The following is a 59,390-nucleotide window of genomic DNA, read 5'->3' as shown; positions in this document are numbered from 1 at the left end:
GTCCAGACCTTATTTCTCCGGCGCACGTGACACGTCCCGACCTATATTCTCCGGCACACGATGACAGGTCCCAAACCTATATTCTCCGGCACACGTGACAGGTCCCAACCTATATTTCCGGCACACGTGACACGTCCCAACCTATATTCTCCGGCACACGTGACACGTCCCAACCTATATTCTCCGGCGCACGTAACACGTCCCAACCTATATTCTCCGGCACACGTGACACGTCCCAACTTATATTCTCCGGCACACGTGACATGTCCCAACCTATATTCTCCGGCTCACGTGACACGTCCCAACCTATATTCTCCGGCACACGTAACCCTCCCGACCTATCGTCTCCGGCACCGTGAACGTCCCACACCTATATTCCCGGCGCACGTGACATGTCCCAACCTATATTCTCCGGCGCACCTGACACGTCCCCAACCTATATTCTCCGGCGCACGTGACACGTCCCAACCTATATTCTCCGGCACACGTAAACACCTCCCGAACTATATTCTCCGACACACGTAACACCTCCCGAACTTTATTCTCCGGCGCACGTTACACGTCCCGACCTATATTCTCCGGCACACGTGACACGTCCCAAGTCCCAACCTATCGTCTCCGGCACACGTGACAGGTCCCGACCTATATTCTCCGGCGCACGTGACACGTCCCGACCTATATTCTCCGGCACACGTGACACGTCCCGACCTATATTCTCCGGCGCACGTGACACGTCCCGACCTATATTCTCCGGCACACGTGACACGTCCCGACCTATATTCTCCGGCCCACGTGACACGTCCCAACCTATATTCTCCGGCACACGTGACACGTCCCAACCTATTTTCTCCGGCACACGTGACACGTCCCCGACCTATATTCTCCGGCACACGTGACACGTCCCAAGTCCCAACCTATATTCTCCGGCACACGTGACAGGTCCCGACCTATATTCTCCGGCACACGTGACAGGTCCCAACCTATATTCTCCGGCACACGTGACACGTCCCAACCTATCGTCTCTGGCACACGTGACAGGTCCCGACCTATATTCTCCGGCACACGTAACCCCTCCCGACCTATATTATCCGGCACACGTGACACCTCCCGACCTATATTCTCCGGCGCACGTGACACGTCCCGACCTATATTCTCCGGCACACGTGACAGGTCCCAACCTATATTCTCCGGCACACGTGACAGGTCCCAACCTATATTCTCCGGCACACGTGACACGTCCCAACCTATATTCTCTGGCGCACATAACACGTCCCAACCTATATTCTCCGGCACACGTGACACGTCCCAACTTATATTCTCCGGCACACGTGACATGTCCCCAACCTATATTCTCCGGCTCACGTGACACGTCCCAACCTATATTCTCCGGCACACGTAACACCTCCCGAACTATATTCTACGGCACACGTAACACCTCCCGAACTATATTCTCCGGCGCACGTTACACGTCCCGAGCTATATTCTCCGGCGCACGTGACACGTCCCGACCTATATTCTCCGGCACACGTGACACCTATATTCTCCGGCACACATGACAGGTCCCAACCTATATTCTCCGGCACACGTGACAGGTCCCAACCTATATTCTCCGGCACACGTGACACGTCCCAAGTCCCAACCTATATTCTCCGGCACACGTGACAGGTCCCGACCTATATTCTCCGGCACACGTGACAGGTCCCAACCTATATTCTCCGGCACACGTGACAGGTCCCAACCTATATTCTCCGGCACACGTGACACGTCCCAACCTATCGTCTCCGGCGCACGTGACACGTCCCAATTTATATTCTCCGGCGCACGTGACACGTCCCGACCTATATTCTCCGGCACACGTGACACGTCCCGAACTTTATTCTCCGGCGCACGTTACACGTCCCGACCTATATTCTCCGGCACACGTGACACGTCCCAACTTATATTCTCCGGCACACGTGACACGTCCCGACCTATATTCTCCGGCGCACGTGACACGTCCCGACCTATATTCTCCGGCACACATAACACCTCCCGACCTATATTCTCCGGCACACGTAACCCCTCCCGACCTATATTATCCGGCACACGTGACACCTCCCGACCTATATTCTCCGGCGCACGTGACACGTCCCGACCTATATTCTCCGGCACACGAGACAGGTCCCAACCTATATTCTCCGGCACACGTGACAGGTCCCAACCTATATTCTCCGGCACACGTGACAGGTCCCAACCTATATTCTCCGGCACACGTGACACGTCCCAACCTATATTCTCTGGCGCACGTAACACGTCCCAACCTATATTCTCCGGCACACGTGACACGTCCCAACTTATATTCTCCGGCACACGTGACATGTCCCAACCTATATTCTCCGGCTCACGTGACACGTCCCAACCTATATTCTCCGGCACACGTAACCCCTCCCGACCTATCGTCTCCGGCACACGTGACACGTCCCAACCTATATTCTCAGGCGCACGTGACATGTCCCAACCTATATTCTCCGGCGCACCTGACACGTCCCAACCTATATTCTCCGGCGCACGTGACACGTCCCAACCTATATTCTCCGGCACACGTAACACCTCCCGAACTATATTCTCCGACACACGTAACACCTCCCGAACTTTATTCTCCGGCGCACGTTACACGTCCCGAGCTATATTCTCCGGCACACGTGACACGTCCCAAGTCCCAACCTATCGTCTCCGGCACACGTGACAGGTCCCGACCTATATTCTCCGGCGCACGTGACACGTCCCGACCTATATTCTCCGGCACACGTGACACGTCCCGACCTATATTCTCCGGCGCAAGTGACACGTCCCGACCTATATTCTCCGGCACACGTGACACGTCCCGACCTATATTCTCCGGCCCACGTGACACGTCCCAACCTATATTCTCCGGCACACGTGACACGTCCCAACCTATTTTCTCCGGCACACGTGACACGTCCCGACCTATATTCTCCGGCACACGTGACACGTCCCGACCTATATTCTCCGGCGCACATGACACGTCCCCAACCTATATTCTCCGGCACACGTGACACGTCCCAACTTATATTCTCCGGCACACGTGACACGTCCCAACCTATATTCTCCGGCGCACGTGACACGTCCCGAGCTATATTCTCCGGCGCACGTGACACGTCCCGACCTATATTCTCCGCCACACGTGACACGTCCCGACCTATATTCTCCGGCACACATGACAGGTCCCAACCTATATTCTCCGGCACACGTGACAGGTCCCAACCTATATTCTCCGGCACACGTGACACGTCCCAACCTATATTCTCCGGCACACGTGACAGGTCCCGACCTATATTCTCCGGCACACGTGACAGGTCCCAACCTATATTCTCCGGCACACGTGACACGTCCCAACCTATCGTCTCTGGCACACGTGACAGGTCCCAACCTATATTCTCCGGCACATGTGACACGTTCCGACCTATCGTCTCCGGCACACGTGACACGTCCCGACCTATATTCTCCGGCACACGTGACACATCCCAACTTATATTCTCCAGCGCACGTGACACGTCCCGACCTATATTCTCAGGCGCACGTGACACGTCCCAACCTATAATCTCCGGCGCACGTGACACGTCCCAACTTATATTCTCCGGCACACGTGACAGGTCCCAACCTATATTCTCCGGCGCACGTGACATGTCCCGACCTATATTCTCCGGCACACGTGACACGTCCCGACCTATATTCTCCGGCGCAAGTGACACGTCCCGACCTATATTCTCCGGCACACGTGACACGTACCGACCTATATTCTCCGGCCCACGTGACACGTCCCAACCTATATTCTCCGGCACACGTGACACGTCCCAACCTATATTCTCCGGCACACGTGACACGTCCCGACCTATATTCTCCGGCGCAAGTGACACGTCCCGACCTATATTTTCCGGCACACGTGACACGTACCGACCTATATTCTCCGGCCCACGTGACACGTCCCAACCTATATTCTCCGGCACACGTGACACGTCCCAACCTATATTCTCCGGCACACGTGACACGTCCCAACCTATATTCTCCGGCACACGTAACACCTCCCGAACTATATTCTCCGGCACACGTAACACCTCCCGAACTTTATTCTCCGGCGCACGTAACACCTCCCGAACTATATTCTCCGGCACACGTAACACCTCCCGAACTTTATTCTCCGGCGCACGTTACACGTCCCGACCTATATTCTCCGGCACACGTGACACGTCCCAACTTATATTCTCCGGCACACGTGACACGTCCCGACCTATATTCTCCGGCGCACGTGACACGTCCCGACCTATATTCTCCGGCACACATAACACCTCCCGACCTATATTCTCCGGCACACGTAACCCCTCCCGACCTATATTATCCGGCACACGTGACACCTCCCGACCTATATTCTCCGGCGCACGTGACACGTCCCGACCTATATTCTCCGGCACACGTGACAGGTCCCAACCTATATTCTCCGGCACACGTGACAGGTCCCAACCTATATTCTCCGGCACACGTGACACGTCCCAACCTATATTCTCTGGCGCACGTAACACGTCCCAACCTATATTCTCCGGCACACGTGACACGTCCCAACTTATATTCTCCGGCACACGTGACACGTCCCAACCTATATTCTCCGGCTCACGTGACACGTCCCAACCTATATTCTCCGGCACACGTAACACCTCCCAACCTATATTCTCCGGCACACGTAACCCCTCCCGACCTATATTCTCCGGCACACGTAACCCCTCCCGACCTATCGTCTCCGGCACACGTGACACGTCCCAACCTATATTCTCAGGCGCACGTGACATGTCCCAACCTATATTCTCCGGCGCACCTGACACGTCCCAACCTATATTCTCCGGCGCACGTGACACGTCCCAACCTATATTCTCCGGCACACGTAACACCTCCCGAACTATATTCTCCGGCACACGTAACACCTCCCGAACTTTATTCTCCGGAGCACGTTACACGTCCCGAGCTATATTCTCCGGCACACGTGACACGTCCCAAGTCCCAACCTATCGTCTCCGGCACACGTGACAGGTCCCAACCTATATTCTCCGGCACACGTGACAGGTCCCGACCTATTGTCTCCGGCACACGTGACACGTCCCAACCTATATTCTCAGGCGCACGTGACATGTCCCAACCTATATTCTCCGGCGCACGTGACACGTCCCGACCTATATTCTCCGGCGCACGTGACACGTCCCGACCTATATTCTCCGGCACACGTGACACGTCCCAACCTATATTCTCCGGCGCACGTGACACGTCCCAACCTATATTCTCCGGCACACGTAACACCTCCTGAACTATATTCTACGGCACACGTAACACCTCCCGAACTATATTCTCCGGCGCACGTTACAGGTCCCAACCTATATTCTCCGGCACACGTGACACGTCCCGACCTATCGTCTCCGGCACACGTGACACGTCCCAACCTATATTCTCAGGCGCACGTGACATGTCCCAACCTATATTCTCCGGCGCACGTGACACGTCCCAACCTATATTCTCCGGCACACGTGACAGGTCCCAACCTATGTTCTCCGGCACACGTGACACGTCCCAAGTCCCAACCTATCGTCTCCGGCACACGTGACACCTCCCGAACTTTATTCTCCGGCGCACGTAACACCTCCCGAACTATATTCTCCGGCACACGTAACACCTCCCGAACTTTATTCTCCGGCGCACGTTACACGTACCGACCTATATTCTCCGGCTCACGTGACACGTCCCAACTTATATTCTCCAGCACACGTGACACGTCCCGACCTATATTCTCCGGCGCACGTGACACGTCCCGACCTATATTCTCCGGCACACATAACACCTCCCGACCTATATTCTCCGGCACACGTAACCCCTCCCGACCTATATTCTCCGGCACACGTGACACCTCCCGACCTATATTCTCCGGCACACGTGACAGGTCCCAACCTATATTCTCCGGCACACGTGACAGGTCCCAACCTATATTCTCCGGCACACGTGACACGTCCCAACCTATATTCTCCGGCGCACGTAACACGTCCCAACCTATATTCTCCGGCACACGTGACACGTCCCAACTTATATTCTCCGGCACACGTGACACGTCCCCAACCTATATTCTCCGGCTCACGTGACACGTCCCAACCTATATTCTCCGGCACACGTAACACCTCCCAACCTATATTCTCCGGCACACGTAACCCCTCCCGACCTATATTCTCCGGCACACGTAACCCCTCCCGACCTATCGTCTCCGGCACACGTGACACGTCCCAACCTATATTCTCAGGCGCACGTGACATGTCCCAACCTATATTCTCCGGCGCACCTGACACGTCCCGACCTATATTCTCCGGCGCACGTGACACGTCCCGACCTATATTCTCCGGCACACGTGACACGTCCCAACCTATATTCTCCGGCGCACGTGACACGTCCCAACCTATATTCTCCGGCACACGTAACACCTCCCGAACTATATTCTCCGGCACACGTAACACCTCCCGAACTTTATTCTCCGGCGCACGTTACACGTCCCAAGCTATATTCTCCGGCACACGTGACACGTCCCGACCTATATTCTCCGGCACACGTGACACGTCCCGACCTATATTCTCCGGCACACGTGACACGTCCCGACCTATATTCTCCGGCACACATGACAGGTCCCAACCTATATTCTCCGGCACACGTGACAGGTCCCAACCTATATTCTCCGGCACACGTGACACGTCCCAAGTCCCAACCTATCGTCTCCGGCACACGTGACAGGTCCCGACCTATATTCTCCGGCACACGTGACAGGTCCCAACCTATATTCTCCGGCACACGTGACACGTCCCAACCTATCGTCTCTGGCACACGTGACAGGTCCCAACCTATATTCTCCGGCACATGTGACACGTTCCGACCTATCGTCTCCGGCACACGTGACACGTCCCAAGTCCCAACCTATCGTCTCCGGCACACGTGACAGGTCCCGACCTATATTCTCCGGCACACGTGACAGGTCCCAACCTATCGTCTCCGGCACACGTGACAGGTCCCGACCTATATTCTCCGGCACACGTGACAGGTCCCAACCTATATTCTCCGGCACACGTGACACGTCCCAACCTATCGTCTCTGGCACACGTGACAGGTCCCGACCTATATTCTCCGGCACACGTGACACATCCCAACTTATATTCTCCGGCGCACGTGACACGTCCCGACCTATATTCTCAGGCGCACGTGACACGTCCCAACCTATAATCTCCGGCGCACGTGACACGTCCCAATTTATATTCTCCGGCACACGTGACAGGTCCCAACCTATATTCTCCGGCGCACGTGACACGTCCCGACCTATATTCTCCGGCACACGTGACACGTCCCGACCTATATTCTCCGGCGCAAGTGACACGTCCCGACCTATATTCTCCGGCACACGTGACACGTCCCGACCTATATTCTCCGGCCCACGTGACACGTCCCAACCTATATTCTCCGGCACACGTAACACGTCCCAACCTATTTTCTCCGGCACACGTGACACGTCCCGACCTATATTCTCCGGCACACGTGACACGTCCCGACCTATATTCTCCGGCGCACATGACACGTCCCAACCTATATTCTCCGGCACACGTGACACGTCCCAACTTATATTCTCCGGCACACGTGACACGTCCCAACCTATATTCTCCGGCGCACGTGACACGTCCCGACCTATATTCTCCGGCACACATAACACCTCCCGACCTATATTCTCCGGCACACGTAACCCCTCCCGACCTATATTATCCAGCACACGTGACACCTCCCGACCTATATTCTCCGGCGCACGTGACACGTCCCGACCTATATTCTCCGGCACACGTGACAGGTCCCAACCTATATTCTCCGGCACACGTGACAGGTCCCAACCTATATTCTCCGGCACACGAGACACGTCCCAACCTATATTCTCCGGCGCACATAACACGTCCCAACCTATATTCTCCGGCACACGTGACACGTCCCAACTTATATTCTCCGGCACACGTGACACGTCCCGACCTATATTCTCCGGCTCACGTGACACGTCCCGACCTATCGTCTCCGGCACACGTGACACGTCCCAACCTATATTCTCAGGCGCACGTGACACGTCCCGACCTATATTCTCCGGCACACGTGACACGTCCCGACCTATATTCTCCGGCGCACGTGACACGTCCCAACCTATATTCTCCGGCACACGTGACACGTCCCAACCTATATTCTCCGGTGCACGTGACACGTCCCAACCTATATTCTCGGCACACGTAACACCTCCCGAACTATATTCTCCGGCACACGTAACACCTCCCGAACTATATTCTCCGGCGCACGTGACACGTCCCGACCTATATTCTCCGGCGCACGTTACACGTCCCAACCTATATTCTCCGGCGCACGTGACACGTCCCAACCTATATTCTCCGGCACACGTGACACGTCCCAACCTATATTCTCCGGCGCACATTACACGTCCCAACCTATTTTCTCCGGAACACGTGACACGTCCCAGCCTATATTCTCCGGCACACGTGACACGTCCCAGTATAGTTGTTATATATATATATATATATATATAATACATATAATGGCACTGTTCTAGCGGTAAACACTTAAAAAGAACATGTCAAGCTATGTGCTGTATCAGAAGCAATGCGCGGCTTGTTTTCGGAGTAATATGCTGTGTGTTTACATTATTAAGCATGCTAACACTCAGAGCTAGCCATGGAGCTAACGCTATAGGCTACTGGAGAGAATATGTGTAACATAATGTCCTTGTGGTAAACCCTGCGAGAGAGAAAGGTTTGAGCTCCATACTGTTTCAGAAATAAAGCTTGAAGTGGTTAGGAGCATAACATGGCATTTAATCACAGCAGCGTTTAGCTGAGATCTCCTGGTGGCAGCGGAAAGCTGCGTGACGCTACAAAGGGGCGTGGTTTAAAGCAGAATCAGCCTGTTTGCAACAGGGCTGCAATAGAGGGCTATGAGCAGTATGAGGCTTGGCTACAATCTGTTTGGTATTTTAAGCAAAAAACTTCACAGACATGTTTTTAATAGGTATGGCCCTACAATATATTTTTCCAATTTGGCATAATAGGTCCACTTTAAGTAAAGACCGATTTTCAAACAGTTTGTTCAGTGAAGAGGAAATGTTTCACAAGCTGCTCTTAGACAGGGACTATAATGGCGCATTTCAACTACAGCGCGGAGCTCGCTTTAAGCATGCCGTGCCCGGCCCGTTTTTGGTTGCGTTTCCACTAGGGGTGGTTCCGGCTAGCGGGTACTATTTCACAGTTTTTCTGGCCCCATAAAATCGAGGTACTTTCTGGGCCAACAACCAGGCTGAGTCGGGCTGAGTATGCTAAACTAGAGAGAGAATCGCTGGCAAGGGAGCTACAACTACAACAAAATGAACATATTTGACCGTGATTTAATTGTAATACACATTTCAAAATGATGCCGAAGTAGTAACAACATACTGATACCGGTTAGTAAAAACCATGAATTAATGCTTTGACAAGTCTGCAGACAGACGGCAGGCGAAAAACCTTTTAAAATGCGTGTTTTCTGAATGGAGATCGGCTAAGCTAACGCAGTATATGCTCCGACTGTCCACACTCACAACAACGGCCTACAGACATAAATAAACCAGCGACTGTATTCTCCATGACACAGACAGTCTGTGGTTTGAACTTGTTTAACTTTTGTCTAGTTTCTGAACAGATATGAGGAGCTGTGAGCTCTGAGGGCTAACAGCTAACGGCTAACGGCTGATGTTGTTTTTCTGTGGTTCGCATTGAAGATGACGTCACGGCTCCGCCTACACTGCGTTAGTATAGTTACTGCCCCAGCTCCTAGGCTAGGCAAGGCAAGTTTATTTATATAGCACCTTTCAACACAAGGCAATTCAAAGTGCTTTACAAAAAATGAAAGACATTAAGAAAATGGCATTTAAAATCAGTCATTAAAAAGAAAAGCTAATAAAATAAACATTAAAAGAAAAAATACATGGATAAAAGTTACAGTGCAGTTTAAGATATGAATAGTTCAATTAAAAGCAGCGGCAAAAAGAAAAGTCTTCAGCCTGGATTTATAAGTAGTCAGAGTTGCAGCGGACCTGCAGGTTTCTGGGAGTTTGTTCCAGATATTTGGAGCATAATAACTGAACGCTGCTTCTCCATGTTTAGTTCTGACTCTGGGGACAGAAAGCTGACCAGTCCCTGAAGACCTGAGAGATCTGGATGGTTCATCATTTAGCAGGAGGTCAGAAATGTATTTTGGGCCTAAACGATTCAGTGCTTTATAAACCAGCAGCAGTATTTTTTAAATCTATTCTTTGACACACAGGAAGCCAGTGTAAAGACTTCAGAACAGGAGTGATGTGATCCACTTTCTTAGTGTTAGTGAGGACTCGAGCAGCGGCGTTCTGAATCAGCTGCAGCTTTCTAATAGATTTTTTAGTGAGACCTGCAAAGACACCATTGCCGTAGTCGAGTCTACTGAAGATAAAAGCATGGACAAGTTTTTCCAAATCCTGCTGTGACATTAGTCTTTTAATCCTAGATATGTTCTTTAGGTGATAGTAGGCTGATTTAGTAACTGTTTTAATGTGACTGTTGAAACTCAGGTCAGAGTCCATGACTACACCTAGATTTCTGGCTTTATCTGTTGTTTTGAACATTGCACACTGAAGCTCAGCGCTAACTTTTATACGTTCTGACTTGGCTCCAAAAACCATTACCTCAGTTTTATCTTTGTTTAATTGGAGAAAGTTCTGACACATCCAGTCATTGATTTGTTCAATGCACTTACTCAGTGTTTGAATTTGAGCATAGTCTCCTCGTGAAATTGTTACGTAAATGTGTGTGTCATCCGCATAGCTATGGTAACTTATTTTGTTGTTATCTGAGCCAGTTGTAGCATGTAGATGTTAAAGAGAAGAGGCCCCAAGATGGAGCCTTGAGGTACCCCACATGTCATATTTGTCAACTCAGATGTGTATTTACCGATATAGAACAAAGTTGTTTCTGTCCTTTAAGTAGGATTCAAACCAATTTAGAACTGTTTCCGAAAGTCCCACCCAGTTTTCCAGTCGGTCTAGTAATATGCTGTGGTCAACAGTGACAAACGCAGCACTGAGATCTAATAATACTAACACTGAAGTTCTGCCACTGTCTGTGTTTAAGTGGATGTCATTGAAGACCTTTACAAGAGCAGTCTCAGTGCTGTGGTTTGGACGAAAGCCTGACTGGAACACATCAAAACAGTTATTTAAATGCAAGAAATTACTCAACTGTTGAAAAACAACTTTTTCAATGATTTTACCTAGAAATGGGAGGTTTGATATGGGCCTGTAATTGTTCATTACTGAACCATCTAGATTATTCTTTTTTAAGAGCGGTTTAATGACTGCAGTTTTCAGGGCCTGTGGAAAAATACCTGAGTGAAGAGATTTGTTTACTATATGAAGTAGATCTGAGGCCATGCAAAACATCTTTGAAAAATCCTGTTGGAATAATATCAAGGCAGCAGGAGGAGGATTTCAGAAGTTGAATAATGTCCTCTAGGTTTTTATCATTAATCTGATCTCCTAAACTGTAATGGAAACGCAGCATAAAGTGAGCCAGTCCTAACAAGGCCTAACGTGACCTAGTCATACCGAGCGACCCTACCCCTCACACCAGATACTGACTGGTTTTCGGACCCCCCCAGACCCCCCAAATAAAGCAAATCTGCACGTTTCAGAGTGGCCTTTTATTGTGGCCAGCCTAAGGCACACCTGTGCAATAATCATGTTGTCTAATCAGCATCTTGATATGCCACACCTGTGAGGTGGGATAGATTATCTCGGCAAAGGAGAAGTGCTCACTATCACAGATTTTTTCAGATTTGTGAACAATACTTGAGAGAAATGGCTATTTTATGTTTATAGAAAATGTTTTAGATCTTTGAGTTCATCTCATGAAAAATGGGAGCAAAAACAAAAGTGTTGCGTTTATATTTTTGTTCAGTGTAAAATATAGCTATAAATCTCCAGATGTGTAAAGAGATGTCTTTATGTATTGAGTAGTGCTGTCAAAATTATCGCGTTAACGGCGGTAATTAATTTTTTGAATTAATTGCGTTAAAATATTTAACGCATTTAACGCATGTGCAGAATGGCCCGCCCCATACGTGCCACCAGTGGCAGCGCCAGGGTATGGCTGGGGTAGGCTACACCCATACCAAGAAATGGCTTAGCCCCACCATGAAAAATGATGTTAAAGTAAGCGAAATAAAGTCTGCCAACTCGCGGAGTAAATTGCACAGACAGCAGTTAGTAAGATTGATTTCAGCAGCCACGGTTTTGAAAACTTTTGTCACGTAGTGATCGTCTTCTCAATAGAACATCTTTGATAACGGCGTGGTGTTGTTGCAGGAAGTCCCGACGGAGAATACTTTTGCTGTAGTAGGTGCACATAACTGGTACGCAGGTTATGTGCGTAATCTGAAATGCGTACCGTCACTTGTGTCACAAAGCGCATTTGCGTACCGACGTACTTGTGAAGCTTTTCCAGAAGGCGGTTAGATCACCGGACGACAGAGTCGGTCTCCGTGTGCACAGACAGGGTTGCTGTTAACGTCGGTCTGTACAACGGAATTGTGCTAAAACTACGCCAACCGGCTGCGGAGGGAGACTTCCCCCCCCCCTCTTCACTGGAGAACTGCGCTAAAACAGCTGATCACAACATTCACACTCTGTGGTCACGAAGTACTCCACTAGCCGCCGCCCCCCCCTTCTGTCGACTTTCCTGAAGTACTCCCCCGTTGATAGAAATCAACACGTATGAATTAAGACCCCACGGTTTGATGATTGATAGGTGTGTCGGTTGTCTTTAATTTTGACACGCAGAAATGTTTTATAATAAACATAGATACTGTATGTTAAATGGATATATCCGCCCTCTTTCATTTATCTTTCCATTCCCACAAAAATATACATAAATAAATGGCATATTTTGGACATAGTTCGAATGGTGATTAATCATGATTAATTAATTTTAAAGCTGTGATTAATCTGATTAAAAATTGTAATCGTTTGACAGCCCTAATATTGAGAAAATATTCCTACTTGTGCTCAATACACTATTTGAAAGCCTCTTGGATCAGTTGTAAAATGCATCGTCACAAAGTTAAATAACAAGCCTCAACAGTTCTTCCTCCACTCCCTCTTGGCAAACTGCCCCTGAGAGGAGGAACCATACGGTAAGAGAAGAATTTCAATGTCCTGGAAATGAAAGCTGAAGATTGTCTGAGCGACAGCAGTGTCTCTGTTTCTCTGAAGAAACACTCGACTCAGCAGCTCTTTTCAACACAGCAGGATCTCTGCAAACACTGGTGAGTGCACTAGAGACACATCACTCACTAAATATTTAGTCAAAGTTGGATTCATATAAGAATATTATACTATAGAAATGTGTCAGTTAAGATATTAGCAACAGCCAATAATGCAATGTAAACTCTGGGTGAGGAAGGTTAGACAGAATGCAGCCAAAGCTAGCATTAGCTTGTACTTATTTTCATATTTCCTGTATTTGAAAACATTTAATAAATGACTTTATTAAAAAAATATTATCTAAGTATTAGATGTGTTCTGGACTGTCCAAAGCAAGGTATCTGGTGTTATGTTACAAGTCTTGCTGATACAAAGGCATGACAATTACATTTTATATAATTTGTACACTGTGGTTAGCAGCCTTGAGCTTTGAACCTGTTTCTGTAGTAACTGCTGTCTGCCTTTTGAAGCTGATAACGTTTACTGTTTATTTAACAACTAGTATCAACTTCAGTGATGCTCAGGTTTCACTCCCCTGTTCAACAATGGAAAAATCCCCCTACAATTATTAGAGCTTACACATTGTGTTTTTTTAGAGTTTAAACTGAATACTGCTATGATTTTCCAGATGTCATTTTAACTTGAATTTTAATTCTTACAGACAAAAAACTTAAATGTTTTTGGTTGTCATTGGTCTATGTATGTCATTTCTAACATAAAACGTTGGGGTAGTTTACATTTTTGGAATCATAGTAGGACTCTCTGAACTGGCAAATAGAGAATATATAATTGCATTTGTGTTTTTTTTCAACCTTTTGTCCCCCAGAGTGAAGACATGTCTGCTGCCAGCTGTCTGCTGACTGAAGATCAGTTTCTGTGCTCCATCTGTCTGGATGTGTTCACTGATCCAGTCAGCACACCATGTGGACACAACTTCTGTAAAGCCTGCATCTCTGAACACTGGGATACTAAAGTCCCCTATCAGTGTCCTAACTGTAAAAAGTTATTCCACACAAGACCTGAAATGCTGGTCAACACGTTCATCTCTGAGATGGCTGCTCAGTTCAGACAGTCAGCTCAACAGAAAGCCAGCAGCAGCAGCTCAGAGCAACACGTTGTCAAACCAGGAGAAGCTCCCTGTGACGCCTGCACTGGAACCAGACTGAAGGCCCTGAAGTCCTGCCTGGTGTGCCTGGAGTCCTACTGTGAGACTCACCTGGAGCCTCACCTGACAAGAGCAGCCCTGAAGAAACATCAGCTGATCAACCCTGAGGAGAACCTGGAAGGCAGGATGTGTGTGAAGCACGATAAACAGCTGGAGCTGTTCTGTAAGACCGACCGGGTGTGTGTCTGCATGCTCTGCACTGTTTCAGACCACAAGACACATGATGTTGTTCCTCTGAAAGAAGAATATGAAGGAAAGAAGGCAGAGCTGGGAAAGACAGAGGCTGAAATTCAGCAGATGATCCACAAGAGACGACTGAAGATTCAGGAGATGAATCGCTCAGTGGAGCTCAGTAAGGAAGGAGCAGACAGAGAGATAGCAGATGGTGTTCAGGTCTTCACCGCTCTGAAGGAGTCTGTTGAGAGAAGCCAGGCCGAGCTCATCGACTCCATCAAAGAGAAGCAGAGAGAGACAGAGGAACAGGCTGAAGGCTTCATCAAAGAGCTGGAACAGGAAGTCTCTGAGCTGAAGAAGAGAAGCTCTGAGGTGGAGCAGCTCTCACGCTCTGAAGACCAGCTCCACCTCCTCCAAAGCTTCACGTCCCTGAACGCTGCTCCACCCACCAAGAACTGGACAGAAGTCAGGGTCCGTCCACCTTCATATGAGGGGACTGTGAGGAGAGCTGTGACTCAGCTGGAGGAGACGCTCAGGAAACAGATGAAGAAGCTGCTTGAGGTGGAGCTGAAGAGGGTCCAGCAGTCTGAGGAGGAGGTGACTCTTGATCCTGATACAGCACAACCCAAACTCATCCTGTCTGATGATGGAAAACAAGTGAAACATGGTGATGTGAAGAAGAATCTCCCAGACAATCCAGAGAGATTTGATACTTGTACTTGTGTTTTAGCAAAGCAGAGTTTCTCTTCAGGAAGATTTTATTACGAGGTTCAGGTTAAAGGAAAGACTGACTGGGATCTAGGAGTGGCCAGAGAGTCGATCAAGAGGAAGGGAAACATCTCACTGTCTCCTCAGGATGGTTACTGGACGATAGTGTTGAGGAATGGAAATGAGTACACAGCTTGTGCTGGTCCTGCAGTCCGTCTCTCTCTGAAGTCTCAGCCTGAGAAGGTGGGGGTGTTTGTGGATTATGAGGAGGGTCTGGTCTCCTTTTATGATGTTGATGCTGCAGCTCTGATCTACTCCTTCACTGGCGTCTGCTTCAAAGAGAAACTCTACCCATTATTTTGTCCCTGTCTTAATCATGGTGGTAAAAACTCTGCCCCTCTGATCATCTCTCCTGTCAATCACACCGAGTAGAACAACCCTTTGATTTTCTACAGAAAGAGACACTAACTTTCACTAAATGGGTGGTGTACATTGTACACATTGTTAATTTTTCAGAATCTGATCACATATGGTTCACCTTGAGACGCATACAAATACATAAAATACTGAGTATACAGATTGCACTACCTGCCGTCATAACTTCAAGTGATCAGAAAACTATTTACCCAAAAATACACTTTTGCCACTTCTTTATATGTCAGGGGGACAAGAAAGTATTTATTGTCTCAGAATGTTGTTAAAAAAGTGTCATTCTTGCACACATAACTAGTGGAAGTAATGCACACCTTTTTAATTCGTAAAATACTGTATATATACATTTCCTTTTTTTATAAGTTTAAAAGTGAGAGATGATGGGTATGTCTGGTATGTTTTATAAGGGTAGATTCAGTTAGATAGGACATTGATTGAATGACAGTTACTGCGAGAATCAACAATATCTGATCATTAAACATTAGGCTGCAGTGGTTTCACAAACGAGGGAAATGAAAATGTTACATCTCAGCTGTCTGTTGTGTGATGTTCATTTTATTTCGTCCACCTCTCTCTTGTATAGTTTGAATAAAGCCTCAATGGGTTAAAAAAGAAAAAAGGAACAAAGAATGTTTTTTTGTGTGTTTTTTTTATGTACTTACTGAAGAACAGTTTTCACTAGTTCTCAACTTAAGGAAAGTAGCTTAAAAAATGTACTTGACTATTTCCATTTGTATATTTCTACCTCACTACGTTTGTCTGACAGCTTTGGTTCTTCTGAAGCTTTATAAACTATTTTAAAACCTCTTGGATCAGCTGATCATAGACATTAAGATTGCTGTATATGTTTCAGTGTGCAACTCGATTTTGACAGGATAACAACTGGTGACTTCTAGAATTGTGTGAGTAACATTCTGTCTTTAGACTTCTCTGTTTCAGTGTGTGTACTCTGTATCAATGCTCTGTAGTTGATCTGACTGAAATTGTGATTTTACATCTCAAAACCGCTACAGTATCTGTCAGGCAGAAACTTGGGACAAGTAATTTGACTGAAACCTTAAAACTGAACTAATTGACTGCTAGGGTTAACTTTGATTTAAACATTTGTAGAATACTAAGAGCTTTATTGAGTAGGTGTAACTGCATTAAGGGTTAAACTCATAACTTTATAACTTGGTGTTTAATGTAATTGTAAAACCATCGTGCCACTGAAAAGATACAATAACAACTCAGGAGGGAACCAGTCTCGATTTCCTTTTGAGGGCCACCAGCTGCAGAGAGTTAACTAATTAAAGGGGCGTGGCCCCACAGCTGTGAGAACTCAGCAATCAGGTGTCCATTTTAGGTAGCTCTTTCCTGGAGCGTCAGACAGGCTAAGACTGACAAAGACATTAGAGTCCTGCGGGAGTAAGACTGACAAAGACATTGGAGTCCTACAGGAGTCACGAGGGAGGCAAAGAGGAGGCAAATCCTACTCAGATTGAGCTAAGTATCGCTGGTGTTTTATTTTCTTTGGTTGTTTAGCCCCTCATGCTATAATCATGTGTATTTTCTCCATTCCTGTTCATGTGTCTTCTCGCAATTATCACTGGCCCCGTGTATCTCCTAACCGATATAACCGGCCTGCTCTCGTCTATCCCACATGCTCCACTGAGATCCAACATCTAGTTTCAGGTGGCCTGTGGAACTGCCAGTCAGCTGTTCCTAAGGCTGACTTCATCTCTGGCTACGCCTCCCTGCAGTCTCTGGATTTCCTTGCTCTCACTGAGACCTGGATTACTCCATCCAACACATCCACCCCAGCAGCTCTCTCCACTGCATATTCCTTCTCCCATACACCCAGACCCACTGGCAGAGGAGGTGGCACTGGTCTCCTGCTCTCTCCCAAATGGAGCTTTTCCCTCTTCAAGCTACCTAACTTCACTCCTTCCACCTTTGAATTCCATGCCGTCACAGTAACCCATCCTATACAATGAACCATTGTTGTTCTCTCCCGTCCACCAGGCGCCTTGGGGGACTTCTTGGAGGAATTAGATCATCTCCTCTCACACATCCCTGAAACTGGCCCTCCCGCTGTACTTCTCGGAGACTTCAACCTCCAGACAGGGAAGATAGACGAACTGACATCTCTGTTAACCGCCTTTGCTTTGTCACTGTCTCCTTCCCCACCAACTCATAAAGCTGGCAATGTCCTTGATCTCATATTCTCAAGGAATTGCGCTAGTTCTAACCTCTCTGTAAACCCGCTCCACACATCCGATCACTTCTTCATTTCATTCTCTCTACCCCTTTCCAAACATAACAAACTAATCTCTTCTCATCCTGCACCTGTCCGCCGTAACCTTAGTTCCCTCTCCCCCCTCTACCTTTGCCTCATCGGTGCTCTCAGCCCTCCCTTCCTCGGACTCGTTCCAACTCCTGCCTCCAAACTCTGCTGCAGAAACTCTCCTCTCTACTCTCTCATCCTCTCTGGACTCTCTCTGTCCTCTCACATCTCGGCAGGCTCGTCAGTCCCCTCCTGCTCCCTGGCTAATGATGCACTGCGTGCTAATAGAACCGTCCTTAGGGCAGCAGAGCGGAAATGGTGAAATCCAAACACCGTGACGACCTCCTAACCTATCAGGCTCTCCTCTCCTCTTTCTCTGCTTCGATCTCTCAGGCAAAAAGCACTTTCTTTCAAGATAAGATCCAATCTTCCTATTCCAATCCCAAAAAACTATTTTCCATCTTCTCCACCCTCTTGGACCCCCCCAAAGCCCCTTCCCCCTCCTCACTCCTGTCAAGCGACTTTGTTACCCACTTTGAAAAAAAGGTTGATGATATTATCTCTTCTTTTTCTGACTCACCTTTACTCACCACTGGGTCACCAGACCCTCCTTCCACCAACACACTTACCTCCTTTTCCCCTCTCTCTCCAAGTGAGGTTCTTACCCTCATTACCTCTGCCGCCCTACCACCTGTCTCTCTCTGTGTGTGTGTATCTCTCTCGCCATGTGTGTCTGTGTGTATGTGTGGTCTAGCATTACTATACTTGTGGGGACCTAAATCTGTTTACACAGTCAAGTGTGGGGACTCGCCTCCCTTATGGGGACAAATTGGAGGTCCCCATGAGGGGAATCATTAATTTTAGGGTGAAGACCTGTTTAGGATTAGGGTAAGGTTAAGGGTAAGGGTTAGGGTTAGGCATGTGTTGGTTATGGTTAGGCATGTGTTGGTTATGGTTAAGGTTAGGATAAGTCTCCAGGAAATGCATGTAAGTCAATGTAATGTCCCCTGAAGTGATGTATACATGGTGTGTGTGTGTGTGTGTGTGTGTGAGAAAATAGAGGGCATTTCAAATCCTTGTGTACTACACGGTTCATTTTCAAAGTAAGCACAACAACAACTGTTATTTACATCCTTTTCTTTAATATTTTAACAGTACAAATTATATCCGACTTTAAGAAACATGACATGAGAAATACACGCTTCACATTTCTGAATATCGTTTTCATTGAGAACATTCTGGGCCACTGAGAAATCACCTGAGAGAACGAGTTAGAAAACCTTTAAGATTACTTTAAAAACAAAAGAGATTAAAACCCAAAATATGTAGATTTTGTTAGTGAAATATATCCTCTTCATCCACGTCTTCATCCCCTGTTTATATTTAAAACAACGGGTACTGTGCGCACGAATGACAAGCCAATATATTACAGCAAGGACCACGTTACACAAATGCTCATACACGAAAAATATCCAACTTGTTTTACATATCGAGAGAAGTTAAAGTCATACAAAGTGTGCAAATGTCACCGTACGGTCACGAGACGACTCAAAATGAAGGCACCATACTTTTACTCTTCCACGCCCATCACACCGCGGGGGGTTAAACCTCAAGAAATGTTGGTAAAATCCTGTACAACTGATTCTCTCTACGGCTTAAATAGAATATTAGACGTTTTTAGTCGTTATTTCAGTATTTACAGGATGTTTTTGGTCACAAACGGATATTTTTCAGCTCCAAAATTGGTGTTTAACAACAAGTTTCAACTAGTTTCGCTCCAGATAAAAGATTCGTCAGTAGATGATGAAGATGGATTTTGTACTAAATAATACACAATTTCCACTTCTTTCCTTTAGCTAACGGTCAATAAACCTCGTATAAAATGTATCATTCTCCGACCTTTAGCATAAAAGCTAGCGTTTTCTTTTGTGCTAAACATGAATCAGGCACGTGTTAGTCCACTAACGTTTGACCACAATTTCCACTGATCGCGTTAGCTAGCTAGCTCTGCTTATCCGAGAGTGGACTATGATATACATGGTTCATGTTTAGCACACAATAAAAACACCATTAGCTAGTTAAGTTTAGCTACTTTAACTTTAACCCTCGGATTACAGCACAATCTGACTAGCGGCTAATAACGGCATTTTACACGATGTTCAAGACACTTTTTAAATATGTATTACAGCATCCCTTATACTCTGTGACAGGTCTCGTTTAAAAGGGTTTACCGTGTTGTTGGGCCAAACTTCATATCCTAAATCATCCTCTGGGGAATTAAATACAAGGCAGATATTAATATTAAGTCAAAATTAATCAGCAATAATTTGGAAAATCTATTTATCTTTCAAGTCATTTATTAAAACAGGGAATACCAATTATTCTCCAAAGTGAGGATTTGCTGATTTCCTCTTTTATCTCACAATTACTTGGGTTTTCCTGGATAATTTTAGACCTTGCTTTAAACTGTGAGAAAATTGTTCACGATGGTCTTTCATTTTATAGACTAAAAAAATCATTTAAAAATGATGTTTTCGCTCGTTGACATTTAGTGTGATTTTTATAAAATATTTTCTTGGGTAAAGTTGTTATATGGATTGTTTGTGACCAACGTTTTAAGACTTCTGTGTGTGTGTAGGCTAGCATTACTATACTTGTGGGGACCTACATCTGTTTACATAGTCACGTGTGGGGACTGGCTTCCCTTATGGGGACAAATTGGAGGTCCCCATAAGGGGAATCATTCATTTTAGGGTGAAGACTTGGTTAGGGTTAGGGATGTGTTGGTTATGGTTAAGGTTAGGATAAGTCTCCAGGAAATGCATGTAAGTCAATGTAATGTCCCCTGAAGTGATGTATACATGGTGTGTGTGTGTGTGTATCTGTGTGTCTCTGTCTTTGTGTGTGTGTTGCCTATGTGTGTGTTTCCCTGTGTGTGTCTCTGTCTTTGAGTGTGTGTGTGTGTGTGTGTGTGCGTGAGTGTCTCTTTTTGGTAAAGTTGTTATACGGATTGTTTGTGACCAACGTTGTAATGTGATCAGAAAACAATATTTTCAGAAACGGTATAATTCCTCCAGAAGTATCGAACAGAGTTCTCTTTGATATATCTTATAAACAGGATCCACAGTACTCTTTCTAGAAAAACCCCTGGATGTGATTCACACCGTTTTCAAAAAATAAATAACTCAGGTTTTCGGGGAATATATCGAGCGTGTGAAACATGTAAACATTTTAATTAAACCATCAACTATCAGGATAATGAGCATGTAAACGATCCTCAAAATGTGCAAACCACGTCCAGATATAACAATAATTCAAACAATAATAAAATAAAAGGCGATGTTTGCATGTAGGACGACCCGGTGATTTGTGCAAAATCCCCTCTCGCAGCGTATTGAGTGGCACAGACACAATAATACTGATAATCCACAGACGTCACCCAGCTTCACTGCATATACACGGACATTCATCTTCACAAAGCACCACCAGAGAGATTCAACCGAGCAAACAGTGTCTTCCTCACAGAGGACAGGTTGGGCCTTCATTTTCCATCGACCTCGGAAAACACAAAGAAAACTGCGTGAGACTGAAGATTTAAAAACGTGGGTCCGTGTGCAAAGTTCCCGAAAGAAGCAGATAGATCCAGTCGATGTAAATCCAATAATGATAAAAACACATGTGCGTTCTTCAGGGCGTCGGCAGCAACCGGATTCTTCAACAGCTAAATTACATCCAAACTAGATTTGTAGGAGGAAAAACAACAATTCTAAATAAATGGCTGGTTCACATGTTTTCAGTTCACACCTGAGAAAGAAATGAAAGTAAATATTTGTGGTGTAAAGTAGTGATACAGTCGGTGCATAGCTAGCCGTTAAAGTGTATTTGCATGGTGCTCAGGTGTGTGATATGCTTTAGCAGCTAGCGCAGTTTGGAGTGATGAACAAGAATGAAAAAAAGCCATCTAATTTTTGCTACCTTTCTCTGCAGTTGGAAATGCCACCAATGCCCCTTTCACACCAACGCGGTTCCGGGGCCGGTTCGGAGCTAGAGCCGGAAAAGTAGGGCTGCTCGATTATGGCAAAAATCCTAATCACGATTATTTTGGTCAATAATTGATATCACGATTATTAAAAACGATTATCCATTTACTTTGAAAACATCCATTTATTGAGAAATTAATTGAACAGTATGTTTTTAACAGTTGATTGCCCTGAACTTTAAGTATAATTCAACTGAAAAACCAATACAAAAAAATAATAATCGTTTTATTTCGATTACGTTGTTTTCGTAATCGTTGCAAGCCAAAATCGTAATCGAGATTAATATACGATTAATTGCACAGCCCTACTGAAAAGCACAATTTTTTTCCTGTTCACACCGCAGCGGAGCCGGCTCTAAGCACCGAAACCCGGTGCTTTTCAAGCACCAAAAAATTGTCGGTCTAGAAGCAAGAACCGCATCCGTCACGCTTACGTCGGAGGCGGGGGCATGGGCATTTGAATGTCGCATGTGACGAATGTAAAGTTCGTAGTAAAGTCGTCCCATTTCTTCCATTTCGTTTCGACAGAGTAAAACCAAAACGAGTAGCGCTTCAATACAATCGGCCATTGTTGTTGTTGTGAGGGGTTTCCGCACGGTTTGGCTTTATGAAGCAGGCACGTAAACGGTTACGTCATGACGCAAACGATGACGCAACACCACTCGGGCTCTGGACGGTGTGAACAGAGCGGGGGCTGAAAAGAAAACCGGTTCCGAACCAGAAAAGCTCTAGCACGGAACGGGAACCGCGTTGGTGTGAAAGGGGCACCAAGGGTCAGTCCCCTTAAGGATGCCCAGCAGAATGTCCAATCAAAGACTGATGAAACAAATCAATTAGATGTGAAATACATCAATGCAGTGAAAGGTAAGAGGATGTTACATAAGGTGTTCATTATATTGTAACATAATCAATTGGTGTAAATGTCGCTTCTTATCTCCACATTGCTTTTGGAATGACATATAGTCCACAGACTCATCATTCTAACGGCCACTTTCACTGGACATGTCATATATTGTCTTGAAGGACGTGGTATGATTGCCCTTGGTCAGTTTTCCACGGGACATTTAGCTTTTGAGTAGAGGGGACCTTATCAATGATAAGGAACTGCACAGAAGACAACACATGTATCATCCGACTTGTGCTGGATTTCTTTTTTCATTTAAGTGGCGAGGGAAGACATGGAGGTAAGATTTGTAGTTTCACAATGACTAAAACCCATGCTAAACTGCACTGAATGTTATAAGGCTTTAATCAGTTGGATATATGACAGTTATATCCAGCACTAACATTGATTAAACTGCATCAGAGAATAAAATATATCACAACTCATACCAGTTTTAAAGGAAGTGAAATGAAGGACTGTTCGTTTGTGTTCCCTTTCCTCTTATTTGTATGGTTAAGTTTTGACGCCTCAAGGGAAGATGGGTCATTTGGACGGGACGACCACCTTGGGCCCAACTGTAAGATGAAAAGAGTCGATGTGGATAGGAAGCCACATGTATGCTTGTTCGCCATAGAGGGCAAACAACAAGGAGAGGAAATGACATACGACTACGGTGGTGATGACTGCCCATGGAGAATGCAAGTAAGTGACACAACTAGTGTAATGTTAAGGTATGATCTTAAATAATCTAATCAATATCATTTACAGGGCGACTGTGGCTGCAAGGGAGTGCGGTCGTCTTTCAACCAGAAGGTTGTGGGTTCGATCCCAGCCCCTGCTGTCAACATGTCGATGTATCCTTGGGCAAGATACTTAACCCTGAGTTGCTCCCGATGGCGTGTGAATGTTAGGTCCTAGAGTAAGGTACACTGCTCTGTATGAATGGGTGAACGACCTGTGGTATGTAAAGCGCTTTTAGGGGTCTTAAAGACTGGATAAAGCGCTATATAAGTACAGTCCATTTGACCATTTATGTGTCACATGTTCTGAATCGACCAATCAGAGTCAAGTATTCAACTAAACCCTGTTTTAGATTCTTAAGTGGACCCGAGTTCAAAAAGGTTGGGAACCGCTGGCATAAAGCATCAAATATTGTAATGTTTTAGGTACATTTTGATGCCAGTACGTTTGGACATTTACTAAAGATCCAAATGCAAAGCTCTTCTGGTTTAGCAACAGGCAGTTTTATCATCTCCCCTTCCTTAATCCTGCAATAACTCATTATTTGTACCGTGGCTTTTGAACCAAAGTTAAAGTTGTGGCTGCACAGCTGAGCAACAAACCGGCTGTTAAGAAAAACCTTTTGGAAATATCACACACAGCTAAACAAGATGCATTTTAGTGGCAGGTGTGAACTGAAACGCTGACTAACGAGAGATTCCCACCCTGCACTGGTTTGACATCAATAATCTCCTGAGATCTTCCCCTGATATTTAACAACACCACGACAGAACTGAAGCAGGACAATATCAACTATACAGCGAAACACCATCACACCGTTATACCGAGAAGCTAAGTATGTTACACTGAAGTCTATCGGGTCACATTTCCAGGTTTGAAGAGCAAACTCATCAGAACCACTGAACTCAAGTGGGGACGGGAATATCCAGAATCCACAGGGGTAGAGCTTCCTGTGGTGTCTATAGGGAAATAAATCCAATAGAGTGGTGCAGGGATGTCGTAATTTCTGTGTTGGACCCTGAAGGCAACGTCTCCCCGGTCCAATGGGAGGTTAGTCGTCTCATTTAGACACTTGTTAGCAGTGTTTAAAATTCACCAGTGGGGTATTTACCGGCGTATTTAAACGTTAAAATCTCTTCAGCTCGTGTTAACCACAGACCTTATTAACACATATTAAACCCCATTGACTTCAGGACTAGATAACTGCTAGAATGCGGACTCATTCCTGCACCACTCTACACCACGTGGGGATATTAAGAGAGTCTGAAGCATGATGGGAAACGGCGTCAGGTCCACGCCACGTTAAAAACAACACATATTAAACCCCATTGACTTCGGGACTAGATAACTGCTAGAATGCTGACTCATTGCAGGGTTTTAGGACTCATTCCTGCACCACTCTACACCACGTATATTAAGACCAGAAGCGTGTTTAAGCTCTGGGACGCTAAAAGGAGTAAAGAGAGTCCGGAGCAGCAGGCAAAGCATGATGGGAAACGGGCGTCAGGTCCACGCCACTTTGCGGGAAATGGCCTGTTTGAAGCACTCGGGGTCCACGTTCCCTCCGGGCCTCAGAGCCCTCTCCAGGCTCACCAGCAGGTTCTGGTGGCGCTCCCGGATGTTGACGGGGTACCGGGCCCTCAGCAGCTCGTAGGCGGCGATCAGCCTCATGTTCTGCTTCACCATTAGGTACTGAATGATGCACGTGGGCGCCAGCGAGAACCCGTCTCTGCAGTGCACCAGGACGCGCTTCCTCTTCTCTGTGGAGGCGCCGATACACTCGTTGATATCCTCGAAACACCGCTGCTCCGGCACGTCTCCGATATCCACTTTGAGTCGAGACCACGTGTGTCTGGCACCACGAGAACAGGTGCACGGGATCACGTTCAAAATGGGACCCGGATCCCCCGAAACGCTGCTCATATCGATGATGCTGTCGATGCTATTGCGGCAAAGCGAACGCCCGTTATACGCCGCGTTCAGATTTCCAACGTAGATGAAATCCGTCACTCTGGAGATCACGGGTTCGGAGTATTGGAAGTGTTGTTGTTCCACTGGTTTGGGTTTTGTTTCGGGTGTGTCGGGGCCCCGGGCTCCCGCGGGTCCAGTGGCGGCTCGACGGCTGTAGTTACGAAGCTTTTTTTTGGATCCGGAGCGAGACGGAGGGTTGGATTCGGACTCGGAGCTGCTGTTCCACGGCGGAGAGAAGAGAGAGAAGCGGCTCGAAGACGAGGACGATTTGTTTTTGTTGAGGATTTCCACGGGGGAGGACAGGCCGGAGCTGGAAGAGCAGAAGAGGGACGCTCGCTCCAGAGACCCGGTGCTGCTGGCTGCTCCTGCACTGTGGGCCTGCTCCATCTGAAACACACACACACACATCTGTAGGACTGATGTACATTTCTTTACATTCACAGAGGCAGAGCTGAGCGCTGCAGTGTGTTTCCTCTGGTCTGTTGGTAAATGTGTCACTAATGCTCAGTTAGTGACAGGGACAGGATGGGAATGTACACACACACACACTTTTAAATAAGGCTTCAAATGTCTGTAAGAATACTTCATTACCTCATCAGCCTGAACAAATTAAATTTGGGAATTTGATACTTTTTCTTGTTTTATGTTTTCAAACAGTCCCTCGTTTTGCTCGGTTACTCTCGTGTGTGTGTGTGTGTGTGTGGGGACTAGGGTTGGGAACCGAAACTCGGTTCCAGATGAGAACCGATAAGAAAATGCCGGGTACCGGGTACCCATACAAAATACACAATTTCGGTTCTGCTTAACGGTTCCTAAACGCGGTAGACCCTGTATTCCACCGGGTCCGTCTGCACCGCGGTGCTGCGGTGACCCGGTGGAATACAGGGCGGACCTGGAGAATCACAGAACGGCCGGTCGTCAGCGGGCCGTTGACGGCCGGCTCGGTACGCTGACGGCCGGCACCGCCCTTCATTTTTTTAAACGGCATCATATAAATTGCGCTGACAGGCGACAGAGGTCCACAGTTGCCCCGCAGCGATGCTCCCCCGCCCTCCCGTAGACATTTCACGAGCTCAGTCACTTCATAACACCAAAGATAGGTCGCGGTAAACACTCTGAAGTGAGGCTCCACTACACTAAAAAAGAAAAAGAAAAGGCAAAGTGTAATGCCTGTTAATAGCTTGCCACAGGCATAGCTCAGTTAAAATAAAGCACAGCTATTGTGCAATACATTTATATTGCATGTATATTTTTGAGTAACAATTTCAGTTAAAGCTTTTAAGAATAAATATATTTTTGTTATCTAAACGTTTGACCTCTTTATTTTACAATTTTGGAATCGAAACGGGGAATCGATAAGAACCGGAATCGATAAGCAGAACCGGAATCGAAATCGGAATCGATAAATTTCAAACGATACCCATCCCTAGTGGGGACTCGCCTCCCTTATGGGGACAAATTGGAGGTCCCCATAAGGGGAATCATTAATTTTAGGGTGAAGACTTGGTTAGGATAAGGATTAGGGTAAGGATTAGGGTTAGGCATGTGTTGTTTATGGTTAGGATAAGTTTCCAGGAAATGCATGTAAGTCAATGTAATGTCCCCTGAAGTGATGTATACATGGTGTGCGTGTGTGTGTGCGTGTGTGTGTGTGTACCTGTGCTTTGAGGTTGTTCTTCCACTCCTGCGTCTCCAGAGCTTTGAAGCGCCCGCTGCTGTCGGAGGAGACGGACATGCAGAGGGGCCGGTGGGCTCGGGGGGGCAGCTGGGGGGTGAGGGCCGCGGGGGGCCGCACATCAAAGTGATCGCTCCTACTCATCATGAGGTCCGGACACGAGCCTGGGGTCAAACATGGAGGACAGTCTGAGGTCAGCGTCACACATCGAGGCTTTACTGTCATTAGCACATTAGCTACAGTGTAGATATGTCAATGGAAAACTGAAGTCACTCCTCCAACAGTGCAATATATATATATATATATATATATATATATATAGTGGGAGGAGTGATAGAAGGAAGGCCAGAGAGAGAGAGAGAGAGAGAGAGGAGGAGTAGGGAGGGAGAGAAGGAGATAGAGAGGAGGATAGAGCTAAGACGAGAGAGAGAGAGAGATGAGATGAGACGAGAGGAGAGATAGAGAGAGAGAGAGAACGAGAGGATAATATATGAGATATATAATGATAGAGATACAGATGATAAGATGATAAGATATAGATGAAGATATAGAGGATCGAAGATATAGATATAAATAATATATGTCTATTAATATATATATATATAAAGTATATACTATATATAGATAAATACTATATTATATATATAATCATTTATATATATATTAATTTATATATTATATTAATTTATAATATATTTATTATTATATATATATATAACATATATAACTTACTAATAATATATATATTATATATATATATATACATATATATATTACAAGGACATAGGACAAGTACTTTCAGTAAACAGAGCAGGGAGAAGTACACAGATCATGTACTTGAGTAAAAGTAGAAGTACTCAGATCTTGTTCTTGAGTAAAAGTACTCAGATCATGTACTTGAGTAAAAGTAGAAGTACTCAGAACTTGTACTTGAGTAACTTGTACTTGAGTAAAAGTAGAAGTACTCAGATCTTGTACTTGAGTAAAAGTAGATCTGTAAAGTAACTAAAGGTATTAAATACATGTAGTGGAGTAAAAGTACACCATGTACCTCTGAACTGTAGTGGAGCAGAGACCTATTATGCAAAATGCACATTTTGATGTCTTTCATACTTAAATATGTGTCCCCGGTGTGTCCTCCGTACACGTGCGCTAATCTCCTGCCATAACTCCACAAACAAACTAAACAGGTTTTACAAATGCCTCATGATTCACTAACAAACACAATGTGGTTTGCAAATACCAAACACCATCTACAAACTGATGCTTTAGTTCTGCAAAGAAAACACGTATCTATCAAACAAACACATAACATTTAAAATCATGTTTCAGAGACAAATTCTACGGAGCCCCCTAGGGCAGGGGTTCCCAAACGTTGCCATGCCAAGGACCCCATATAGCATGATCCTCTGGCGGAGACCCCCCTGTTTTTAAATGATGAGTACATTATGATGGAAAATATGACAAACTAATTATACAGCTTAATACATTTTCTTAATATATATATTTGTATTAATAATTAATAATCAGTTATTCTTCAAAAAAATGTTTGTATTCTTTTGTTTGTCATTCATTACGTCTTCTGTTATAAACATTCTTAACACAATATTAAACAGTAAACATATTTTAAAGCATTTTTAAAGTGATTTCTGTCTTTATAATATATCATTTTGAACAGTAATATGAACAATTAACATATATTTTTAGCATTTTTGAAAGCTATTTATATATAATATTCAACAGTAATATTAACAATAAACATATTTATATTCATATATATATAAACATCAATATTTGCTACATCCGTGCTCTCATCCGGCTGCAGAGCGAAACATTCACGAGCTTGCTCCAAAAGCTGAGCAGATACTCAGTTTCACTCTCAGTAGTGGCAGCTCGATTCTGATTGGCTTGAAGGGCGGTCGTGTGATTTAAAAAATATATATATATTATTAAATATTAAAAGATTGGCATCAAAGGACATATAGATTGATAGATATGCAGTTATTTATAACATCTAAAAAAATTATAAAAATGTAACTTTAAAAAAAGGAAAAAATTCCCCTTTCCCTCAAACTTTGTGTGACCCCCCTGGCGCCCCCTGGCGGCCCCCGGGGGGTCGGGGCCCCCACTTTGAAAAACACTGCCCTAGGGGACATGGAGAAGAAAAAACTAATTATTTGAAAAAATAATGTACTTGTAAAAAGAAGTGTTGAACTTGTAAAACCTGCTGAATCTTTCTCTGAAACATGATTTAAAATGTTGTGTTTGTTTGATAGATACGTGTTTTCTTTGCAGAACTAAATGCATCAGTTTGTAGATGGTGTTTGGTATTTGCAAACCACATTGTGTTTGTTAGTGAATCATGAGGCATTTGTAAAACCTGTTTAGTTTGTTTGTGGAGTTATGGCAGGAGATTAGCTCCATACTTATTACCATGAGCAAGGTTCAATCTCCTCCTGTAGAACGGGAGTGTGCACTATATTTATAAATCATTATATGATTGGTGTGCGTTTGTACATTCTTGTTGATTACATGTCTTACTTGTTCGACGCTTTTATCCAAAGCGACTAACATACATTCCATTGTACTTGAGTAAAAGTAGAAGTACTCAGATCTTGTAGTAAAAGAAGAAGTACTCAGATCTTGTAGTAAAAGAAGTACTCAGATCTTGTAGTAAAAGTAGAAGTACTCAGATCTTGTACTTGAGTAAAAGTAGAAGTACTCAGATCTTGTACTTGAGTAAAAGTAGAAGTACTCAGATCTTGTACTTGAGTAAAAGTAGAAGTACCAGAGTGTAGGAATACTCTGTTATAGTAAAAGTCCTGCATTCAAAATGTTCCTCAAGTGAAAAAAGAAAGTATTCTCATCAAAATATAGTGAAAGACAGTAAAAGTAGTCGTTGTGCAGATTGGTCCATTTCAGAATAATATATATGATATGTTTTATAATGATTGATCATGAAAGTGTTCTCAAAGCTGGTGAAGGTGCAGCTAGTTTGAATGACTTTGTATACTGCAGGGTAGCTTGTGGATTTACTCCAGGTGGAACTAAAGTCTGATTTACATCACATGTCACTTGATAGACGCTTTTATCCAAAGCGACTTACATTCAACACTGTGGGCGATCCCCACAGGAGCAATTTGGGGTGAAGTGTCTCAGGGACACAACGACATGCTGACTGCAGTGCGGTTTGAACCTGTGCTCCCCTGATCCGAACACCAACACTCTATCCACTGCGCCACACGCCTACAAATGTCATTGATAAATTGTCCTTACAAGGATTAAGTATGCATTAGTATCAGCGGACAGTTCTGTCAGTAACATCGTTCCCACTGTTGCCATGGCAAAGGGCAGCCGGGGTAAAAGCTGCCGGTTTTTTAAAAAGGTCTTTGAATGTGACATCAATCCCTGGATTTATACCCACTGAGTGGACTGATCTTGTTTTCTCTCACTCTGGCTGGATTAGATTTTGCTTTTATTAAAAGCACTCTACAACTGACATTAAAGATAAAATAAATACTTGGATTCTCTGTAGCTGAAAATTAAGTTAAAATGTTGTCAAAGGGACAATATCATTTTAAATCTGTTTAGGTCACACTCACATAATTCAAAAGTGTTTATTGAAAACCTTAATCTCAGATTCATTAACTGTCTGGTCATCACTGTCAACACAACTCATTCACATTTCATATATGGATTATTGCAATTACAATAGAGAAAATGTGGCTTTTAAAAGGTTTGATGCTGCAGCTCGTGTACTAACCAGAGTTAGGAAAAGGGACCACATTACTCCTGTTCTGGCTGCCTTACACTGGCTCCCTATAGAACACAGGATAGAATTTAAAATTCTTCTTCTCGCCTACAAAGCCCTTAATGGGCAGGCGCCATCTTACCTTAAAGAACTCATTATACCCTACTGTCCTACTAGGGCATTGCGTTCCAAGAATGCAGGGTTGTTGGTTGTTCCTAGAGTCTCTAAAAGTACAATGGGAGCCAGAGCCTTTTCTTATCAAGCTCCACATTTGTGGAATCAGCTTCCAGTTTGTGTTCGGGCGGCAGACACCCTATCCGTTTTTAAGAGTGCGCTTAAGACCTTCCTTTTTGATAAAGCTTATAGTTAGGGCTGATTAGATTCAGCCCCTAGTTTTGCTGATATAGGCTTAGTTTGTCGGGGGACATCTTACTTCTTCCTTCTCTCTGTCTATACCTGTGTACTCTCATGTTCCGATTAACCCAGCTTCCCCAAATGTCTTTCTTTTTGGTGTCTGTATACGCCGGGATCCGGAGTCATGGATGATCCTGCGCTCCTCTGTCCTGGATCTTGAGTCGTGGCTGTGGTCCTGGATCATAGGTCCTGGATGGATATCCTCGTGGATTCATCTTCCTATTATACACACATGCATTTCCAAACATTTGGACTACCTATGTTGCAAATGTATTATCTTTTTCGATTTACACACGGCATCTATTGCACGTCTGTCCGTCCTGGGAGAGGGATCCCTCCTCTGTTGCTCTCCCTGAGGTTTCTCCCATTTTTCCCTTTAAACTGTGGGTTTTCTTCGGAAGTTTTTCCTTGTACGATGTGAGGGTCTAAGGACAGAGGGTGTCGTATTGTCATACTGATATTCTGTACAAACTGTAAAGTCCACTGAGACAAATGTAACATTTGTGATATTGGGCTATATAAATAAACATTGATTGATGCTTTTAAGCTACACAAATATATATAGCTTTTGGAATATGCCTCTGCTTTATTTAACTTCATATAAAACAATTTCCTTTACATTAATATTTATAGTCAAACATTATTCATGGTACAGACATGTGATGTGAATAATGTTCAAGTGGATCAATGCAAAAACAACTTGGAATCTTTCCTATCAAGTCCAAAAAACAATGTAATATAGTATGCTTAAGATAACTATAATCATTTTAAAGCACATTGCTGTTTCTCTCCTACTGTCTGATGTTATTTTGCCCTTCAATCTCACTTGTTTCTAATGGTTCATAATATCCAGGGGTGCACATAACTTTTTTGCCCTGTTTCTCAAAGGAGCACCTGGAGATGTTGCTTGGTTCGCATCCTTAAAATGAAATAAACCGGACCTTTTGAGGGGTAGGCTACTTGACTTTATGAACGGGGGGGGGTTACTGTGCGGAGCGCATAAAGCAGACCCTTCACGCAATAGAGAGGGGTAGAGCGAGGGACACGTCCCAACCTATATTCTCCGGCACACGTGACACGTCCCAACCTATATTCTCCGGAACACGTGACACGTCCCAGTATAGTTGTTATATATATATATATATATATATATATATTAGGGCCGGGACTTTAACGCGTTAATTAAGATTAATTAATTACACAAAAATTAACGCGTTAAAAAAATTAACGCATTTTAATCGCACTTATTTTTGCACCGCGGAACGTTTCTCACTGGATGAGTTTCAGGCGTACCGATTATACTGGAGCACCAACTAACGTTCATGACTTCAGACAACAACAAACTACAGTGAACAACAGTGGGAAATGTTGTTTTAAAAAACGGACGGATGGAAGCGTCGATAAGAGCACGGTTGTGTGCATATTATGCAAAAAGGAATTCGCATATCACCGCAGCACATCAAGCCTCAAGTATCACCTCAATGCAAAACATATAGCAGCTAGCGTGGACGTTAGCCTCTTTTATCGCGTTCACACCAAAAAGAGCCGGTACTAAAATTAGTTCATGAGAACCTTTTTACCCCCACGAAAGTCCCTGCTAGAGAGCAGAGAGCTGCTAGAGAGCAGGGACTTTCGTACGGCTCTCTTGTGAGAAAAGAGCTATATTTCTGATTGGCTGGGCGGATTGCAAACCACGCCCCGTAAAACTCCCAAAAAGTGCTGTATCAGAAACAATGCACGGCTTGTTTTGGGAGTAATATGCTGTGTGTTTACATTAGCAAGCATGCTAACACTCAGAGCTAGCCATGGAGCTAACGCTGTAGGCTACTGGAGAGAGTATGTGTAACGTAATGTCCTTGTGGTAAACCCTGCGAGAGAGAAAGGTTTGAGCTCCATACTGTTTCAGAAATAAAGCTTGAAGTGGTTAGGAGCATAACATGGCATTTAATCACCGCAGCGTTTAGCTGAGATCTCCCGGTAGCAGCGGAAAGCTGCGTGACGCTACAAAGGGGCGTGGTTTAAAGCAGAATCAGCCTGTTTGCAACAGGGCTGCAATAGAGGGTTATGAGCAGTATGAGGCATGGCTACAATCTGTTTGTTTTTTTTAGCAAAAAACTTCACAGACATGTTTTGAATAGGTATGGCCCTACAATATATTTTTGCAATTTGGCATAATAGGTCCACTTTAAGTAAAGACCCATTTTCAAACAGTTTGTTCATCCATCCATCCATCTTCTCCCACTTATCCGTGGTCGGGTCTCGGGGTAGCAGTTCCAGCAGAGAGCCCCAAACTTTCCTTTCCCTGGCCACATCAACCAGCTCTGACTGGGGGATCCCAAGGCGCTCCCAGGCCAGCGAATAGATATAATCCCTCCACCTGGTCCTAGGTCTACCCCTTGGTCTCTTCCCAGCTGGACGTGCCTGGAACACCTCCCTAGGGAGGCGCCCAGGTGGCATCCTAACTAGGTGCCCGAACCACCTCCACTGTCTCCTTTCGACGCGAAGGAGGAGCGGCTCAACTCCGAGTCCCTCCCGGATGACCCAACTTCTCCCCTTATCCATTACATTACATTACATTACATTGCATTTAGCTGATGCTTTTATCCAAAGCGACTTACAATAAGTACATTCGACCAGGAAGACACAACCTTGAAGAAAACAGAATCATATAAGTACATCAGGTTTCATAGAGCCAAAACATTTCAAGTGCTACTCAACTGGCTTTAGGTAAGCCAGTCCTTTATTAGTATAAAAGTGCTTTGTTAATAGTTCTATCGCTCGAAGTGGAGTCGAAAGAGATGAGTTTTCAGACATCCACTGAGAGATGTCAGCTAGACAAGCAGAGATGCGTGCGACGACCTGGGTCTCTGAGCGGGGAAAGGACAGAATTAATTGGGTGTCGTCAGCGTAGCAGTGGTATGAAAAACCATGCGGGCTAATGACTGATCCGAGTGAGTTTGTGTACAGGGAGAAGAGGAGGGGACCGAGAACAGAGCCCTGAGGGACCCCTGTAGTTAATTGACAAGGGTGGGACTCAGACCCTCTCCAAGTCACCCTGTAGGTACGGTCTTTCAGATATGAGGTGAGGAGGGAAAGTGCAGAGCCTGAAACTCCAAGTTCTTGGAGAGTGCGAAGGAGGATCTGATGATTCACCGTGTCGAATGCAGCAGACAGGTCCAACAGGATGATGACAGAGGAGAGGGATGCAGTTTTGGCAGTGTGCAGTTCCTCCGTGACAGCAATGAGAGCAGTTTCTGTGGAGTGACCTGCCTTGAAACCAGACTGGTGCGGATCCAGAAGGTTATTCTGATGGAGATAACAGGAGAGTTGTTTAAAGACAGCGCGTTCAAGTGATTTAGACAGGAACGGGAGGAGAGAGACAGGCCTGTAGTTTGTAACATCAGACGGGTTGAGAGTGGGTTTCTTTAGGAGAGGGTTTACTCTTGCCTCCTTGAGACTGTTTGGAAAGTGACCAGAAGTTAGAGAAGTGTTGATGAAATGGGTGAGAAACGGTAGAATATCAGGAGCGATAGTCTGAAGGAGGTTTGAAGGGATAGAGTCCAGAGGACAGGTGGTAGGGCGGGCAGAGGTAATGAGGGTAAGAACCTCACTTGGAGATAGAGGGGAAAAGGAGGTTAGTGTGTGGGTGGAAGGAGGGTCTGGTGACCCAGCGGTGAGTAAAGGTGAGTCAGAAAAAGAAGAGCGAATATCATCAACCTTTTTTTCAAAGTGGGTAACAAAGTCGCTTGACAGAAGTGAGGAGGCAGGAGGGGCTTTGGGGGGGTCCAAGAGGGTGGAGAAGATGGAGAATAGTTTTTTAGGATTGGAATAGGAAGATTGGATCTTATCTTGAAAGAAAGTGCTTTTTGCCTGAGAGATCGAAGCAGAGAAAGAGGAGAGGAGAGCCTGATAGGTTAGGAGGTCGTCATGGTGTTTGGATTTCCACCGTTTCCGCTCTGCTGCCCTAAGGACGGTTCTATTAGCACGCAGTGCATCATTTAGCCAGGGAGCAGGAGGGGACTGACGAGCCTGCCGAGATGTGAGAGGACAGAGAGAGTCCAGAGAGGATGAGCGAGTAGAGAGGAGAGTTTCTGCAGCAGAGTTTGAAGGCAGGAGTTGGAACGAGTCAGAGGAAGGGAGGGCTGAGAGCACCGACGAGGCAAAGGTAGAGGGGGAGAGGGAACGAAAACAGAAAAAAGAGAATGTCGAAAAGCTGAACGCAGGTGGCGAAAAACAAATCTCCAGGTTCACTTTGAAATCTATAAAGAGAGACTTGGCCTTTATAATTTGGAATTGAAAAACGCACGACAATCGTTCTTCTCTGACATCATTACCAAAAACAAAAACAACGCACGTGCCTTGTTTGCTACCGTCGACAGACTAACTAACCCCCCAGTGTCAGTAGCCTCTGAATTTCTATCCACCAGGGCGTGCAATGATTTTGCCTTCTTCACTGACAACATTCAGAAAATCAGACAAGCAGTCAGTGCCTCTGCATCAGGAACAGCAAATGTGTTTTCCCTATCTCCACTTAACATCAATTCAGACATCATGACACAATTCCATCAGATTAATGATAAAAACCTAGAGGACATTATTCAACTTCTGAAATCCTCCTCTTGCTGCCTTGATATTATTCCAACAGGATTTTTCAAAGATGTTTTGCCTTGCATGGCCTCAGATCTACTTCATATATTAAACAAATCTCTTCACTCAGGTATTTTTCCACAGGCCCTGAAAACTGCAGTCATTAAACCGCTCTTAAAAAAGAATAATCTAGATGCTTCAGTAATGAACAATTACAGGCCCATATCAAACCTGCCATTTCTAGGTAAAATCATGGAAAAAGTTGTTTTTCAACAGTTGAGTAATTTCTTGCATTTAAATAACTGTTTTGATGTGTTCCAGTCAGGCTTTCGTCCAAACCACAGCACTGAGACTGTAAAGGTCTTTAATGACATCCACTTAAACACAGACAGTGGCAGAACTTCAGTGTTAGTATTATTAGATCTCAGTGCTGCGTTTGACACTGTTGACCACAGCATATTACTAGACCGACTGGAAAACTGGGTGGGACTTTCGGAAACAGTTCTGAATTGGTTTGAATCCTACTTAAAGGACAGAAACAACTTTGTTTCTATAGGTAAATACACATCTAAGTTGACAAATATGACATGTGGGGTTCCTCAAGGCTCCATCTTGGGGCCTCTTCTCTTTAACATCTACATGCTACCACTGGCTCAGATAATGAAGAACAACAAAATAAGTTACCATAGCTATGCAGATGACACACAAATTTACGTAACAATTTCACCAGGAGACTATGCTCCAATTCAAACACTGAGTAAGTGCATTGAACAAATCAATGACTGGATGTGTCAGAACTTTCTCCAATTAAACAAAGATAAAACTGAGGTAATGGTTTTTGGAGCCAAGGCAGAACGTATAAAAGTTAGCGCTGAGCTTCAGTGTGCAATGTTCAAAACAACAGATAAAGCCAGAAATCTAGGTGTAGTCATGGACTCTGACCTGAGTTTCAACAGTCACATTAAAACAGTTACTAAATCAGCCTACTATCACCTAAAGAATATATCTAGGATTAAAAGACTAATGTCACAGCAGGATTTGGAAAAACTTGTCCATGCTTTTATCTTCAGTAGACTCGACTACTGCAATGGTGTCTTCACAGGTCTCACTAAAAAATCTATTAGGAAGCTGCAGCTAATTCAGAACGCTGCTGCTCGAGTCCTCACTAACACTAAGAAAGTGGATCACATCACTCCAGTTCTGAAGTCTTTACACTGGCTTTCTGTGTGTCAAAGAATAGATTTCAAAATACTGCTGCTGGTTTATAAAGCACTGAATGGTTTGGGCCCAAAATACATTTCTGACCTCCTGCTAAATTATGAACCATCCAGATCTCTCAGGTCTTCAGGGACTGGTCAGCTTTCTGTCCCCAGAGTCAGAACTAAACATGGTAAAGCAGCGTTCAGTTATTATGCTCCAAATATCTGGAACAAACTCCCAGAAACCTGCAGGTCCGCTGCAACTCTTACTACTTTTAAATCCAGGCTGAAGACTTTTCTTTTTGTCGCTGCTTTTAATTGAACTATTCATATCTTAGACTGCACTGTAACTTTTATCCATGTACTTTTTCTTTTAATGTTTAATTGCACTGTAACTTTTATCCATGTATTTTTTCTTTTAATGTTTATTTTATTAGCTTTTCTTTTTAATGACTGATTTTAAATGCCATTTTCTTAATCTCTTTCATTTTTTGTAAAGCACTTTGAATTGCCTTGTGTTGGAAAGTGCTATATAAATAAACTTGCCTTGCCTTGCCTTGCCTTGCCTTACGGCGGACAAGTGCAGGATGAGAAGAGATTAGTTTGTTATGTTTGGAAAGGGGTAGAGAGAATGAAATGAAGAAGTGATCGGATGTGTGGAGCGGGTTTACAGAGAGGTTAGAAGTAGCGCAGTTCCTTGAGAATATGAGATCAAGGACATTGCCAGCTTTATGAGTCGGTGGGGATGGAGACAGTGAGAAAGCAAAGGCGGTTAACAGGGATGTTAGTTCGTCTATCTTCCCTGTCTGGAGGTTGAAGTCTCCGAGAAGTACAGCGGGAGGGCCAGTTTCAGGGATGTGTGAGAGGAGATTATCTAATTCCTCCAAGAAGTCCCCCAAGGCGCCTGGTGGACAGTAGAGAACAACAATGGTTAACTGTATAGGATGGGTTACTGTGACGGCATGGAACTCAAAGGTGGAAGGAGTGAAGTTAGGTAGCTTGAAGAGGGAAAAGCTCCATTTGGGAGAGAGCAGGAGACCAGTGCCACCTCCTCTGCCAGTTGGTCTGGGTGTATGGGAGAAGGAATATGCAGTGGAGAGAGCTGCTGGGGTGGATGTGTTGGATGGAGTAATCCAGGTCTCAGTGAGAGCAAGGAAATCCAGAGACTGCAGGGAGGCGTAGCCAGATATGAAGTCAGCCTTAGGAACAGCTGACTGGCAGTTCCACAGGCCCCCTGAAACTAGATGTTGGATCTCAGTGGAGCATGTGGGATAGATGAGAGCAGGCCGGTTATATCGATTAGGAGATACACGGGGCCAGTGATAATTGCGAGAAGACACATGAACAGGAATGGAGAAAATACACATGATTATAGCATGAGGAGCTAGAAAACTAAAGAAAAGAGAAATAAGACACCAGCTCAATCAGAGTAGGATTTACCTCCTCTTTGCCTCCCTCGTGACTCCCGTAGGACTCCAATGTCTTTGTCAGTCTTACTCCCGTAGGACTCCAATTTTTTTTTCAGTCTTCGGCTGTCTGACGCTCCAGGAAAGAGCTACCTAAAATGGACGCCTGATTGCTGAGTTCTCACAGCTGTAGGGCCACGCCCCTCTAATTAGTTAACTATCTACAGCTGATGGGCGACAATAGACTGGCCCTGCCTCTATTGTAATGCAGGCTTGAGTGCTGAGACCTGTGCAGCAGGTTTCGCCTGAGCAGATCTGAGATTTAAAATCTCTCAAAAGCGCCGTATTAGCTACAATAACTACAGAACAATTATACAGAGTAGAATAAATGAAACCGAGAAGTCTAATTAAACAAGAATATAACTTACAGTGGTTGCTGCGTCAATAGGTAAAATCTTCACCCGGTCCAGATGCATCCCTAAGGGAGACGCCAGCCACCCTGCGGAGAAAACCCATCTCGGCCGCTTGTATCCGCGATCTCGTTCTTTCGGTCATGACCCATCCTTCAGGACCATAGGTGAGGGTAGGATGAAAATGGCCCGGTAGACAGAGAGCTTTGCCTTCTGGCTCAGCTCCCTTTTCGTCACAACAGTGCGGAAAAGCGACTGCAGTACCGCTCCCGCTGCTCCGATTCTCCGGCCCATCTCACGCTCCATTGTTCCCTCACTCGAGAACAAGACCCCGAGATACTTGAACTCCTTCACTTGGGGTAAGGACTCATTCCCTACTTGGAGTGGACAGTCCATCGGTTTCCTGCTGAGAACCATGGCCTCAGATTTGGAGGTGCTGATCCTCATCCCAGCCGCTTCACACTCGGTTGCGAACCGATCCAGTGAGTGCTGAAGGTCGCAGACCGATGAAGCCATTAGAACCACATCATCTGCAAAAAGCAGTGGTGCAATCCTTAGTCCACCAAACTGCAGACCCCCTCCCCCACGACTACGCCTCGAAATCCGATCCATGTATATTACAAACAGGATTGGTGACAAAGCGCAGCCCTGGCGGAGGCCAACCCTCACCGGAAATGGGTCCGACTTACTGCCGAGGACCCGGACACAGCTCTCGCTTTGGGAGTACAGAGATTGGATGGCCCTGAGTAGAGACCCCCTCACCCCATACTCCCGCAGCACCTCCCACAGTAACTCCCTGGGAACTCGGTCATACGCCTTCTCCAAGTCTACAAAACACATGTAGACCGGATAAGCGTACTCCCAGGCCCCCTCCAGGATCCTTGCGAGAGTAAAAGGCTGATCCATCGTTCTACGACCAGGACGGAATCCGCATTGTTCCTCCTCAATCTGAGGTTTGACAATCAGTTTGTTCAGAGAGGAGGAAATGTTTCACAAGCTGCTCTTAAACAGGGACTATAATTGCGCATTTCCACTACAGCGCGGAGCTCGCTTTAAGCGTGCCGTGCCCGGCCTGTTTTTGGTTGCGTTTCTACTTGGCGTAGTACCGGCTAGCGGGTACTATTTCACCGTTTTTCTTGCCCCATAAAATCGAGGTAGTTTCTGGGCCAACAACCAGGCTGAGTCGGGCTGAGTATGCTAAACTAGAAAGAGAGAATCGCTGGCAAGGGAGCTACAACTACAACAAGATGAACATATTTGACCGTGATTTAATTGTAATACACGTTTCAAAATGATGCCGAAGTAACAACATACTGATACCGGTTATTAAAACCATAAATTAATGCTTTGACAAGTCTGCAGACAGACGGCAGGCGAAAAACCTTAAAATGCGTGTTGTCTAAATGGAGATCGGCTAAGCTAACGTTATATATGCTCCGACCGTCCACACTCACAACAACGGCCTACAGACATAAATAAAGCAGCGACTGTATTCTCCATGACACAGGCAGTCTGTGGTTTGTACTTGTTTAACATTTGTCTAGTTTCTGAACAGATATGAGGAGCTGTGAGCTCTGAGATGTTGTTTTTCTGTGGTTCGCATTGAAGATGACGTCACGGCTCCATCTACACTGCGTTACTATAGTAACTGCCCCAGCTAATAAACTGTAATGGAAACGCAGCATAAAGTGTGCCAGTCCTAACAAGGCCTAACGTGGCCTGGCCATACCGAGCGAGGCCCTGTAGTGGAAATGCGCCATAACACACCGTTCTAAAATATAGCTATAAATCTCCAGATGTGTAAAGAGATGTCTTTATTTATTGAGAAAATATTCCTACTTGTGCTCAATACACTATTTGAAAGCCTCTTGGATCAGTTGTAAAATGCATCGTCACAAAGTTAAATAACAAGCTTCAACAGTTCTTCCTCCACTCCCTCTTGGCAAACTGCCACTGAGAGGAGGAACCATACGGTAAGAGAAGAATTTCAATGTCCTGGAAATGAAAGCTGAAGATTGTCTGAGCGACAGCAGTGTCTCTGTTTCTCTGAAGAAACACTCGACTCAGCAGCTCTTTTCAACACAGCAGGACCTCTGCAAACACTGGTGAGTGCACTAGAGACACATCACTCACTAAATATTTAGTCAAAGTTGGATTCATATAAGAATATTATACTATAGAAATGTGTCAGTTAAGATATTAGCAACAGCCAATAATGCAATGTAAACTCTGGGTGAGGAAGGTTAGACAGAATGCAGCCAAAGCTAGCATTAGCTTGTACTTATTTTCATATTTCCTGTATTTGAAAACATCTAATAAATGACTATTAAACAAAGTAGTATCTAAGTATTAGATGTGTTCTGGACTGTCCAAAGCAAGGTATCTGGTGTTATGTTACAAGTCTTGCTGATAAAAAAGGTATGACAATTACATATCTCATTTTATATAATTTGTACACTGTGGTTAGCAGCCTTGAGCTTTGAACCTGTTTCTGTAGTAACTGCTGTCTGCCTTTTGAAGCTGATAACGTTTACTGTTTATTTAACAACTAGTATCAACTTCAGTGATGCTCAGGTTTCACTCCTCTGTTCAACAATGGAAAAATCCCCCAAAATTATTAGAGCTTACACATTGTGTTTTTTTAGAGTTAAACTGAATACTGCTATGATTTTCCAGATGTCATTTTAACTTGAACTTGAATTCGTACAGACAAAAAACCTAAATGTTTTTGGTTGTCATTGGTCTATGTATGTCATTTCTAACATAAAACGTTGGGGTAGTTTACATTTTTGGATTCATAGTAGGACTCTCTGAACTGGCAAATAGAGAATATATAATTGCATTTGTGTTTTTTTCAACCTTTTGTCCCCCAGAGTGAAGACATGTCTGCTGCCAGCTGTCTGCTGACTGAAGATCAGTTTCTGTGCTCCATCTGTCTGGATGTGTTCACTGATCCAGTCAGCACACCATGTGGACACAACTTCTGTAAAGCCTGCATCTCTGAACACTGGGATACTAAAGTCCCCTATCAGTGTCCGAACTGTAAAAAGTTATTCCACACAAGACCTGAAATGCTGGTCAACACGTTCATCTCTGAGATGGCGGCTCAGTTCAGACAGTCAGCTCAACAGAAAGCCAGCAGCAGCAGCTCAGAGCAACACGTTGTCAAACCAGGAGAAGCTCCCTGTGACGCCTGCACTGGAACCAGACTGAAGGCCCTGAAGTCCTGCCTGGTGTGTCTGGAGTCCTACTGTGAGACTCACCTGGAGCCTCACCTGACAAGAGCAGGCCTGAAGAAACATCAGCTGATCGACCCTGAGGAGAACCTGGAAGGCAGGATGTGTGTGAAGCACGATAAACTGCTGGAGCTGTTCTGTAAGACCGACCAGGTGTGTGTCTGCGTGCTCTGCACTGTTTCAGACCACAAGACACATGATGTTGTTCCTCTGAAAGAAGGATATGAAGGAAAGAAGGCAGAGCTGGGAAAGACAGAGGCTGAAATTCAGCAGATGATCCAGAAGAGACGACTGAAGATCCAGGAGATGAATCGCTCAGTGGAGCTCAGTAAGGAAGGAGCAGACAGAGAGATAGCAGATGGTGTTCAGGTCTTCACCGCTCTGAAGGAGTCTGTTGAGAGAAGCCAGGCCGAGCTCATGGACACCATCAAAGAGAAGCAGAGAGAGACAGAGGAACAGGCTGAAGGCTTCATCAAACAGCTGGAACAGGAAGTCTCTGAGCTGAAGAAGAGAAGCTCTGAGGTGGAGCAGCTCTCACGCTCTGAAGACCAGCTCCACCTCCTCCAAAGCTTCACGTCCCTGAACGCTGCTCCACCCACCAAGAACTGGACAGAAGTCAGGGTCCGTCCACCTTCATATGAGGGGACTGTGAGGAGAGCTGTGACTCAGCTGGAGGAGACGCTCAGTAAACAGATGAAGAAGCTGCTCGAGCTGAAGAGGGTCCAGCAGTATGAGGTGGAGGTGACTCTTGATCCTGATACAGCACATCCCGAACTCATCCTGTCTGATGATGGAAAACAAGTGAAACATGGTGATGTGAAGAAGAATCTCCCAGACAATCCAGAGAGATTTGATTCTTCTCACTGTGTTTTAGCAACGCAGAGTTTCTCTTCAGGAAGATTTTATTGTGAGGTTCAGGTTAAAGGGAAGACTAAGTGGGATCTAGGAGTGGCCAGAGAGTCGATCAACAGGAGGGGAGATATCACAGCGTCTCCTCAGAAAGGTTACTGGGCGATAGTGTTGAGGAATGGAAATGAGTACAAAGCTTGTGCTAGTAATCGAGTCCGTCTCTCTCTGAAGTCTCAGCCTCAGAAGGTGGGGGTGTTTGTGGATTATGAGGAGGGTCTGGTCTCCTTTTATGATGTTGATGCTGCAGCTCTGATCTACTCCTTCACTGGCGTCTGCTTCAAAGAGAAACTCTACCCATACTTTAGTCCCTGTAACAACGATGGTGGTAAAAACTCTGCCCCTCTGATCATCTCTCCTGTCAATCACACCGAGTAGAACAACCCTTTGATTTTCTACAGAAAGAGAAACTAACTTTCACTAAATGGGTGGTGTACATTGTACACATTGTTAATTTTTCAGAATCTGATCACATATGGTTCACCTTGAGACGCATACAAATACATGAAATACTGAGTATACAGATTGCACTACCTGCCGTCATAACTTCAAGTGATCAGAAAACTATTTACCCAAAAATACACTTTTGCCACTTCTTTATACGTCAGGGGGACAAGAAAGTATTTATTGTAAAAAAGTGTCATTCTTGCACACATAACTAGTGGAAGTAATGCACTCCTTTTTCATTCGTAAAATACTGTATATATACATTTCCTTTTTTTATAAGTTTAAAAGGGAGCGATTATGGGTATGTCTGGTATGTTTTATAAGGGTAGATTCAGGATTCATTCTTTTATTAAAGTATATTGGTACAAACCTCTCTGCACACTGCTTGTATAGTTTGAATAAAGCCTCAATGGGTTAAAAAAGGAACAAAGAATGTTTTTGTGTGTGTTTTTTTTATGTACTTACTGAAGAACAGTTTTCACTAGTTCTCAACTTAAGGAAAGTAGCTTAAAAAATTTACTTGACTATTTCCATTTGTATATTTCTACCTCACTACGTTTGTCCGACAGCTTTGGTTCTTCTGAAGCTTTATAAACTATTTTAAAACCTCTTGGATCAGCTGATCATAGACATTAAGATTGCTGTATATGTTTCTTAGAAATAAGGCCATCAACTGGTTAGCTTAGCTTAGCTTAGCATAAACACTGGAAGAAGGGAAGACAAAGCCAGCCTGTCCAAAGGTAACACAATCCACCTATCAGCAGCTCTGAATCCAGTTAGTTGAATCTATACCAAAACAGGAGTAAAAACATCAATCAGACGTTCAACAGGAGATTACGGGTCGGGCTATTTCTTGGCTGGGAGCAAAACAAGTTGCCAAATTGTTTTTACGTTTCAGTTTACGTACAGAGATATATTAAGTACACTTAAATGTGTATTTTGTAATTTTTTGTAAAATGCCAGGCTCACTATTGTCCCCCTTTTCCTAGTATGCTAAATGAAGCTGATCTAAGTGTCTGATGTCAGTGTGTCAGTGTGAGCGGTCTGACTGGTTGGACTGCTTCTAATGATCATTATCTCATTCTTCACCTAGAACACACTCCAGCACTGCCTGTACAGGTGAGACTAACTGACTGCAAACGTCCCGTCTGACTGGGAGATAAATAAAGGGTTTTTTAAATATCACAATTGCATGAAATGTGCTTGCAAAGTCTATTTTATTAATGCCTTTAAAAAACGAGAGCACAAAAAAACCTCACTGACATGTAACTGTCTGACTGAGTGCAAGTAGTGGAAGAAGTATTAAAGAGGCACTAAAATACTTTTAGGGTTTCCCCTTTCCTGTAGTGTGTTCTAGAGGTTTGTTTGCATGTGAATGGTCTGCAAAATAATACATATTACATCAAAAATACTTAGATCTTGTACTTGAGTAAAAGTAGAAGTACTCAGATCTTGTACTTGAGTAAAAGTAGAAGTACTAAGATCATGTACTTGAGTAAAAGTAGAAGTACTCAGATCTTGTACTTGAGTAAAAGTAGAAGTACTCAGATCTTGTACTTTAGTAAAAGTAGAAGTACTCAGATCTTGTACTTGAGTAAAAGTAGAAGTACTAAGATCATGTACTTGAGTAAAAGTAGAAGTACTCAGATCTTGTACTTGAGTAAAAGTAGAAGTATTCAGATCATGTACTTGAGTAAAAGTAGAAGTACTCAGATCTTGTACTTGAGTAAAAGTAGAAGTACTCAGATCTTGTAGTAAAAGTAGAAGTACTCTTGTTCTTGAGTAGAAGTACTCCGATCTTGTACTTGAGTGAAAGTAGAAGTACTCAGATCTTGTACTTAAGTGAAAGTAGAAGTACTCAGATCTTGTAGTAAAAGTAGAAGTACTCAGATCTTGTACTTAAGTAAAAGTAGAAGTACCAGAGTGTAGGAATACTCTGTTACAGTAAAAGTCTTGCATTCAAAATGTTCCTCAAGTGAAAGTAGAAAAGTATTCTCATCTAAATATAGTGAAAGACAGTAAAAGTAGTCGTTGTGCAGATTGGTCCATTTCAGAATAATATATATGATATGTTTTATAATGATTGATCATGAAAGTGTTCTCAAAGCTGGTAAAGGTGCAGCTAGTTTGAAGTACTTTGTATACTGCAGGGTAGCTGGTGGATTTACTCCAGGTGGAACTAAAGTCTGATTCAACACTTGATTATATTTCACATCATTCATCCACATCTGTGAAGTAACTAAAGAGATTAAATACATGTAGTGGAGGAGAAGTACATTTTCTGATAACGATGAACACTTCTCCCACCTCTCCTGCTCAGAGATCAGCTGCTGGGCTGTCAGAAGAGGGGGGCTCCGTTTATTAATCTTATATTATTATATAGAGTCGTTATCAAATTTGTTTTAAAGGTCCCATTTCATGCTTTTCCGGTTATTATCCGTCCCCTTGTGTTATGAAGCTTTTTCTGCATGTGAACGGTCTGCAGAGTCACAAACCCTCAAAGTACACCCTGTTGCGAGTAAAACTCTAACACAGAAAAGACCTGTCTATGCTGCCCCAGAACGCCTCGTTGGAGACTTCTCATTTTCTATTGTTTTCTTCCTGGGTTCTCCGACGTGTCAATACCCAGAGGCCACACCCTCTGCCAGCAGAACATATATGTGACCTGCTCTATCGAAATCAGTCGCATTGACCCGAAGACACATTTTGAGTTGTATACACTGCTGGAAAGAGGAGATTCCTAGCTTTCTAATGATATCAGGATTGCTTTTGTACTCCAAATATTTAGCGAAATATGTCACATTATATAATGACTGTCACCGAGTCATCATTTTGAGAAAAAGGCCTTCAAAGTTTTCTCCTCTCTGGAATCCATCGATCTGATTGATTATTAGCAAATTATCAAAATACTACGGAGGGAAGATATTTTCGTCTGGATTACTGGTCTGGGGGAAGCTCGCGAGTGTGTGTGTGTGTGTGTTTGTGTAATTTTGCGTTTGTGTGTATTGCGTTTGTTTCCCGGGGAAAACCCTCAGGAGAAACACCAGCTGTTGTTGTGCCTGCTGTGACCTTAAATTACTCCGTTCTCCGCTTGTAATTATGCCGAAGCTTCAAAGCTGTATTTATCTTCTGAATTTGCCGAAACAAGTTTAATATTCTGAAAGCCAAGACTTTGTTTAATTGAAATCAGATGAAAACAAACTGTAACGGACCCTGCCGTGTTATTTATGATTACTCTACGCTTACATTCATAATGTCAGCGGAGGGAGGGGGGGCGGCGCTGCGGAAGAGCAGATTGCCTGTCATCTTCCCTTTACAAGCTTAAAGAATGTATTTATCGTGTGAGTTTGGAAATAAAAGTTTCATATTCTGAAAGCCAAGACTTTGTTTGTTTAAAATCAAACAAAACACCCAAACCCCGGAAAAATAGTTTTTTACGCAAATCCACGTTTATTTTGAAATGAGCCGTTGCGACTTCCGACTGATTTCGATAGAGCGGGTCACATATACTGTTGGAAGCTCAGGTTCAGTTCAAAACTGTATCCAGTCATTGTCGAGACGAAAGTCAGTATAAGAGGGAAGAAAAATAATATCTGATGAAAACGGATGGACAAATAATTATTTGTATGTATTTTCATTTAGATTATTGTTATTAGAGGTGTTCAATACCAAGAGGGGGTATTCGTTTTTATTTTGAATAGCGTAGGCTACTTTTTATCAATGAGAAGCGAGCCGTCATTAAAAAAATATGAATGCCGCTTCCGGTAACACGGCAACAAAAGGGGCAGGAATTGTGATGGCCGCTCTCTTGTTCCCAAAGCCACGGAGGGAGAATTTGGCGTTATAAAAAAATAATACATAAATAATAATAAAAAATATATATAAATAAAATCGATTTTTAAAAATAATATTCGATTATGGAGACTGTAACGAATATTCGAATAATTGAATAATCACTGGCATCCCTACTCCAGAGACGACGTTGGTATGTTCTCCAGTGTTTATTGTGTGTTATGAACTTGATCTGTTGCCTTACTTTGTGAGAGTGCTGTTGCGCAATCGACGGCTTTCTACGCAGCGTGGTCTGCCTGCGCTCCGTTTGTTTGCTGTATATTTTAGACAGCGCAGGTGTTCAGTTGAGGATTTCTCTGGTGCTTGCTTCCAAGTAGAGATAAACACTCTTATTAATTCATTTAAGTTAATGATGTGGTTTTAAAATAACTCACAATTTATCCTTTTAATTAAAATACCCTGAAAAGGCAGGAATGTGACTGAGTTTGTGTTGTTATTATTATTATTATTGAGAATGCAATGAGGCATGCAAAATGTTTGTAATTTGTGTTGTGAGCTAACATTTGTTTGTCCTTTGTGTTTTGAAGGTTTTCAACCTGATACATTCTTGGAGTTGTCTTAAAATAAATAAAGACAGAAAAGAACAATTCGAGTTGTCCAAGCGTCCTCTGTTGCCCTCCAGCCTCTCAAGTTTGGCCAAAACACTGAAGAACTTGACAGTCATGCCAACGAGGGGCTGTGTCCTGTATTGTGAGGGGAACTCTTCAATGTATGCCTTACCGAGGGCAGAACCACGACGAAGTCAGTGGTTGACATTTATTTGTAACCCTGTCCCTTAAGATGTGCGAGCCGGTATTTTACTGTGGGTGCGGCATTTCACGAAACAAAGCTTTACAAACCTTTCAGCGATTCAGGCCGGATATGTAGGGCACTGAAGAACGTTCCTACTTTGTTTGGACCAGCGGAAGATTCGGGTACACAACCTGTAAGTATTCATTGTTGTTTGTGTATTTATGATGTTTAAAACAAACAAGGTATCTACCACGACTGTTTAAATGGGTAAAGTTTTTCAGGCTGCTAAGCCATTGACACAGTGCTAACTGGGCTAACTAAGTTGCTAGCGTTTCCATATATAAACTCCAATGTCAACAGATGGCCTTACATGTATCTCATAGCAGGAGAATGTCTGCATTCACACACGAAATACTCAGACAGTATACTCCGGGTGATTTACCGTACGGTCAGTCGCGAAACTTAATTACATTGTAGTTGGCGTTCCTAGCGTGTATGCTACAGAGCTAAACAAGAAGCAGACTACCCGTATAAGATTGCAATTGTAAACATGTTCTTGCTAGCCTAATATGAACCACTAGCTGTTGTTCATAGTAGGTTGGCATATTACACTGAACAACTAGCAAACGCAGGTTAGCATATGAATCTAGCTGGCAAGCTAACGAACCTGAAACAACTAAGTTTCTCTAATATTTTGTGATTTGCATTTGATTTCGTCCAGCCAGATCAGGACACTCCTGGCGTATCCGGCGGACCACACATGACGGGAGGACCACTCTGATGCCTCGTCCTAAAAAGCCCCGGCACCAGCTTACAAAGCTGCGATAGGCAAGATGCCGAAAACGCCTATAAGGGGAGGAAAGGATGATATACAGTGTATATATGTATATTATTTACACATGTTCATTTGTACATTTCTAAAAATAAAGTTTGATGGAAATACTTAGTAGCCTTTCTTCCCTGAATGATTTGCTCCTATAACATATCATTCATATAGCAAACCATGATTTAATTTGTCATCAAACACAGTAGTAGTTTATTACAGGTAAGAATAACTTACTCTTCTTCCGTTCTACGCCTCAAAGGTCGATAATCTAATCTGTAAATGTTATGGAGGTGCTGCAGGGTGTATGGGTTCAAACCGTTTGGCTCTAGTCCTGGGTGCTGTACCATGCACATCATAGGTGCTGGGACTTGGTTCATTCGTGTTACAAACTATAGGAAGGTAAGATATTTGTAACATAACACGTTTAGCAATTAAACCAACTATGGCAAGGTTTACAAAATAAACATTCGATTACTAAGGAAGAAATAAAAGGGCATATAATATTCTATTGACTTGACAAATATGTATGGTGTATATCTTGGCATATAATGTTATGTGCTACTGTTGGTGTTTTCAGCTAGCTGGCCACATCATGTTGTAACTGTCAGCTAGGCTACCTTTCTCATTTCTTTGTAACAGACGTGTTCCACTTCGGTAGGCATCATGGCACACGGTTTCACTTTCCACTGTGAAACCGTCTGCTCTAGTCTAGTTTGGGACGGTGGATCAGGTCTATCACGTTGGTCTGTCTCACTTTCAGTATCGGACTCCGGTTCAAACATATACGGCTGTACCGACGCCATTGTAAAACTGATGTTCCGCTCAGAGCCGAAAAAAGCACTGTGTTAGACATGGGCGGAGCCTCTCTGGTGGTTGACTAATCAGAACAGAGTGGCCGAGCTGACCAATCGGAGCACACTGGGCTCACAGGGAGGGGGGGGCAGGAGCTCCAACAAGCCGTGTAGGACAGAGAGTGAATACACAGACTATACAGAGATGCTGTTTGAGAAACCAATGTGAGTTTGGAACATTGAACAATGTGAATCTATTCTAGTCGACCTCAACACTGGAACTATGATCAGTAGAAATGGCCATGTCATGGGACCTTTAAAGCTCAATAAATAACCAAGAAGACCTCTGACTGGCACTTTTCTAATTTTGTCCGGAAGGTTTCAACTTTAACGGACATGTTGACCGGCGAGAAAAAAAACTGAAACTCTGCCGCACGATTCCCTCGTCCCTTGGAAGAGGCGGAGAGGTGGGTGTTTGTCATCTGCTGGTGGACAACCGGAGAGATTTACAGCAGGAGCACACGCTTGCCTCGGGGAGGGTGAAAAAGAGCCAGAGCGTGCACCGCGGCGAATAAACAGAAGGGAAACCAGGCGCGGGAAGTCTTCTTCGCTACTTTTGTGGCAGAAGTACAGCGCCACTTACAGGCCCGGCATATGTACTACAGCGTCTCCAGCGTTTTCGAGCGCTCTCATGTAAACGGACACGTTTCTGGTGCCTGTTGCGTGTGGACGGAAGACTTTTTTGATATCGATTTTTGTCCGTTTGCGTTATCGTCCTCGTGTGGCTCCAGCCCGAGTAGAACAACCATTTGATTTTCTACAGAAATATTCACTAAATGGGTGGTGTAGAATCTGATCACATATGGTTCACCTTGAGACGCATACAAATACATAAAATACTGAATATACAGATTGCACTACCTGCCGTCATAACTTGAATAGATCAGAAAACTATTTACTCAGAAATAAACTTTTGGCACTTCTTTATACGTCAGGGGGACAAGAAAGTATTTATTGTCTCAGAATGTTGTTTTCAAAAAGTGTGTCATACTTGCACACATAACTACTAGTGGAAGGAATGCACTCCTTTTTCATTCGTAAAATACTGTATATATACACATGTATTGTTTTTATAATTTTCAATTGAGGGAAAAATGATGGGTCTCTGGTGTGTTTTAAAGGAGTAACTGCAGGATTAATGCTTGAATTATAGTATATTGGTACAACATGTATTGACAGTTGTCAACAGTTAACAACAGTATCAACGATATCTGATCATAAAACATTAGGCTGCAGTGGTTTCACAAACCAGGGAAATTACGTTACATCTCAGCTGTCTGTTGTGTGATGTTCATTTTATTTCGTCCACCTTTCTGCACACTGCTTGTATAGTTTACCAAGTCATTATTCCATAATCTAGACTTTATTTTGTGATATTTTGTTAAAGTTTCTCATGATTTTGAGCTATTAAGTTAACATTATGAGAAAATTGTTTTTAAGTCATTAAAAAAAAAAAAAAAAAAATTATTTTGATTAAGTTTCTCCTTGTTGAAAGACACCAAGTCACCTTCTTTGAGACGGTTTATCATTAATTGAGTAAACAAAATCCATTATTTAAAGATGTGTTTTCATTATAATGACTTACAGGAAGTGTCCTTACATCACGAGGCTCAGTTTGCATTAAAAACACATTATATTTACTTATATTTCTCCATGGAGGATTGGACCTACCAGCACATTCTGAGCGGGCGATGGAGTGAATCTGCAGAGTGTTCTGAGTTTTCAACAGGCTGTGGAGGGTTCTCACTATACCTGCAGAAAGAGACGGAAGCCTTTTAGTAAACAGAGGAGGAAGAAGTACTCAGATCATGTAGAAGTACTCAGATCCTGTACTAAAAGTAGAAGTACCAGAGTGTACTCTGTTTCAGTAAAAGTCCTGCATACAAAATGCTCCTCAAGTGAAAGTAGAAAAGTATTATCATCAAAATATAGTGAAAGTAGCGACAGTAAAAGTAGTCGTTGTGCAGATTGGTCCATTTCAGAATAATATATATGATATGTTTTATAATCAGGGCTGCACATAACTGGTGCGCAGGTGCGCATGCGCACCTCGGCCAAAAAAAGAGCACCGGGTCATTTGAAAAAAAACGCATTTGCGTACCAACATTGAGAGAGGGAGAGAGAGAAGGGAGAGAGAGAGAAGAGAGAGAGAAGAGAGAAGAGAGGAGAGAGAAGAGAGAGAGAAGAGAGAAGAGAGGAGAGAGAAGAGAGAAGAGAGAGAGAAAGATATTTGCGAGTTGCATATGAACTCAGGGCCGGCCCGTCGCACTGGCGTTGATTTTCGCCTAGGGCGCCAGATCTGTGGAGGCGCTGCGCTGGTAGTTCTGGGAGGGAAAAAAACATTTTTGACTGTTGGTGCTCATCCTAATTTTCGGCCTTGATGTAACAACATTCATAATTAAGTAAATGTAACACCCTTTTCACCCCGGTTACACGTTTCATTTGCCCTGTATGATGGGCGCTGTAAGTGATGAAAATGGGGGATGTTGGCTTATCTGGCGCCCGCAGCTCACAGCCAAAATGCGAGTGAGCGAGGGAGAGAGGGAGGGTGCACCGGTACCAGCGCTGTTGTTATTAGAATCTGGTGCTAGCTGCTCTAACGGATATAAGAAGAAGATGTTTCTACAATGATGTGGAGGGAGAGTCCTCTCCAGTCAGACTGAGAGGCTGATAACTACAGCTCAGTGAGGTAAGGACTCTGAGTGTTTAGATAGTTCACTTTAGTCTAAGTTCAAACGGTTTGGTCACAATTTATGTAAACACATATTTTCAAGGCACTCCTTTATAATTATTGGGATAAACAGGTTTGAAATCATTCCAATGTATACTATAGGACAGTAACCAAAAATATCCTTTAAAACTGGACTTTCGACCCAAACCCAGCTGTTGACTTGTGGATGCAAGCAGCTAATCACAGACTCAACCAGAGAGAGAGAAGTAGGCCTACATCATCAGCTACCATGTCTGACAGAGAGGAAGACAGTGAGGAGAACAGTCAGGAGGAGTGATGACAGCTTGTAGGATTACTGGTCGTGCTAATGTTGTCTTGTGTTCACCTCTGCATGTGTGTTCTGTGTTCACCTCTGCATGTGTGTTCTGTGTTCACCTCTGCATGTGTGTTCTGTGTTCACCTCTGTGTTCTGTGTTCACCTCTGCATGTGTGTTCTGTGTTCACCTCTGCATGTGTGTTCTGTGTTCACCTCTGTGTGTTCTGTGCCGTGTGTCTGACAAATAAAGACCGGTTTATTTATTTCATTTTAAGGATGAGCACCAAGCAACATCTCCAGGTGCTCCTTTGAGAACCAGGGCAAAAAAGTTATGTGCACCCCTGTTTATAATGATTGATCATGAAAGTGTTCTCAAAGCTGGTGAAGGTGCAGCTAGTTTGAAGTACTTTGTATACTGCAGGGGTAGCTGGTGGATTTACTCCAGGTGGAACTAAAGTCTGATTCAACACTTGGTTATATTTCACATCATTCATCCAGATCTGTAAAGTAACTAAAGGGATTACATACATGTAGTGGAGTAGAAGTAGCATCAAATGGAAATGCTCAAGTAAAGTAAATCAACATTTTATTTAGGTAAAGTACTTGAGTAAATGTACTTAGTTACTTTACACCACTGTAGGTCACCTTGTAGCAGAATAAAGCCTGACATGATTATTCACCATGTACAGTTTGATGATGACATACTGATTATAAGAGCATCTCACCGATCCTTCCATTCTGCTTGCAGAGCACCTTTTTATCCAGCAATAGTTGGTGTGCACTCGGGTCTTTGTTCCTCCACTCCTCCTCGGCTTCCATCATCCTGCTGACACAGAGCCACAAACACCCGGCCCGTCATCTTCAGCAAGCCGAGAAACACTTCAGCTCCATCGGACGGACATCGCTTCCCCGACACCATGGATGTTATAAAGAGATCTGGAGCTCCATTCATTCCTATGAGAGCTGTTCAGTGGGGCATGAAGCTCAAAAAGGCCTGAGCAGAAGGACCCGTGTGTGGGCCCATGGAGCATGCGCAGTTGAGTTTCCCCTTAAGCCCAGCCTCCTATTCCCCTTGCTCTCTGTCAGTCAAATGAATGGAGAACGAAAATAACTCTGGATTCAGCTTTCAGCGCATTCTACAACTTGTAGACCATCATGATTTAAACACGGGCTATAAAATAGTTCCTGGTGGGTAGTTTGTTTAGCTCAAGAAAAATTATCCGCTGATTAACAAACGTCTCTTTCCCCAATGGAAGTCAATGAGGAAAAGTCTTTTTTGGGCCCAATGACGTCACGGATGTTGTAGTACCGCCGGTTGGCCACTACGAGAATTAACTTTGCCTGACTGTTAGCATAAGCTATCCGCCAACGGGCGAGCTAACTTAGCCCATAGTGTGAGTCATGTTGTTGAGCTGATGGAGGCGCTAACTAGCGGTTATTTCTGCACCGAGAGGGGGAGTAGGACCGAAGATAAATAAAGCATCTAAGTCGGGGAACAGGGCTAACATGACGACTCGGTAAAAGTCGCAAACTAACCGCCGCTTGTTAACATAACGAGTAGCCGTTGGTTAGCATTACTAACCGCAGTTGGTTACTATAGCTACCCACTAACCGCTGCTCCCTTGCGGCTTGTTGCGCAGCTACCACCGCATATTGAGTCCCATCGAGCCGCTACACACCACCGGCTGACGTCGGTGATAAACACCCACACATTTGATCCATGTAATGCGGGGCTAGAAGACTAGTTGACCGGCTAACAGGTAGCTGCATGAGCCGAGCATGCAGCATCTCCAGCTGCGAGAGGATGGAGGGTGTTTGTTTCCCTGAACGCAGCCTTACAGGTAGTGTTCAGGGAGAGGTGGGAGAAATACTCAGATCTTGTAGAAAAAATAGAGTAGGCCTACTCAGGTCTTGTATTGAGTAAAAGTACAAGTACACAGATCTTGTACTTGAGTAGAAGTACAAGTACTCATATTGGACTTGAGTCAAATTAGAATTACTCAGATATTATACTTTTGTAAAAGTAGAAGTAGCCTACTCAGATTGTGTACTTGAGTGTACCAGAGTGTAGGAATACTCTGTTACAGTAAAAGTCCTGCATTCAAAATGTTCCTCAAGTAAAAGTAGAAAAGTATGATCATCAAAATATAGTGAAAGTAGCGACAGTAAAAGTAGTCATTGTGCAGATTGGTCCATTTCAGAATAATATATATATATGTTTTCTAATGATTGATCATTAAAGTGTTCTCAAAGCTGGTAAAGGTGCAGCTAGTTTAAACTATTTGTGAATGAAATCCAGGTGTATTTAATGAGTGTGACGTAATGTACACTGCTTCTATTCTGTATATTTGTAAATGTATTGTGTGTATTCAATATATTCTATAGATGTTTATCCTTCATTATTGATACACTGTTTTGCGTATTCTGTTTATCTTCTCCTGCTGATATCTTTATTGTTGGTCGAAAAATGTCCCAAATTGCAATCAATAAAATATCTACCTTATCTCAGTCTTATTTAAGTATTGATCATATTGTTTGTCAGTCATCTATATTTGCTACGTAACTAAAGGAATTAAATATATGTAGTGGAGATAAAGTACAATATGTATTTACATATATATTAAATATGAATTCACTGCTGAAGCTATAGCATTATACATATTTTTACATTTGTATCCTGTGCACCTTTTTTAACCTTCTATTTCTATATATTTCTATGATTATTTTTCATTTATTTTATACTTCAGTTGATTTTATCTTATTGTCAAATCGAGCAAAATTAACAAACAAAAAAAGTAGTTGGATATCGTTGTATAAATCATGTAAAAATCAAATATATTTTTTAACATAACCTTTTTTAATGTTAAATATGTGTTTTGCAAAAAGTTGTACATATACATAAAACATATACATTAAACATATACCTAACAGATATCACCTTGAAACGTCCCCACTTCATTACTGACTTTAACACAAGTATTTTTTATATTACAAGTTTTCTGAAGTGTAATGTTTCAATATGCTAAGGAGGCTTTATGTAATAGTAACTTTAAGTGAATTTAGGAAGAATCTACAAACACAAAGAGACAGTCCAAACTCTTATATGTTCAGTGTCTCTATTTCTGCCTGCTGTTTTCCACCTTTACACATGTAATGGTTAAATAAAGACATGCTTTAAAGAAACATGACTTCTCATAAAGAGACCCACATTAATGATGATGGTCGTCAGTGTGTGTAACTCACCGTGTGTGTGTTTGTGTTGTCCGGCTGTTTCTCGGTGTGTCAGCTACAGCTCTGAGAGCAGATCTGGAGGCTGGCTCTTTTCTCTTCTTCTTCTTCTTGTGTTTAATTGGATGGCCGCGGCCTCTCTTCAGGTATCCTGGTAACCCGCCGTCCTGCTGATGTCACAGCTCTCCATAATGAAGTGTGAGTGTATCTAGCTGCCTTTGTCAATAACCTGCAGGCAGGCGGGGAAATTCACAGGAGATAAGGCCCGACAATGAAGGCCACGTCTGTCTACACACTCCTCTGGCTCCTCACACACACTTAATATCACACATCATCACCTCAAACTATCTTTAATTTACTAGTGTTTATGTCTATGTATTTAGATTAAGTCTCATTTATTCAGATTCCTTTGAAAAAAAGGATATCATGCTGGTGTTTTTTTTGTTCAGATAATACTGCATACATTGGTGCAGTGATGATGTATTTTTATAAGCAGACCCTGAAGGCAGCATCTCCCTGTTGTTGGGCTATAAAGGAACTACAGCACGGTCACATGACTTCACGTCACCACCGCTAAGCTCAAGGTGGCTAATGTTGGGCTATAAAGGAACTACAGCACGGTCACATGACTTCACGTCACCACCGCTAAGCTAAAGGTGGCTAATGTTGGGCTATAAAGGAACTACAGCACGGTCACATGACTTCACGTCACCACCGCTAAGCTAAAGGAGGCTAATGTAGGTCTATAAAGGAACTACAGCACGGTCACATGACTTCACGTCACCACCGCTAAGCTAACGGTGGCTAATGTTGGGCTATAAAGGAACTACTGCACGGTCACATGACTTCACGTCACCACCGCTAAGCTAAAGGTGGCTAATGTTGGCCTATAAAGGAACTGCAGCACGGTCACATGACTTCATGTCACCACCGCTAAGCTAAAGGTGGCTAATGTTGGGCTATAAAGGAACTACAGCACGGTCACATGACTTCACGTCACCACCGCTAAGCTAAAGGTGGCTAATGTTGGGCTATAAAGGAACTACTGCACGGTCACATGACTTCACGTCACCACCGCTAAGCTAAAGGAGGCTAATGTTTGGCTATAAAGGAACTACAGCACGGTCACATGACTTCACGTCACCACCGCTAAGCTAAAGGTGGCTAATGTTGGGCTATAAAGGAACTACTGCACGGTCACATGACTTCACGTCACCACCGCTAAGCTAAAGGTGGCTAATGTTGGGCTATAAAGGAACTACAGCACGGTCACATGACTTCACATCACCACCGCTAAGCTAAAGGCTGCTAATGTTGGGCTATAAAGGAACTACAGCACGGTCACACGACTTCACGTCGCCACCGCTAAGCTAAATGTGGCTAATGTTAGGCTATAAAGGAACTACAGGACGGTCACATGACTTCACATCACCACCGCTAAGCTAAAGGAGGCTAATGTTGGGCTATAAAGGAACTACAGCACGGTCACATGACTTCACGTCACCACCGCTAAGCTAAAGGAGGCTAATGTTGGGTGTGATGACGTTTAGTCACTTCATTTAGACACTTGTAAGCAACCTCTGTTTTTAAATTCACCAGTGGGGTATTTACGGATGTATTTTATGTCTTAGAATAAAAATCTCTAACAACTAAAAGGCTAACGACCAAAAATACATTCAGAAAACCATTGATTTCGAGAGCAGGGGACAGGAAGTGATGAAGTAATGATGATGAGTAATTCCTGCAAGACTCATTTGGATGATGAGGGTGCAAAGCCAATTTTATACACTTTTATGTTGAAACATCTACATAAAAGTGTAGGGAAGTTTCTCTTACCTAATTTTATATCTTTTGGTTTATTCTGTCAAACATTTTCTAATTTCAAAGAGTTAAAAGTAGCATCCACTTTAACATTGTTTGACCTGTGATATAAACAGCATCAGGTGCAGACGGTAAAAATCAAAGCTCTCAGTTTCCTCCTGAGGTCGGGGAAGATTTAATGAGTCGCACCTCCTCTGGAGGCCTGAAGCAGCAGGGAGACATCCTGCCGACTCAGCTTGATTGGTCTCCATTGGTCTAAATTTAAATCCCTTGTCTGTGGAGGCACAATACGTCTCGTAACATAATTAAATTACATCTGAACTCACTCACCGGATAAGAGACATCCTTTTTTTCCTGGAGATGGAAAGGATTGGGTTTTCTCTGAGTGGCTCCTCAAATACATTTGGGAACCTTTTTTACAAATCTGTTGAAAGGATAAAGTTCCCAATCATTCCTGATGAAACTTTTGGAGGGGTCCCAACACTGGGTGGGTTGTCACGGGGAGGAGGCGCTGCCGTACTGACATGTATTGTTTACTATTGATATTTTTGTTGTAGCTGAAAACTGTTTTTATTTATTATTATTATTTTGAATATCTGTTTCTGTGTGTCTGTGTGTCTGTTTGTCTGGTTTTGTGTGTCTGTGTGTCTGGTTTTGTGTGTCTGTTTGTCTGGTTTTGTGTGTCTGTTTTTGTCTGTCTGGTTTTGTGTGTCTGTGTGTCTGTTTGTCTGGTTTTGTGTGTCTGTTTTGTCTGTCTGGTTTTGTGTGTCTGTGTGTCTGGTTTTGTGTGTCTGTGTGTCTGGTTTTGTGTGTCTGTGTGTCTGGTTTTGTGTGTCTGTTGGTTGATATAATAACCGTTCTATCTGATCTATTACCATCAAATATTAGTAATTATCTCTAAATAATGCCTATTAATGCAAATACATTTATTACGTAACAACGTCTTATAATCACAAAATAATGATATATTATTACAAATTAATTCTCAATTTTTTTCAAAGAAATTACAAACCTTTGTGAAATAACAACTTACAACTAACAAAATATTCGTTTGATTGTGTGTATGAGATAAAAAATGTTTAACATCAACAAATTGTTTCCAGCTTTTATCAAATGAAGCTCAGCGCAAGGTCTTTCAGGAAGACTGGGTACATTAACCAGTTACATGTCACCTCAATCTCCAGCAGCCAATCACCGAGCTGCAGCCAAACTTTAAAATGGTTCTCCTCTCTCCTGCAGTCAGCTGTGATTTCAGATTTTCATGCTGCCGACCACCTCCACCTCCACCTCCTCCCCATCCACCTCCTC

General features: G+C 43.9%; 3 protein-coding genes across 3 annotated transcripts; 2 read left to right on the top strand and 1 right to left on the bottom strand.

The window, feature by feature from the left end:
- Nucleotides 1-13,326: 13,326 nt before the first annotated feature.
- On the top strand, nucleotides 13,327-16,477 carry LOC117535234 (E3 ubiquitin-protein ligase TRIM39-like). Its single transcript, XM_034199628.1, has 2 exons — nucleotides 13,327-13,437; nucleotides 14,202-16,477. Exon 2 carries the CDS (start codon nucleotides 14,211-14,213, stop codon nucleotides 15,852-15,854), a length of 1,644 nt encoding a protein of 547 aa, XP_034055519.1. The 5' UTR covers nucleotides 13,327-13,437; nucleotides 14,202-14,210; the 3' UTR covers nucleotides 15,855-16,477.
- Nucleotides 16,478-19,240: 2,763 nt separating this feature from the next.
- On the bottom strand, nucleotides 19,241-56,355 carry LOC117535237. The gene is made up of 5 exons (XM_034199630.1): nucleotides 56,277-56,355; nucleotides 53,759-53,859; nucleotides 51,718-51,798; nucleotides 27,412-27,593; nucleotides 19,241-26,141 (listed from the first exon to the last, which is right to left on the bottom strand). The coding sequence occupies exons 2-5, from the start codon at nucleotides 53,853-53,855 to the stop codon at nucleotides 25,287-25,289; spliced, it is 1,215 nt and encodes a 404-aa protein (XP_034055521.1). The 5' UTR covers nucleotides 53,856-53,859; nucleotides 56,277-56,355; the 3' UTR covers nucleotides 19,241-25,286.
- On the top strand, nucleotides 40,932-44,211 carry LOC117535235 (E3 ubiquitin-protein ligase TRIM69-like). Its single transcript, XM_034199629.1, has 2 exons — nucleotides 40,932-41,301; nucleotides 42,070-44,211. Exon 2 carries the CDS (start codon nucleotides 42,079-42,081, stop codon nucleotides 43,714-43,716), a length of 1,638 nt encoding a protein of 545 aa, XP_034055520.1. The 5' UTR covers nucleotides 40,932-41,301; nucleotides 42,070-42,078; the 3' UTR covers nucleotides 43,717-44,211.
- Nucleotides 56,356-59,390: the final 3,035 nt, after the last annotated feature.

The sequence above is a fragment of the Gymnodraco acuticeps genome, unplaced genomic scaffold (assembly GCF_902827175.1).
Source record: "Gymnodraco acuticeps unplaced genomic scaffold, fGymAcu1.1, whole genome shotgun sequence".
In the NCBI taxonomy this organism is placed as follows: domain Eukaryota; kingdom Metazoa; phylum Chordata; class Actinopteri; order Perciformes; family Bathydraconidae; genus Gymnodraco; species Gymnodraco acuticeps.
The sequence above is the reverse complement of the archived record's forward strand: the minus strand, read 5'-3'. Positions and strand labels throughout refer to the sequence as shown.

Bases quoted from the DNA above. Each gene is read 5' to 3' on its own strand.
- LOC117535235 (XM_034199629.1), top strand. From the start codon at position 42,079: ATGTCTGCTGCCAGCTGTCTGCTGACTGAAGATCAGTTTCTGTGCTCC.
- LOC117535234 (XM_034199628.1), top strand. From the start codon at position 14,211: ATGTCTGCTGCCAGCTGTCTGCTGACTGAAGATCAGTTTCTGTGCTCC.
- LOC117535237 (XM_034199630.1), bottom strand. From the start codon at position 53,855: ATGATGGAAGCCGAGGAGGAGTGGAGGAACAAAGACCCGAGTGCACAC. The intron at 27,594-51,717 runs GTAGGTCCAATC...GTTTGACCCCAG, and splicing joins CGCCCGCTCAGAATGTGCTG to GCTCGTGTCCGGACCTCATG. The intron at 26,142-27,411 runs GTACACACACAC...TGTGTGTTTCAG, and splicing joins AGAACAACCTCAAAGCACAG to ATGGAGCAGGCCCACAGTGC.